Raw genomic sequence first — 72089 nt, forward strand, 5'->3', positions numbered from 1 at the left:
TGTCACTCTGTTGTCGGACAGAAATGTACTTGGATGAATGGTGCCTGCATTCACAGTCCAGTCGCAAATGGAGTTGTTGGACTGACTCTGGACTAGTGGAACTAGACAGGTTTCACTTGGACCTTGGCCAAAGAGCTCTGCCATTTTGAGCAGAACTGATCTTAAGACCTTTGACTTGGAAATGTTCAGCAGTGGGTCGTTGTTGGACAGTCTGGTGGATGGTCTGCTAGCCGATCTGTGAACCACTAGGCTTTGTATTTCTGCCGAAATGGCAGTTAGAAAATAGGTCAAGGGGCTGGACGCTCTCCCCTCATTTCCTCCGTTGGCTTTAGCCTTGATGATGCTATCTATGATGATGACTATGACCTGTCCAGCCAGAGGACCCAAGATGGCCTCAAGCTCCCTCTCTAACTCAAGGGGAGACTTGTGGCCGAGCGCAATATGCTCTATGGCATGGGAATACATCTTAGAAGTCGCCATGCTTAGCATCTCTTGGGCAAACTGTTGACTTGCTGAGATACTTCCAGTCAGCAGAACTAGAGTTCCCTGACTGACACTTCGCATTAGCTCAGCCAATCTGGAGTTGAGAAGGTTTATAACCAACTCGACAATACCCATCATAAACTTGCCGTCCGTTGACATTTTGCTAGGTCTGTATTTCTCCTGTCTACTCCGTTTGGGCAGCGGTACGATGTCACCCTGCGACTGGCCGCTCTGGACCATGTCGAAGACAGAGTCCTCAGAGATGCCAAACACAGATCTCAGTGGTGCTGAGTGTTGTCTGTGTCTCATCTCTCTATCGCCACCCTCAGGTGAGGAGACATATCGCTCTTCGTTCTCACTTAGCAAAGAGGTCATGGACCTGCAGAATGCACAACATAAATGAATAGTATATGGTAACAAAATAAAAAATATGATCCAAGAATTTGGGACACAAACTCAACCTTGTTATTATTATTCAAAGGAAGCATTGTGAACCATCTCAAACCACACTCAGAGCAAACATTAACATTCAGAGTAAACGTTTTAGAGTGGTTGTGTAGTATCTAAGTAGTATTTCTCACTAAGTGGATCTGGAATGGATATTTGTACCTATAACAGGAAATACCTGCAAAAAGAGGAGGGGATAGAGCTAGGTATCTGTGAGAGGAGGGGATAGGGCTAGATACCTGTGAGAGGAGGGGATAGGGCTAGGTACCTGTGAGAGGAGGGGATAGGGCTAGGTACCTGTGAGAGGAGGGGATAGGGCTAGGTACCTGTGAGAGGCGTGGATAGGGGTAGGTACCTGTGAGAGGAGGGGATAGGGCTAGGTACCTGTGAAAGGAGGGGATAGGGCTAGGTACCTTTGAGAGGCGTGGATAGGGGTAGGTACCTGTGAGAGGAGGGGATAGGGCTAGGTACCTTTGAGAGGCGTGGATAGGGGTAGGTACCTGTGAGAGGAGGGGATAGGGGTAGGTACCTGTGAGAGGAGAGGATAGGGCTAGGTACCTTTGAGAGGAGGGGATAGGGCTAGGTACCTGTGAGAGGAGAGGATAGGGCTAGGTACCTTTGAGAGGAGGGGATAGGGCTAGGTACCTGTGAGAGGCATGGATAGGGCTAGGTACCTGTTAGAGGCATGGATAGGGCTAGGTACCTGTGAGAGGCATGGATAAGGCTAGGTACCTGTGAGAGGCGTGGATAGGGCTAGGTACCTGTGAGAGGAGGTGATAGGGCTAGGTACCTGTTAGAGGCATGGATAGGGCTAGGTACCTGTGAGAGGAGGGGATAGGGCTAGGTACCTGTGAGAGGAGGGGATAGGGCTAGGTACCTGTGAGAGGCGTGGATAGGGGTAGGTACCTGTGAGAGGAGGGGATAGGGCTAGGTACCTGTGAGAGGCGTGGATAGGGGTAGGTACCTGTGAGAGGAGGGGATAGGGGTAGGTACCTGTGAGAGGAGGGGATAGGGCTAGGTACCTGTGAGAGGAGGGGATAGGGCTAGGTACCTGTGAGAGGAGGGGATAGGGCTAGGTACCTGTGAGAGGCGTGGATAGGGGTAGGTACCTGTGAGAGGAGGGGATAGGGCTAGGTACCTGTGAAAGGAGGGGATAGGGCTAGGTACCTTTGAGAGGCGTGGATAGGGGTAGGTACCTGTGAGAGGAGGGGATAGGGCTAGGTACCTTTGAGAGGCGTGGATAGGGGTAGGTACCTGTGAGAGGAGGGGATAGGGGTAGGTACCTTTGAGAGGAGGGGATAGGGCTAGGTACCTGTGCGAGGAGAGGATAGGGCTAGGTACCTTTGAGAGGAGCGGATAGGGCTAGGTACCTGTGAGAGGCATGGATAGGGCTAGGTACCTGTTAGAGGCATGGATAGGGCTAGGTACCTGTGAGAGGCGTGGATAAGGCTAGGTACCTGTGAGATGCGTGGATAGGGCTAGGTACCTGTGAGAGGAGGGGATAGGGCTAGGTACCTGTGAGAGGAGGGGAAAGGCGTGGGAGTGCGTGTGCTGCAGGCAGTTCTGGCGCTGGTGCACCTGCTGGGTCCTCCACTACAGCTGAATCTGACGCTGCGGCCAAGAGAGGTCACCTCTCCTGCCTCATTACTTCCTGATCCAGAAGAGCTTGGCGAATCAGAGAGCTCTATCTGCATGGTGAGGTCAAGGGCGGGAACAACCACAGTGGATGTAGACTCCATCACCCATGCTACAATATCCATGCACTTGGCACTAAACTCATGTCTGCTCATCTGCAATGTTAAAAGACCATACAGAGTTAGTTTGTTAAAGGGGCTGCACTGATATAAAATGTAGAACCATTTACTCAAGCTAGTCAATTAAAGCAGTGGTTCAGGATTAAAGGTCCTGCAGGATTTCCACAAATGAATGTTTGGTCCATTTTACCAACATTAACTACTTTAGAGGTGACTATAACTCACCCCGGCACGCATATTCTCACTCAGCAGATTCCAATGGCTGAAAAGTAAATAAATGCAAGTACACAATGAACTACATGACATTACCTCTATTATCTTAGACTATGTTATGGATGGACATTACCTCTATTATTTTAGATTACGTTATGGATGGACATTACCTCTATGATTTTAGATTACGTTATGGATGGACATTACCTCTATTATTTTAGATTACGTTATGGATGGACATTAACTCTATTATTTTAGATTACGTTATGGATGGACATTACCTCTATTATTTTAGATTACGTTATGGATGGACATTACCTCTATTATCTTAGATTACGTTATGGATGGACATTACCTCTATTATCTTAGACTACGTTATGGATGGACCTCTATGGAACTAGGCCACACCCAGACATCCCTGATTGGTTATTTGGTCCGTTGAGTCCTTTGTATTGGCCCGAGACTATGGGAGACTCTCAATCTCCTCGCCTCCTTCTCAAAACCCATTGGATGAGAAGGTCAGAAGGGCGGGACCTCTGGCTTTCTCATCCAATGGGTTTTGAGAAGAGAGGACACGAGGAGTATGCAATTGAGATAGGGAACATATCTAGGGGATGCATGGGGAAGCCAAAGAGCAACTTACTCGTCCTTCATGTCCTGCACAAAGGTGTGTAGGTCTGGGTAGCTTCTCTTTCCCCTGCTGAGGGTGAGGCTGGTCTGGGAAGTTTCATCCTTGTGGGTCACGGTAGTGAAGGTCACCACTGCAGCCTGATGGCGACAACAGAAAGCAGAGTTAGGCTGTAATTCAATTTTGCGTCATTAAAACACAAAATATCTCAATGAAATGTCATACATGTAATAGAAAAATACATCAAATACATCAACTTGTCCGAGAGAGATTTACATGGTTACAAAAACGTCACGCCACTTTTTTCCAAGATGGCGAAGTAGTGCAGTCCTGTTTCTGTCGTGTGTCTGTAACAGCCTGTAAATACCCTGTTTTTTGTATTTTTCGTACATATTTCCCTATCAGACTTTTCATCCTTCTACAAAATATACTTTCCTGCAACCCGCCTCACTCAATGTGGAACGGATTCTATTATCGACTTACCTTTATCTAGAATCTAGAATCTCCAGTTGAAACTAGCTAGCCAGCTAACTAGCTACTTGCTATTAGCCACAGCTAGCGGTGTTTCACCCAGAACATTGGATTTTTTTCCGCGGGATTAATTTTAATCACTGGACATTGATCACCGGATATTCGGCCAGTCTGCACAGCGCGTTATCGACCCAGAACATATCAGTTTTTCAGCCGGAATCACTGGACCTTTAACTCCGGATTCATCGCTACCAGCTAGCTACCACCAGCCAGCTACAACAAAACGGACGCTGTGGTCTGGCTAATCATCCTGAGCTAGGCCCATCGCCCATCTCCCGGCTATCTACCTCTCTGTCAACCGGACGGGACCACCTAGTGTTGACACGGAGCCCCGCCGATCCTACACGACTGGTCTGCCGACGAAATCGTCTGATGTGGTTACGACGTTAACCACGAAGATTCCGTCCATCTGCTAGCCCTGGCCCGCTAGCACACGCTAGCCGTGGCCTCTTACTAGTGCTTCACCACCGGACCTTATGATAACTCAGATATACAGCTGATATCTGCTGGACTGTTCCTTTTTACGGTACTACATCCTGTTTATGTTTAGCCTCAGCCCAAACATGGTTAGTTTATTGTTGTTTCGGTTATTTCTAATTGTACTATATCACTGTAGACCCCCCATCCTAGCTAAACCTGCCTTAGATAGCTCCTTTGCACCTTCCCCTATACACGCGGAGACCGACTCAATTGATGACTCCAGCGATGCTATCTCTTTCATTGTTACCCAACGCTTAGGTTTACCTCCACTTTACTCATATCCTTCCATATCCTTGTCTGTACATAATGCCCTGAATCTTTTCTATAACACCCGGAAATCTGCCCCCTTTATTCTATGTACCCAACGCACTAGAAGACCAGTTCTTAAAGCCTTTAGCCGTATCCTTATTCTAGTCCTCCTCTGTTCCTCTGGTGATGTAGAGGCTAACCCAGGCCCTGCAGCCCTCAGTATCACTCCTACTCCCCAGGCGCTATCATTTGATGACTTCTGTAATCGCAAAAGTCTTGGTTTCTTGCACATAAATATCAGAAGTCTACTTCCTAAGTTTGAGTTATTCACTGCGTTAGCACACTCTGCCAACCCTGATGTTCTAGCAGTGTCTGAATCCTGGCTCAGGAAGGCCACCAAAAATTCTGAAATGTCCATCCCCAACTATAACATTTTCCGTCTAGATAGAACTGCCAAAGGGGGTGGAGTTGCAATCTACTGTAGAGATAGCCTGCAGAGCTCTATCATACTATCCAGGTCTGTGCCCAAACAGTTTGAGCTTCTACTTCTAAAAATCCACCTTTCCAGAAATAAGTCTCTCACTGTTGCCGCTTGCTACAGACCCCCCTCAGCCCCCAGCTGTGCCCTGGACACCATATGTGAATTGATTGCCCCCCATTTATCCTCAGAGTTTGTACTGCTTGGTGACCTAAATTGGGATATGCTTAATACCCCAGCCATCCTACAATCCAAGCTAGATGCCCTCAACCTCACGCAAATTATCAACGAACCTACCAGGTACAACCCTAAATCCGTAAACATGGGTACCCTCATAGATATCATCCTGACTAACATACCCTCTAAATACACCTCAGCTGTCTTCAACCAGGATCTCAGCGATCACTGCCTTATTGCCTGCGTCCGTAACGGGTCCGCGGTCAAACGGCCACCCCTCATCACTGTCAAACGCTCCCTAAAACACTTTAGCGAGGACGCCTTCCTAATTGACCTGGCCCAGGTATCCTGGATGGATATAGATCTCATTCCGTCAGTAGAGGATGCCTGGTTGTTCCTTAAAAGTAATTTCCTCTCAATCTTAAATAAACATGCCCCATTCAAAAAATACAGAACTAAGAACCGATATAGCCCCTGGTTCTCCTCAGACTTGACTGCCCTTGACCAGCACAAAAACATCCTGTGGCGTACAGCATTAGCATCAAATAGCCCCCGCGATATGCAACTTTTCAGGGAAGTTAGGAACCAATATACACAAGCAGTCAGGAAAGCAAAGGCTAACTTTTTCAAACAGAAATTTGCATCCTGTAGCACTAACTCCAAAAAGTTTTGGGACACTGTAAAGTCCATGGAGAATAAGAGCACTTCCTCCCAGCTGCCCACTGCACTGAGGCTAGGAAACACTATCACCACCGATAAATCTACAATAATCGAGAATTTCAACAAGCATTTTGCTACAGCTGGCCATGCTTTCCATCTGGCTACCACTAACCCGGCCACCAACTCTGCACCCTCTGCTGCAACTTGCCCATGCCCCCCCCGCTTCTCCTTCACACAAATTCAGACAGCTGATGTTTTGAAAGCGCTGCAAAATCTGGACCCCTACAAATCAGCTGGGCTAGACAATCTGGACCCTTTCTTTCTAAAACTAGCCGCCGAAATTGTCGCAACCCCTATTACTAGTCTGTTCAACCTCTCTTTCATAACGTCTGAGATCCCCAGAGATTGGAAAGCTGCCGCGGTCATCCCCCTCTTCAAAGGGGGTGACACTCTAGATCCAAACTGCTACAGACCTATATCCATCCTGCCCTGCCTTTCGAAAGTATTCGAAAGCCAAGTTAACAAACAGATCATCGACCATTTCGAATACCACCGTACCTTCTCCGCTATGCAATCCGGTTTCCGAGCTGGTCACGGGTGCACGTCAGCCACGCTCAAGGTCCTAAACGATATTATAACCGCGATTGATAATAGACAGTACTGTGCAGCCGTCTTCATCGACCTGGCCAAGGCTTTCGACTCTGTCAACCACCGCATTCTTATTGGCAGACTAAATAGCCTTGGTTTCTCAAATGACTGCCTCGCCTGGTTCACCAACTACTTCTCAGATAGAGTTCAGTGTGTCAAATCGGAGGGCCTGTTGTCTGGACCTATGGCAGTCTCTATGGGGGTGCCACAGGGTTAAATTCTTGGGCCGACACTTTTCTCCGTGTATATCAATGATGTCGCTCTTGCTGCTGGTGACTCTCAGATCCACCTCTACGCAGACGACACCATTTTGTATACATCTGGCCCTTCATTGGACACTGTGTTAACAAACCTCCAAACGAGCTTCAATGCCATACAACAATCCTTCAGTAGCCTTCAACTGCTCTTAAACACTAGTAAAACTAAATGCATGCTTTTCAATCGAACGCTGCTAGCACCCGCCCACCCAACTAGAATCACCACTCTCGATGGGTCTGACCTAGAGTATGTGGACAACTACAAATATCTAGGTGTCTGGTTAGACTGTAAACTCAACTTCCAGACTCACATAAAGAATCTCCAATCCAAAGTTAAATCTAGAATCGGCTTCCTATTTCGCAACAAAGCCTCCTTCACTCATGCTGCCAAACATGCCCTCGTAAAACTGACTATCCTACCGATCCTTGACTTCGGCGATGTCATTTACAAAATAGCCTCCAACACTCTACTCAGCAAACTGGATGTAGTCTATCACAGTGCCATCCGTTTTGTCTCCAAAGCCCCATACACTACCCACCACTGTGACCTGTACGCTCTTGTTGGCTGGTCCTCACTACATGTTCGTCGTCAAACCCACTGGCTCCAGGCCATCTATAAATCACTGCTAGGCAAATCCCCGCCTTATCTTAGCTCATTGGTCACCATAGCAGCACCCACCCGTAGTCTGCGCTCCAGCAGGTATATCTCACTGGTCATTCCCAAAGCCAACACCTCCTTTGGCCGCCATTCCTTCCAGTTCTCTGCTGCCAATGACTGGAACGAATTGCAAAAATCTCTGAAGCTGGAGACTCTTATCTCCCTCAATAACTTTAAGCATCAGTTGTCAGAGCACCTTACCGATCACTGCACCTGTACACAGCCCATCTGAAATTAGCCCACCCAACTACCTCATCCCTATATTGTTATTTATTTTGCTCTTTTGCACCCCAGTATCTCTATTTGCACATAATCTCTTGCACATCTAGCATTCCAGTGTTAATACTATTGTAATTATTCTGCACTATAGCCTATTTATTGCCTTACCTCCATAACTTGCTACATTTGCACACACTGTATATATATTTTCTGTTGTATTTCTGACTTTATGTTTTTTTACCCCATATGTAACTCTGTGTTGTTTTTATTGCACTACTTTGCTTTATCTTGGCCAGGTCGCAGTTGTAAATGAGAACCTGTTCTCAACTGGCTTACCTGGTTAAATAAAGGTGAAATAAATAAAATAAAAATAAAAATAAAAGCCTACACGAAATACAGCCCTTATTTTATGTGTTTCTAAAATCGCCTATGGGAAAAATTAATGGTGGAAAAACGATTGGAACCATTTCCCTGTTTGACCGCTAGGTTTTATGGGTATTATCACACCTCCACTGTAACACTCTATAGAGGGGTTGGTTGTTTAGCAACAAAACTGGCATGCAACTATGGGGCAAAATAGACAGGGTTTGACTTAGACAACATGTAAACTATATTTAGTCTCTAAATGTTTAATGCAAACATAAATACATTTGAACAATGAACTCGTCTCAAATACATTGTTACAGTTGTTGTTGGTTAGCTAGGTAGCGAATTTTAGTCATTGCATAGACATGATATCAGTCAAAACACCTCAAAACAAGACATGGTATCAATAACACCATACAACGAGCTGAAACATGCCATAGAGCTACGATTCCCCACATGGCAGCTTGTTGTTAGCTGAGGTACAGAATCATAACAAGATACACGACTTCCGGCCATCGATGCGCGAGCATCATTTTCGTGACGTCAGCCAACCCTTCTATGGCTCCTGGTCAAAAGTAGTACACTAGCCTACATAGGGAATAGGGTGCCATTTTGGACGAATTTATGAAGGTGCTGTCATAACCTTTGACCCCCATTTGACCCTACTGTACCTTTAGCCAACTCTCATGACTCCCCGGCCATATACTTTCTAGTTTGATATTACAGCATGAATAGCACATTATTTCATTTGTTAAACAATATTTAATCCACAGTAATTAATATAATTGAAGATTTAAAAATAAATAACATGTCTACCTTGAACTCTTTATTCTCCATCTCCTTGCAAAATCAGCACATTTCCTTGCCAAAATGAACGCGCATCCAGAGCGAAAACAAACGCAATCCTCCAGCACTAGGGAGGATTAGACTGAACTGCTCCAGCGGTTTTTGATCAGTTTCAACATTTATCAGTGATGACGTAACAATGACCTGTACAGATTTGACGCACTTTCGATCTCGTGCTGATGCAACACTCTGTGTTGTTGAAAGCTCATGTATGGAAATCCTGCGAGTTGTAAACAAATGTAGGCTATTGTTGCCCTTAAAACTGTAATGTTGAGGACGCCATGAAAAATAAAATACATAACCCACACCGTTAGGCCAAGGTACATGCAATATTCATCACTTTGCCAATAGACTTCTTGTTCCTTGTTGTATGTAGCCTTTCTTTTGGGATTAGCACCACTGTCACCTAGAAATTGATACTGCGGTTGTCACATAAAACAGATAACCCATAGTTCATTATTAAATAACATAACTCATTTCTTTATTTTATTACTCATAAAATATACAGCAATCTTCAGATACTGAAAGAATTCATGGGAGTTTCGAATTCAGTCACTATTTCATATGTACATGCTAGTTTCATCCTTTTAAAGAAAAAAAAAGGACACGAAAAAACCTGTGAACCTCCTGATCCTGATTTGACAAACATAGCATATGTATTGTACATATTTCCAGTTAAAATTATTTTCAAAAAGAGACAAAAACGGGGGTTTGAACAAGCAATCACATAAAAGGATTGAGTGGTTTCATTTTTTTGAAGAAGTTAAGCAAGCAAAACCTGTCAAAATACATTGATTATAAGACCAAGACAAATAATATATATATATTTTTTTCAACAGAAGAAAATCTAAGTGCTGCTGTCCTACCATTGGTTTACAGTGTTTCTCCTCTCCAAGGGAGGCATGTTTTCCCCCTCGTATGCCTCGGAATAGTATCAGTGCTTTTCACAAACGTTGTAGTACTTAGTGTGCATCATTGTTTTCGCTCATACAGCTGCCCCTACTCTCCTAACCTCCCCTCAGTAACTAAAGAAGGCACAAAATGATGACATAAATATCACAAGAAAGAATACATGAATTAATAATTTACTTTCTAAAATATTTTCTAGAGGGCAAAGGACAGGTAGGTTTAATAACGCAAATGTAAAAAGTCCTGTCGCTCACATACAAATGCAAAATCTAAATGGCACCCTATTCTTTATAGAGTACACTACTTTTGACCAGAACCCTATGGCCCTGGTCAAAAGTAGTGTACTATAAAGGGAATAGGGTGCCATTGGGGATGGAAATTCTTTGAAATTACTCATGAGAGCAAATACTACGATTCTTTGGTTCCCACAGAGGGTCAGGAGCTTAAGACATGAATGATTTTATTAAAATGTTTGTTCATAAAAAATAAATGATTTCCCCTCCTCCCACATGGATTACAGACAAGAGGCTAGGTGCGTTCTGACTGTCTTAGTGTGCGGATAAACATGACCATCACTCTCATAAAACTTAAATGAAACATCACTCCTTATGTTTTTTCTCAGGCCAAAACGCTCAATCCCATTTCTACTGTCAAAACAGGTTTTGAAAAGGCTTCTTCCACATCTTTTGGTCCATGTCTGTTTTTCACTCAGTGAAGTGCTACTATCCCCTTGGACTACAGGTTATTGCCGTCATAAGGTGTCCGTCTGTCTGTTGGCTGGACAGTTTCTACCGTTTAGGACCTTTGTGGGTAAAGGTAAAGGTGGGGTATAGCAGCAGCAGTTCCTCTGAAGTCCAGTATCTGCTGGAAGGACACCTGGTGGTATGAGAGGATGAGTGTGGCCAGCCAGCCTGTTGTGCCTCCCCCTCTCCCTCCCTCCCTCCCTCCATTTCTCTCTCTCCAACTGCGGGACTCTTAAGGCTCCTGTGCGGACTGTCTCGGCTCGTGCCCTCCCAAAGCTGGCTGTGGTGATTTAAGACACGGTGTGTATGTGTGGATTTGTTTGTGGCCTCTGCCCCACTTCACTGTCCATCCGCCTGCCCTTGGCTCCTCTCCTGGGCAGCGACCACCACCCCCCTCAGTATGTCTTTGAGTCTGAGTCGTTGAGTTCCTCATCCTTGTAGAAGCCTCCATCGTGGTCGCGGTGGCCGATGTTGTTGAAGCTGCAGTAGGAGCTGTGCTCGCTGCGCAGCACGGGCAGGCTGTCGAAGGTCACACTCTTGGAGGGGCTGGTGGTGTAGTGGTTAATGGCACTGAAGGACAGGCTGGGCGCCGGGTTGCAGGGGGACACGGGCATCATGGTGGCCAGGATCAGCGCCAGGCAGTCCGCCACGTCTTTGTTGGGGGCGCAGGCCAAGGCAGGCGTGTAACCTGAGGGGTTCAAACAGAACAGCAGAGGGTCACTTCAGGAGCATCACCGTTTACTATAACACTTTTGGTGAAAAACATGAAATAACACCAGGCTAGGAGATACAAAGTTAAGACAATAACCAAGCAGTGGACTAGAGAGAAACATTTGTGGACACATTGAGAAGAGAAGTACAGAAGAAAACGGTGTTAGCGTTATGGATCTTACCATTCTCATCGACTGCGAGCACACTAGTAGCTCCTGAACCACCACCGTCAGACCATTTCTGGCTGCAACGTGTAACGGCCTGAGGAGAAAGTACCGTCAGATTAGCCAGCAGCAAATGAGGATACCTCCCAAATGCCAGACTATTCCCTATATAGTGCACTTCTTCTAATTCTTCTGGCCCAATTAATACAGCTGAACCATACGTACGTCTGTAAGGCTGCGTTAGTCGAGTTGATGAGGTTCCTGTCTGTAATCTTCTCCAATATCAACAAAGCACTGGTTTCATGCCCCTTTAAAAACCAGAGTCAAACATGTCAGACCAAAATTTCAACCAGAGAGAGCCAACTGTTCAGATGAACGTCATCTTCATGTGGGGATGCTCACCTTACTGCAGGCCAGATGAAGAGCAGTGTTCTTGACTGCATCCTGCAGGGTGAGCTCTGCTTTGGCACTGCTCACCAACAGCTCTGACACAGACAGAGAAACATAAAGAAACTCAATTAGGAAATTAAGCGACTTATTAAAATGTAAAACAGACATGTTGAACTTAAGCCGGCTGGGCGAGGCAAAGCGGAGGAGAGGGGGCTGCGTACCGACAGCGTTGGTTTGTCCGTTCTCAGCAGCCATCATGAGGGAGGTCTTCCCGGAGGCATCGGGGGAGTTGACCTGGGCGTTGTGGCCTAGCAGCAGCTGAAGACACTCCACGTGGTCCGTGAAAGCCGCCGCATGCAGGGGGGTCCTGGAGAGAGAGGAAACTTATTTCACCGATATCATGTAGGACTGTTGTAAACAAGTTTGTTCAATTAACCCTGTTTATACCATAGAAATATAAAATCACTAATAGATGTATTAAAAGTAATCTACAATCCCTCATCCAACCCCAGAGGTCATTTTATTCCCAAGACAACATTATTCTCCAGAAGAAAAGGACTTTGTCATGTGCTGTAGTTACCGGTTCTTGGTGTCAGTGGCGTTGACAATGGCCGGCCCCAGAGTGTCAATCAGCATCTCTGCAGCCCCCTCGTTGTCATTGATCACAGCTCAGTGGAGGGGGCTGAACGAGTTGCCCTCGGTCTTGTGGAAAACCTCCTGTTCCAGCAGCACCTCTACACACGTGTCATGGCCTAGTGGAAGATTGATTCATACCGGAAAAAGATGACGTCGCTGCAGACCACAACAATACTCTCAGAGAAAGCTACACATCTGACAATGGTGAAGTCACAAAATATGTTTTAGCTACAACATATGCTATGTCAATCCCTGACAAAGTCCTGTTTCAGTGTAAGGTCCTCCACTGAGAGTCATAACCCCTAATTCTGTTGTAGTCTTGTTCATTCCCCCACATGGCTCCGTCCACACCAATCGAATGCTTTTCAAGCCACAAGAGGGAGTGAATGAGTGTACACTTCATGGAGGAGAGAACAGAGCTACAGTCCAGTTAGTCAGTACGTACCGTTGTATGTAGGGGTGTAACGATCCATCTACTACATCGATGTATCGATTTATATTCCTATGATCCAACTACATCGATCTGTGCTCGGCGAGTTGGCCTTTTGGACAACATATATCACTCTAACATCGTTTTAAAATGTAATAAATCGATTGTATCGATACTAGGAAATAACCCATTGGATTTAAGCTCGTCAGACTTTATATGGATGTTTTTTCTTAGCACTTTTAATGATAAAGGCTTTAAACATTACTCGATTCAGTCTGCCTATCCGTGACGTCATCGCCCCACGCCAGCAGCAGCGCAAAGGCGCAAAGACAACAAAACATAGCATGGCGGACGACAGAGGAGAAGCCGACGAGCGAGAAATTATCAAGCCACCATTGCGGTCCTTACAAGGAACAATTCAGTCACACTGGTTGAATTTTTGGCTAAAAGGTTACTGAATCGATTTCAAGTCACTGAATCGTTTCGGATCGTATCGTTCTAAATGAACCAATATCGTCCTTGAATCGTATCGACAACCACGAATCGTGATACAAATCGAATCGTTACACCCCTAGTTGTATGGCCTGCCTAATTCAGGGACATGTTTACGGTGCTGAAGAGAGAAAATCAGAAAAGATCTAGTGTTCCGTTAGTCCAGTACGTACCGTTGTAGCAGGCCCAGTGTAGTGGCGTGTAGCCCTGGTTGTCTGTGATGACGGGGAGGGTCTCCACTGACTGGGCGGCGTGTAGGAGCCCCCCCAGCACCCCGATGTGTCTGGATGCCGCCGCCAGGTGGACAGGGGTCCGCCCCTTACAGTCCCGAACCAGGAAGCTGGCGCTGTGCTGCAGCAGGGCCTCCACACACTCCTCATGACCCGTCAACGCCTGGGAGGAAGGGCGGGGAGACAAGAATGGATTTGAATAACTAATAATCAATGATATAATAATGAATCATCAATTATTACAAATGATGTCTGGAGGCAGGTCCCCCTACAGGGATGAATACACCACTACCCATGGACAACTACTTTTCTGAAGATAATATGTATATTTGAGCCTCCCCGTCTCTTTCTGTGTGTGAGCGTATACAGCCAGCTCTCCTCCTCACCCCTCTGTGTAGCACTGTTCTGCCCCACTTGTCTTTGGCTTCTACGCTGGCTCCCTTGTTGAGCAGTGAGTACACACAGTCTGTGTGTCCGCTCAGCACCGACAGCATCAGAGGGGTTCTGATACACAAGACAACAAGGTCATATTACAAACTGGTAATAACCAGGCTGAGTCCCAAATGGCAACCTATTCCCTATATGGTACACTACTTTTGACCCGAGCCCATAGGGTTCTGGTTTAAAGTAGTGCACCAAGTAGGGCATAGGGTGCCATTTGGGACGTAGACCTAGTGTCAAAATCTCTTTATTTCAGGAATTGTATCCAAAACCCAATTGACTTACTGTCCATTCCCGTCTTGAACGTCCACTGCACTCTGGAGGTCAGCATTTCCAATCAGCAAACGCAAACACTCCGAATGACCGTTGGTAGCTAGAGGAGGATAAACAGAGAGGATATAAGAATGTGAGATGATTGACCGTTGGTAGCTAGAGGAGGCTAAACAGAGAGGATATAAGAATGTGAGATGATTGACCGTTGGTAGCTAGAGGAGGCTAAACAGAGAGGATATGAGCTGATTGCTGGACGACTATTACCTTCACATGAACAGACAGATTTCTAGAACAGTGGTATTGGTAGATGACATCCTCATGATGTTAACACAGCAGATAATAAAACATTTTGGGGCTGAGGCCCTCGAAGCCTGTCACCTGCTAGCTGTGTGTCACGCTCTGGCTCCGGGACTGTGTATTTTGAGCCAGGGTGTGTTCATTTGGTTGTGTTTGGTATTGGTTGTGTTGTATTTGGTTGTGTTTCCTTGTTTGGTCGTGTGACTCCCAATCAGTGGTAACGAGTGTCAGCTGTCGGCTCGTTATCTCTGATTGGGAGCCATATTTAAACTGTCAGTGTTCACCTTAGTGTTGTGGGTTTTTGTTCCGTATCAGTCTTTGTAACTGAGGACTTCACGTATCGTCATTGTTTGTTGTTCAGTACTTTAATATAATAAAGTCATGTTCGCTCAACGCGCTGCGCTTTGGTCTCCCTCATTGGACGATCGTGACAGAAAAACCCACCAAGATATGACCAAGCAGCGTGTCCAGGAGCCATCGCCAGGGAGATCCCTCACAGATCTCCTTCGCCTCCTGGACTGGGTCAAGCCGAGTGAGGAAGAGAAGGGCTTGACATTATGGCAGAAAGGCGAGAGGCTGGCGAGGGACATGGAGACCTGGTCCACGGGTAGGAGAGACGCCCCGAAAATTTTTAGGGGGGGGCTCACGACGTCGGACCAGCAGGAGGCCGCGATAGAGCGGCCCAGTGGGTTGCCGGAGAAGGCCGCCGGGTTACGGGGGCCACTGGTCGAAGAGGGGATGGAGGAAGTAGAGGCACGGCGAGAGGTACTGGCGTGTGTTGCCAGTCCGGTCCGGCCCGTTCCAGATCCCGGTGTAGGGCCAGTGGTGTGTGTCCCCAGTACAGTCCGGCCCATCCAAGCTTCCCGCACCAAGCCAGTGGTGTGCGTCGTCAGTCCGGCACGGCCCGTGCCTGCTCTCCGCACCAAGTCTATGGTGCGTTTCGTCAGTCCGGCACGGCCCGTTCCTGCTCCCCGCACCAGGTCTGTGGTGCGCGTCGCCAGCCCAGTCTGGCCCATTCCTGCTCCCCGCATCAAGCCTGTGGTGCGTCTCGTCAGCCCGGCTCTGCCCGTTCCTGCTCTCCGCACCAGGTCTGTGGTGCGCGTCGCCAGCCCAGTCCGGCCCATTCCTGCCACTCGCACCAAGTCAAGGGTGCGAGTCGTCAGCCGGATTCAGCCCATTCCTGCTACTCGCACCAAGCCAAGGGTGCGAGTCGTCAGCCGGATTCAGCCCATTCCTGCTACTCGCACCAAGCCAAGGGTGCGAGTCGTCAGCCGGATTCAGCCCATTCCTGCTACTCGCACCAAGCCAGGGATGCGAGTCTTCAGCCTGGTGAGGCCTGTTCCGGCTCCACGCACCATGCAAAGGGTGCGTATCGTCTGCCAGGTCCGGTCCATTCCTGCCTCACGCGCCAAGCCAGGGGTGCGCGTCGGCAGTCCTGATCCAGCTAACTGGGTCAGATCGGACTGGGGGCACTACGGGGGGATTGTAGTAGGGTGGTGGTCAAGCCCGGAGCCGGAGCCGCCTCCGAGGAGCAATACCCACCCAGCCCTTCCCTATTTGGGGTGTAGGCGCGGTCGGAGTCCGCGCCTTTAGGGGGGGGTACTGTCACGCTCTGGCTCCGGGACTGTGTATTTTGAGCCAGGGTGTGTTCATTTGGTTGTGTTTGGTATTGGTTGTGTTGTATTTGGTTGTGTTCCCTTGTTTGGTCGTGTGACTCCCAATCAGTGGTAACGAGTGTCAGCTGTCGGCTCGTTATCTCTGATTGGGAGCCATATTTAAACTGTCAGTGTTCACCTTAGTGTTGTGGGTTTTTGTTCCGTATCAGTCTTTGTAACTGAGGACTTCACGTATCGTCATTGTTTGTTGTTCAGTACTTTAATATAATAAAGTCATGTTCGCTCAACGCGCTGCGCTTTGGTCTCCCTCATTGGACGATCGTGACACTGTGTACCTGGCTCTGGATAGAAGTCCCCCTGTGCACTGATCTAGGATCAGCTTACCCTCCCCAGATCCTCAGCAATAATGACAAAAAATGACCTTAGATCAGTGTGTAGTGGGCATTTTCACACTATGCTATATAATATCCCTAGAGTGGACATTGGCGTCCTAGCAACATGACCAAACAAATGTCCATCTTGGTAAGGAAAACTTTTGAATTACAGAATCTCTAGGTCTTACGTGATATCCTATGCGTACCTGCAGCGTGGATGGGGGTCCTCTTCAGGGTGAAGTCTTTAACCAGGATGGAGGCTCCCTGGTTGATGAGGACGTCAACACACTCCACATGGCCTTTAAAGGCATTCAGGTCCAGAGGGGTGCGCCCCTGGCTGTTCCTCACGTCTAGATCCAGCAGAGACTGAACCAGGACCTCCATAGCATGGTGGTGGCCGTGGTACGCCTGAATGGAAACAAACACACAGTCTGAAGCAAAGTCCAGTGGTATGCCTGAACAGATATACACTCCTAATATAATCAATGTCCTATAGTAGACCAGTGGTATGCCTGAACAGATATACACTCCTAATATAATCAATGTCCTATAGTAGACCAGTGGTATGCCTGAACAGATATACACTCCTAATATAATCAATGTCCTATAGTAGACCAGTGGTATGCCAGAACAGATATACACTCCTAATATAATCAATGTCCTATAGTAGACCAGTGGTATGCCTGAACAGATATACACTCCTAATATAATCAATGTCCTATAGTAGACCAGTGGTATGCCAGAACAGATATACACTCCTAATATAATCAATGTCCTATAGTAGACCAGTGGTATGCCAGAACAGATATACACTCCTAATATAATCAATGTCCTATAGTAGACCAGTGGTATGCCAGAACAGATATACACTCCTAATATAATCAATGTCCTATAGTAGACCAGTGGTATGCCAGAACAGATATACACTCCTAATATAATCAATGTCCTATAGTAGACCAGTGGTATGCCAGAACAGATATACACTCCTAATATAATCAATGTCCTATAGTAGACCAGTGGTATGCCTGAACAGATATACACTCCTAATATAATCAATGTCCTATAGTAGACCAGTGGTATGCCAGAACAGATATACACTCCTAATATAATCAATGTCCTATAGTAGACCAGTGGTATGCCTGAACAGATATACACTCTTAATATAATCAATGTCCTATAGTAGACCAGTGGTATGCCTGAACAGAAACAGTCCTAGACCTCTAAAGTAGACCAGTGTCTCTCAAATCGGGTGCCCATTTTTTCTCCCGCCCAGCATCAACATCGAAGGTCCCTGCCAAGCGTGAGATTTAGAAACAAACACACTACTACTCCTCTGTTGGAGGTTGATTAACTCAAATGGCAAAATAAGGAAATCATCCTCATCATCACCGTGTCAAAATATGCATGTATTTTACACTAATCAGGAACAGATAGGAACATGGTGTGTGAGTGTCTGGACAATCAACTTTTCGTGGAAAAACAACACCATGCCTGCATCCCAGATAGCACCCTATTTCCCATGTAGTGCAGTACTTTTGATCTGGGCCCATAAGGTTCTGGTCAAAAGTAGTGCACTAAATAGGGAATAGGGTGCCATTTGTCATGTGGCGAGACCCCTACAGGAGTAGGTAGGCTTTACTCACAGCTAAGTGTAGGGGGCTGATGGGAGCTCTGACATCAGAGTCGTTCAGGATGTCTGTCCCTGAGGTTTCCATTAGCTGGGGAAAGACAAGGACGGGCCAGTTTAGACTTGTAACATATTTACTTTGAAGGTTAGTCTAGTAGCATGTTTCATGTTGTAAATCTCAGTGACCAGCCCCTGCAGACATACTGGGGTGTTGCATTCGTATCTTAAACAAGCTAGTGTGAGGAAAAGTAACCAACTGGTACTTACCACATCTAAAGGTGTTTCACTTGCAATCTGGAAAAAGAACATCAAGAGTGACGATGCGGCCACGACAAACATGCAACCACACCTTAAAACCTACTGAATATCAACGTCTGTCCCAAATGGCACCCTATTCCCTATATAGTGCATTACTTTTGACCAGAGCCCTATGGGCCCTACATCCATTTGGGACGCAGACAAAATGGTCTGTGAATGCAGGGCGTCTAGTCCCCTGTGGTTCTGACTCACCAGCTCCAGACAGAGGCGGTGTCCGTACGCAGACGCGTAATGGACTGCGTTGTAGCCCTGATTGTCCCTGATCCCTGGGTTAGCGTCGTTTCGCAGCAAATATTCCAGACACCTAGAGGTCAGAGGTCAAGAGTTCACTAATCATTATACCAACATCAAGACAGACAGATAAGCAAGCAGAGACACTTTCCCAAAGGAGACGTGGCCAAGCTTTCACACTGCAGATTTAACACTAGTATGTATTCAAACACGGCCAACAACATACTCTAGACTACAGTGAAATGTGAAAGGTCATGGCACCACAACATACTCTCCAGACTACAGTGAAATGTGAAAGGTCATGGCACCACAACATACTCTCCAGACTACAGTGAAATGTGAAAGGTCATGGCACCACAACATACTCTCCAGACTACAGTGAAATGTGAAAGGTCATGGCACCACAACATACTCTCCAGACTACAGTGAAATGTGAAAGGTCATGGCACCACAACACACACAACAGTAAGAGAGGTGTGAGACGTACTTTCCGTCTGTGTCGGAGGCAGCAGCGTAGTGGAGCGGGGTGCAACCCCTTTTATCCAGATCGTTCACACTGGCCCCAGACCCCACCAAGGCAAACAGACACTGGTAGTTACAATTGGCTGCCGCATAATGCAGAGGACTCCTAAAAGAACGCACAGAAACCATTCAACATCAACAACAGAAACAACTTATTGGAGCTGTAAAACATTTACATTTTACATTTACGTCATTTAGCAGACACTCTTATCCAGTGCGACTTACAGGAGCAATTAGGGTTAAGTGCCTTGCTGCAGTGCACATAGACACATTTTTCACCTAGTCAGCTAGGGGATTTGAACCAGCAACCTTTCGGTTACTGACCCAACGCTCTTAACCGCTAGGCTACCTGCCGCCCAATATTTCCCATAATAATTCCTATATGCCCCTATACTATATTCCCCATTATCATAAAGATCACATATGAAAGTTATTTGATGCCACAGACAGACCTTCCGAAGCTGTCCTTTCTGTTGAAGTCTGCCCCTGTGTTGAGCAGCAGATTCAGACAGTCCAGGTTCCTGGTAACAAGATATCAAGTTCAGAAAGGCCCTCGTACATCTGAGCTATCAGGTGAATGGTAACAAGATATCAAGTTCAGAAAGGCTCTCGTACATCTGAGCTATCAGGTGGATGGTAACAAGATATCAAGTTCAGAAAGGCTCTCGTACATCTGAGCTATCAGGTGGATGGTAACAAGATATCAAGTTCAGAAAGGCCCTTTCACATCTGAGCTATCAGGTGGATGGTAACAATGAGAACCTTAAAGAAAAGAGAAACCCGTACACTGCTCTTGCTAGTATCACTGTTTTTATAATGCTAATAAAAGCAATAATAAAAAGTGATACTAGCAAGAGCAGTTTGCAGGTTTCTCTTCTCTTTCAAGAAGATATAAAGACAATTTAGACCAGAGCGCAAGTCAATACCACCATGGCATGGAACCACATTATACAGAAATTATACTGCACTAATGATCTATACGATTTTTTTATACTGCTAAACAATGTGAAATGTAAGAGTGTGAATATGTGTTTGTTCTTTCTGGTGGCTTTCAATCAATCAATCAATTTTATTTTATATAGCCCTTCATACATCAGCTAATATCTCGAAGTGCTGTACAGAAACCCAGCCTAAAACCCCAAACAGCTAGTAATGCAGGTGTAGAAGCACGGTGGCTAGGAAAAACTCCCTAGAAAGGCCAAAACCTAGGAAGAAACCTAGAGAGGAACCAGGCTATGAGGGGTGGCCAGTCCTCTTCTGGCTGTGCCGGGTGGAGATTATAACAGAACCATGCCAAGATGTTCAAAAATGTTCATAAGTGACAAGCATGGTCAAATAATAATCAGGAATAAATCTCAGTTGGCTTTTCATAGCCGATCATTAAGAGTTGAAAACAGCAGGTCTGGGACAGGTAGGGGTTCCATAACCGCAGGCAGAACAGTTGAAACTGGAATAGCAGCAAGGCCAGGCGGACTGGGGACAGCAAGGAGTCACCACAGCCGGTAGTCCCGACGTATGGTCCTAGGGCTCAGGTCTCTCAGTTGGCTTTTCATAGCCGATCATTAAGAGTTGAAAACAGCAGGTCTGGGACAGGTAGGGGTTTCGTAACCGCAGGCAGAACAGTTGAAACTGGAATAGCAGCAAGGCCAGGCGGACTGGGGACAGCAAGGTGTCAGCATGCCCGGTAGTCCTGACGTATGGTCCTAGGGCTCAGGTTCTCAGAGAGAAAGAGAGAACGAGAGAATTAGAGAGAGCATACTTAAATTCACACAGGACACTGGATAAGACAGGAGAAGTACTCCAGGTATAACCAACTAACCCCAGCCCCCCGACACATAAACTACTGCAGCATAAATACTGGAGGCTGAGACAGGAGCGGTCCGGAGACACTGTGGCCCCATCCGAAGAAACCCCCGGACAGGGCCAAACAGGAAGGATATAACCCCACCCACTCTGCCAAAGCACAGCCCCCGCACCACTTAGAGGGATATCCTCAACCACCAACTTACAATCCTGAGACAAGGCCGAGTATAGCCCACAGAGGTCTCCACCACAGTACAAACCAAGGGGGGGCGCCAACCCAGACAGGAAGATCACGTCAGTAACTCAACCCACTCAAGTGACGCACCCCTCCTAGGGACGGCATGAAAGAGCACCAGCAAGCCAGTGACTCAGCCCCTGTAACAGGGTTAGAGGCAGAGAACCCCAGTGGAGAGAGGGGAACCGGCCTGGCAGAGACAGCAAGGGCTGTTCGTTGCTCCAGAGCCTTTCCGTTCACCTTCACACTCCTGGGCCAGACTACACTCAATCATATGACCTACTGAAGAGATAAGTCTTCAGTAAAGACTTAAAGGTTGAGACCGAGTCTGCGTCTCTCACATGGGTAGGCAGACTGTTCCATAAAAATGGAGATCTATAGGAGAAAGCCCTGCCTCCCGCTGTTTGCTTAGAAATTCTAGGGACAATTAGGAGGCCTGCGTCTTGTGACCGTAGCGTACGTATTGGTATGTACGGCAGGACCAACTCGGAAAGATAGGTAGGAGCAAGCCCATGTAACGCTTTATAGGTTAACAGTAAAACCTTGAAATCAGCCCTTGCCTTAACAGGAAGCCAGTGTAGGGAAGCTAGCACTGGAGTAATATGATCAAATTTCTTGGTTCTAGTCAGGATTCTAGCAGCCGTATTTAGCACTAACTGAAGTTTATTTAGTGCTTTATCCGGGTAGCCGGAAAGTAGAGCATTGCAGTAGTCTAACCTAGAAGTAACAAATGCATGGATTAATTTTTCTGCATCATTTTTGGACAGAACATTTCTGATTTTTGCAATGTTACGTAGATGGAAAAAAGCTGTCCTTGAAACAGTCTTGATATGTTCGTCAAAAGAGAGATCAGGGTCAAGAGTAACGCCGAGGTCCTTCACAGTTTTATTTGAGACGACTTTACAACCATCAAGATGAATTGTCAGATTTAACAGAAGATCTCTTTGTTTCTTGGGACCTAGAACAAGCATCTCTGTTTTGTCCGAGTTTAAAAGTAGAAAGTTTTCAGCCATCCACTTCCTTATGTCTGAAACACAGGCTTCTAGCGAGGGCAATTTTGGGGCTTCACCATGTTTCATTGAAATGTACAGCTGTGTGTCATCCGCATAGCAGTGAAAGTTAACATTATGTTTTCGAATAACATCCCCAAGAGGTAAAATATATAGTGAAAACAATAGTGGTCCTAAAACGGAACCTTGAGGAACACCGAAATGTACAGTTGATTTGTCGGAGGACAGACCATTCACAGAGACAAACTGGTATCTTTCCGACAGGTAAGATCTAAACCAGGCCAGAACTTGTCCGTGTAGACCAATTTGGGTTTCCAGTCTCTCCAAAAGAATGTGGTGATCGATGGTGTCAAAGGCAGCACTAAGGTCTAGTAGCACGAGGACAGATGCAGAGCCTCGGTCTGACGCCATTAAAAGGTCATTTACCACCTTCACAAGTGCAGTCTCAGTGCTATGATGGGGTCTAAAACCAGACTGAAGCATTTCGTATACATTGTTTGTCTTCAGAAAGGCAGTGAGTTGCTGCGCAACAGCTTTTTCTAAAATTTTTGAGAGGAATGGAAGATTCGATATAGGCCGATAGTTTTTTATATTTTCCGGGTCAAGGTTTGGCTTTTTCAAGAGAGGCTTTATCACTGCCACTTTTAGTGAGTTTGGTACACATCCGGTGGATAGAGAGCTGTTTATTATGTTCAACATAGGAGGGCCAAGCACAGGAAGCAGCTCCTTCAGCAGTTTAGTAGGAATAGGATCCAGTATGCAGCTTGAAGGTTTAGAGGCCATGATTATTTTCATCATTGTGTCAAGAGATATAGTACTAAAACACTTAAGTGTCTCTCCCGATCCCAGGCCCTCGCAGAGCTGTGCAGATCCAGGACAGCTAAGCCCTGGAGGAATACGCAGATTCAAAGAGGAGTCCGTAATTTGCTTTCTAATGGTCATGATCTTTTCCTCAAAGAAGTTCATGAATTTATTACTGCTGAAGTGAAAGCCATCCTCTCTTGGGGAATGCTGCTTTTTAGTTAGCTTTGCAACAGTATCAAAAAGAAATTTTGGATTGTTCTTATTTTCCTCGATTAAGTTGGAAAAGTAGGATGATCGAGCAGCAGTGAGGGCTCTTCGGTACTGCACGGTACTGTCTTTCCAAGCTAGTCGGAAGACTTCCAGTTTGGTGTGGCGCCATTTCCGTTCCAATTTCCTGGAAGCTTGCTTCAAAGCTCGGGTATTTTCTGTATACCAGGGAGCTAGTTTCTTATGACAAATGTTTTTCGTTTTTAGGGGTGCAACTGCATCTAGGGTATTGCGCAAGGTTAAATTGAGTTCCTCAGTTAAGTGGTTAACTGATTTTTGTCCTCTGACGTCCTTGGGTAGGCAGAAGGAGTCTGGAAGGGCATCAAGGAATTTTTGTGTTGTCTGAGAATTTATAGCACGACTTTTGATGCTCCTTGGTTGGGGTCTGAGCAGATTATTTGTTGCGATTGCAAACGTAATAAAATGGTGGTCCGATAGTCCAGGATTTTGTGGAAAAACATTAAGATCTACAACATTTATTCCATGGGACAAAACTAGGTCCAGAGTATGACTGTGGCAGTGAGTAGGTCCAGAGACATGTTGGACAAAACCCACTGAGTCGATGATGGCTCCGAAATACTTTTGGAGTGGGTCTGTGGACTTCTCCATGTGAATATTAAAATCACCAAAAATTAGAATATGATCTGCTATGACTACAAGGTCTGATAGGAATTCAGGAAACTCAGAGAGGAACGCTGTATATGGTCCAGGAGGCCTGTAAACAGTAGCTATAAAAAGTGATTGAGTAGGCTGCATAGATTTCATGACTAGAAGCTCAAAAGACGAAAACGCCATTTTTTTTTTTGTAAATTGAAATTTGCTATCGTAAATGTTAGCAACACCTCCGCCTTTGCGGGATGCACGGGGAATATGGTCACTAGTGTAACCAGGAGGTGAGGCCTCATTTAACACAGCAAATTCATCAGGCTTAAGCCATGTTTCAGTCAGGCCAATCACATCAAGATTATGATCAGTGATTAGTTCATTGACTATGACTGCCTTTGAAGTGAGGGATCTAACATTAAGTAACCCTATTTTGAGATGTGAGGTATCACGATCTCTTTCAATAATGGCAGGAATGGAGGAGGTCTTTATCCTAATAAGATTGCTAAGGCGAACACCGCCATGTTTAGTTTTGCCCAACCTAGGTCGAGGCACAGACACAGTCTCAATGGGTATGGCTAAGCTGACTACACTGACTGTGCTATTGGCAGACTCCACTAAGCTGGCAGGTTGGCTAACAGCCTGCTGCCTGGCCTGCACCCTATTTCACTGTGGGGCTAGAGGAGTTAGAGCCCTATCTATGTTGGTAGATAAGATGAGAGCACCCCTCCAGCTAGGATGGAGTCTGTCACTCCTCAGCAGGTCAGGCTTGGTCCTGTTTGTGGGTGAGTCCCAGAAAGAGGGCCAATTATCTACAAATTCTATCTTTTGGGAGGGGCAGAAAACAGTTTTCAACCAGCGATTGAGTGCTAAGACTCTGCTGTAGAGCTCGTCACTCCCCCTAACTGGGAGGGGGCCAGAGACAATTACTCGATGCCGACACATCTTTCTAGCTGATTTACACGCTGAAGCTATGTTGCACTTGGTGACCTCTGACTGTTTCATCCTAACATCGTTGGTGCCGACGTGGATAACAATATCTCTATACTCTCTACACTCGCCAGTTTTAGCTTTAGCCAGCACCATCTTTAGATTAGCCTTAATGTCGGTAGCCCTGCCCCCTGGTAAACAGTGTATGATCGCTGGGTGATTCGTTTTAAGTCTAATACTGCGGGTAATGGAGTCGCCAATGACTAGGGTTTTCAATTTGTCAGAGCTAATGGTGGGAGCCTTCGGCGTCTCAGACCCCGTAACGGGAGGAGTAGAGACAAGAGAAGACTCAGACTCAGACTTCGACTCGCTACATAATGGGGAAAACCGGTTGAAAGTTTCTGTCGGCTGAATGAGCGACACCGGTTGAGCATTCCAACAGTATTTCCCTCCAGAAGCCATGAGAAAGTTGTCCGGCTGCGGGGACTGTGCGGGGGGATTTATACTAACGTTACTATCTGTACTTACTGGTGGCACAGACGCTGTTTCTTCCTTTCCTACACTGAAATTACCCTTGCCTAACGATTGCGTCTGAAGCTGGGCTTGTAGCACAGCTATTCTCGCCGTAAGGCGATCGTTCTCCTGTATATTATGAGTACAGCGACTGCAATTAGAAGACATCATGTTAATGTTACTACTTAGCTTCGGCTGTTGAAGATGTTGACGAACCATGTCCAGATAAAGCGTCCGGAGTGAAAAAGTTGAATGAGGGAAAAAAGTTGCGATGGAAAAAAGGAAAATAAAGTAAAGTTGGCAGCAAAAACGCCCAGGAAAATGACTCTTCTGTCTCGGGACATTCACTCCTTGGAGGAGAAGTTTCACTTATATCATCTAATTATAAATTAATGCAATAATAAATCGTATGTCCTAAAGCGACAAAGTTCTACCAAGAAATGTCTCATAAACAAACACATGTGTAACTGTAACACGAGATTGTAGTTTTTCTCTTTCCAGTTCATGAACTAAATATTCCTTGGTGTAAAGCCTGGACCAGTCCACTCACCCAACAGCTGCTGCAGCATGTAAACAGGTCCTTCCAAAGTCGTCAGGGGTGTCTATATCAAAGCCTGATGAGAGGAGCTTCCGACAGCAGTCAGAGAACCCACTGAGAGCAGACAGGTGGAGGCGGAACATCCCATGGACGCCTCGCCTGCAACACATTTTTACATTTTAGACTTTAAGCAGACACTCTTATCCAGAGCGACTTACAGTTGATTCAGCTAAGATTGGAAACAGCACCACATCACAGTCCTCATTAAACCCCACAGCAGATCAACACATCAGCATGCTGCAATGCCCTGTCTATCAACCCCCCACACACCACAATGTGTTGAGCATAGTCTCCAAGCGGGAATTCGGTCAATGACAGAATTGCAGATGCATGTTGCATTTTTGCTGGAAACTGTGTGTGTTCTCACTTGGCTGTGTCAGCTCTGTTCGTGATGAGTGTATTGATGAGTAACTCATGGCCGTAGCGAGCAGAGATGTGCAGAGGTGTGTTTCCATTCTTTTCTTCACAGTCGATCTCAGCACCTACAGAACACACACACACACACACACACAGACACACACAGACACACACAGACACACACACATACACACACACAGACACACACACACGTCAACCACTTGACCCTAGAGGCCTCATGAAGCTTCATGTTCAACCACATTGCAAGTAACATTGCTCTGTGCCAGTGAATCATGGTTTGAAGACAAAAGACAATGCTGAAGAGCCTACTGGTTCATATATATTCAGTTGAGAGCATTCACAGCGACTCACCATTCTGGATGATGGCTTGAGATCTGGAGAAGCGTCCGTGGATGGCCGTCATGTGGAGGGGGGTCTTTCCATCTTTACTCTGCAGATAGAAAGACAAAGATGGTTCACACGGCAGTCTGTGCTGCTGACCACAGGCAAAATCAAACACGTATTGGAGGAGCGCTTGATGGCATTTAGTTTGCATTGTTAGGCCTATTCCATTGGTATTTGAATGTAGACCAGGGCCAAATACTAAGCCATGTGCTGCGTCAGTGTGTGCGTCCCAAATGGCACCCTATTTATAAGTACACTACTTTTTGAACCAAAGTAGTGTACTTATAAAGGGAACAGGGTGCCATTTGGGACACAGGCAGTGTCATCACGGCTCCTTGCTCTATGGGCCCCTGGTCAAAAGTAGTGCACTACATAGGGAATAGGGTGTTATTTAGTTCAGACACAGTGTTGGTCATCCGGTCTCCTCACCTTGATGTTGACGAGGGCCCCGTTGCCCACCAGCAGCTCCAGGCAGAGCGCCCCATGGCGCGAGGCGGCCGTGAAGTGGAGTGGGGCGAAACCCTTCTCGTACACCTGGTTCACGTTGGCGCCACACTCGATCAGCTCATTCACCACCACATCATGCCCGTTGTAGCATGCCACGTGGAGGGGGGTGTTACCGTACCCATTGGGCTAATTTATCTGGAGGGAGCAAGGGAGGGAAAAGAGTGGAGAGAGAGAGAGAGGGGGGGGGGGGAGAACAAAACAATACATTCCTGATCAGGTCACTTGGTTCTGAAAACCCCCTGGTCCAACCTCTCTCTCTTCATTACTTGGTTCTGAAAACCCCCTGGTCCAACCTCTCTCTTCATTACTTGGTTATGAAAACCCCCTGGTCCAACCTCTCTCTCTTCATTACTTGGTTATGAAAACCCCCTGGTCCAACCTCTCTCTCTTCATTACTTGGTTATGAAAACCCCCTGGTCCAACCTCTCTCTCTTCATTACTTGGTTCTGAAAAACCCCTGGTCCAACCTCTCTCTCTTCATTACTTGGTTATGAAAACCCCCTGGTCCAACCTCTCTCTCTTCATTGCTTGGTTATGAAAACCCCCTGGTCCAACCTCTCTCTCTTCATTACTTGGTTCTGAAAACACCCTGGTCCAACCTCTCTCTCTTCATTACTTGGTTCTGAAAAACCCCTGGTCCAACCTCTCTCTCTTCATTACTTGGTTATGAAAAACCCCTGGTCCAACCTCTCTCTCTTCATTACTTGGTTCTGAAAACCCCCTGGTCCAACCTCTCTCTCTTCATTACTTGGTTATGAAAACCCCCTGGTCCAACCTCTCTCTCTTCATTACTTGGTTATGAAAACCCCCTGGTCCAACCTCTCTCTCTTCATTACTTGGTTCTGAAAACCCCCTGGTCCAACCTCTCTCTCTTCATTACTTGGTTATGAAAACCCCCTGGTCCAACCTCTCTCTCTTCATTACTTGGTTCTGAAAAACCCCTGGTCCAACCTCTCTCTCTTCATTACTTGGTTATGAAAACCCCCTGGTCCAACCTCTCTCTCTTCATTACTTGGTTCTGAAAAACCCCTGGTCCAACCTCTCTCTCTTCATTACTTGGTTATGAAAACCCCCTGGTCCAACCTCTCTCTCTTCATTACTTGGTTCTGAAAACCCCCTGGTCCAACCTCTCTCTCTTCATTACTTGGTTATGAAAACCCCCTGGTCCAACCTCTCTCTCTTCATTACTTGGTTCTGAAACCCCCCTGGTCCAACCTCTCTATCTTCATTACTTGGTTATGAAAACCCCCTGGTCCAACCTCTCTCTCTTCATCACTTGGTTATGAAAACCCCTTGGTCCAACCTCTCTCTCTTCATTACTAAGCTAGCTAGCTAACACACCTCCTGGATTAGCTGGTGAGTTGCTAATAGCAACGGTTGCAACTAAAAACAATATCCTTTTAGCCAGCTACATTCGTTCGCAGCGACGCCGTTTTTCAAACAAAGTCAACACAGTAGCCATTGCTAGCCAGCCAACACTACCAGCAGGCTGTGGTAGCTAAATACAATATCTTTGTGCTAGCTACCCAACGTTTAATCGTTGCTGCGTTATGAAAGGTAAGCTTGGCTTCTTATATGGTGTTGAGTTAAGCTTAAACCATGTATTTAGATTGTAGGTAGGTATTGTAGTTTGGTATTATAGGTAGCTTACTCAGGTAGTTATTGAAGGTTATTGTAGGTAATTATTGTAGGTAAGGACTGTATTCGGCGGACTCCGGCGAAGCACGAGGCTAGCCTACCCACTACTTGGACCAACAAAGCTAGCTAGCTAGCTAGCGGGTAGCTACTGGTAACTCTTTGCAACTATGGTTAATTGTTTCCAATGTTATTTCATGGTTAAGAGTACCTGTGATTGAGCCAGCTAGCTGCTACCATTCAGCTGTTTTTCTAACCTCATCCGAGGCATTAACGTTAGGTGGTTGGTAGCTGCTGTACTTAATTATAGCTACTGATAACAGTCTGCTGTAGTTTACAACAATTCTAATTTCTAAAGTGGAAGTTGGGAGAGTTTTACTCGGGTGGTTCAGTGAAACAATTATAGTTTCTGAGGTGGAAGTTGGGAGAGTTATATATATATTTTTTTTTTTGGTGAGGGAGGCCTGCTCTCTCCTTTCCCTGATGTTTAGTTCATTTCATCCCGATCTCCTCTGCATTATTGTAGCCATCTGCTGCAGCCTGTCAACTATGCCTCTGCCTATCCCTGTTCTCTCCTCTCCGCACAGGCTACACAAACGCCCCACACCGCGTGGCTGCTGCCTCTCTAACCTGGTGGTCCCTGCACGCACCACACACCTCAGGCAGCCTCTGGAACTGCCGTTCTGCCGCCAACAAGGCTGACTTCATCCCAGCCTATGCCACCCTCCAGTCCCTCGACTTCCTGGCACTGACGGAAACATGGATTACCACTGAAAACACTGCTACTCCTACTGCCCTCTCCTCGTCTGACCATGTGTTCTCGCATACCCCGAGAGCATCTGGTCAGAGGGGTGGTGGCACAGGAATCCTCATCTCTCCCAAGTGGTCATTCTCAATTTTTCCCCTAACCCATCTGTCTATCTCCTCATTTGAATTCCACACTGTCACAGTCACTAGCCCATTTAAGCTTAATATCCTTGTCATCTATCGCCCTCCAGGTTCCCTTGGAGAGTTCATCAATGAGCTTGACGCCTTGATAAGTTCCTTTCCTGAGGATGGCTCACCCTTCACAGTTTTGGGGGATTTCAACCTCCCCACGTCTACATTTGACTCATTTCTCTCTGCCTCCTTCTTTCCACTCCTCTCCTCTTTTGACCTCACCCTCTCACCATCCCCCCCCACTCACAAGGCAGGCAATACGCTTGACTTCATCTTTACTAGATGTTGCTCTTCTACTAATCTCACTGCAACTCCCCTCCATGTCTCCGACCACTACTTTGTATCCTTTTCTCTCTCGCTCTCCTCCAACACTACTCACTCTGCCCCTACACAGATGGTAACGCGCCGCCGCAACCTTCGCTCTCTCTCTCCCACTACTCTCTCCTCTTCCATCCTATCATCTCTTCCCTCTGCTCAATCCTTCTCCCTCCAATCTCCTGATTCTGCCTCCTCAACCCTCCTCTCCTCCCTTTCTGCATCCTTTGACTCCCTGTGTCCCCTATCCTCCCGGCCGGCTCGGTCCTCCCCTCCAGCTCTGTGGCTTGATGACTCATTGCGAGCTCACAGAACAGAGCTCCGGGCAGCTGAGCGGAAATGGAAGAAAACTAGACTCCCTGCCGACCTGGCATCTTTTCACTCCCTCCTCTCTACATTTTCTTCATCTGTTTCTGCTGCTAAGGCCACTTTCTACCACTCTAAATTCCAAGCATCTGCCTCTAACCCTAGGAAGCTCTTTGCCACATTCTCCTCACTGCTGAATCCCCCCCCCCCCCCCCCCCCTCTCTGTGGATGACTTTGTCAACCACTTTGAAAAAAAGGTTGACGACATCCGATCCTCGTTTGTTAAGTCTAATGACACTGCTGGTCCTGCTCACACTGCCCTACCCTATGCTTTGACTTCTTTCTCCCCTCTCTCTCCAGATAAAATCTTGCGACTAGTGACTGCAGGCCGCCCAACAACCTGCCCGCTTGACCCCATCCCCTCCTCTCTTCTCCAGACCATCTCCGGTGACCTTCTCCCCTACCTCACCTCGCTGATCAACTCATCCTTGACCGCTGGCCATGTCCCTTCCGTCTTCAAGAGAGCGAGAGTTGCACCCCTTCTCAAAAAACCAACACTCGATCCCACTGATGTCAACAACTACAGACCAGTATCCCTTCTTTCTTTTCTTTCCAAAACTATTGAGCGTGCCGTCTTTAGCCAACTCTCTTGCTATCTCTCTCAGAATGACCTTCTTGATCCAAACCAGTCAGGTTTCAGGACTGGTCATTCAACTGAGACTGCTCTTCTCTGTGTCACGGAGGCTCTCCGCACTGCTAAAGCTAACTCTCTCTCCTCTGCTCTTGTCCTCCTAGACCTGTCTGCTGCCTTTGATACAGTGAACCATCAGATCCTCCTCTCCACCCTCTCCGAGCTGGGCATCTCCGGCGCGGCTCACTCCTGGATTGCGTCCTACCTGACCGGTCGCTCCTACCAAGTGGCGTGGCGAGAAGCTGTCTCCGCACCACGTGCTCTCACCACTGGTGTCCCCCAGGGCTCAGTTCTAGGCCCTCTCCTTTTCTCCCTATACACCAAGTCACTTGGCTCTGTCATATCCTCACATGGCCTCTCCTATCATTGCTACGCTGACGATACACAACTAATCTTCTCCTTTCCCCCTTCTGATAACCAGGTGGCGAATCGCATCTCTGCATGTCTGGCCGACATATCAGTATGGATGACGGATCACCACCTCAAGCTGAACCCTGGCAAGACGGAGCTGCTCTTCCTCCCGGGGAAGGACTGCCCGTTCCATGATCTCGCATTCACGGTTGACAACTCCGTTGTGTCCTCCTCCCAGAGTGCGAAGAGCCTTGGCGTGACCCTGGACAACACCCTGTCGTTCTCCGCCAACATCAAGGCGGTGACCCGATCCTGCAGGTTCATGCTCTACAACATTCGGAGAGTACGACCCTGCCTTACACAGGAAGCGGCACAGGTCCTAATCCAGGCACTTGTCATCTCCCGTCTGGATTACTGCAACTCGCTGTTGGCTGGGCTCCCTGCCTGTGCCATTAAACCCCTACAACTCATCCAGAATGCCGCAGCCCGTCTGGTGTTCAACCTTCCCAAGTTCTCTCACGTCACCCCCCTCCTCCGCACACTCCACTGGCTTCCAGTTGAAGCTCGCATCCGTTACAAGACCATGGTGCTTGCCTATGGAGCAGTGAGGGGAACGGCACCTCCGTACCTTCAGGCTCTGATCAGTCCTTACACCCAGGCGAGGGCATTGCGTTCATCCACCTCTGGCCTGCTGGCTCCCTTCCTCTGCGGAAGCATAGTTCCCGCTCAGCCCAGTCAAGCTGTTCGCTGCTCTGGCACCCCAATGGTGGAACAAGCTCCCTCACGACGCCAGGACAGCGGAGTCACTCACCACCTTCCGGAGACATTGAAACCCCACCTCTTTAAGGAACACCTGGGATAGGATAAAGTAATCCTTCTACCCCCCCCCCCCCCCCCCCCCAAAAAAAAAAAAAAAAAAAAAGTATAATTGTAAAGTGGTTATCCCACTGGCTATAGGGTGTTTGTAGTCGCTCTGGATAAGAGCATCTGCTAAATGACGTAAATGTGCCCTTGAGCAAGGCACTTAACCCTAATTGCTCCTGTAAGTCGCTCTGGATAAGAGCGTCTGCTAAATGACTAAAATGTAAATGTAAATTACTTGGTTATGAAAAACCCCTGGTCCAACCTCTCTCTCTTCATTACTTGGTTATGAAAACCCCCTGGTCCAACCTCTCTCTCTTCATTACTTGGTTATGAAAACCCCCTGGTCCAACCTCTCTCTCTTCATTACCTGGTTATGAAAACCCCCTGGTCCAACCTCTCTCTCTTCATTACTTGGTTCTGAAAACCCCCTGGTCCAACCTCTCTCTCTTCATTACTTGGTTATGAAAACCCCCTGGTCCAACCTCTCTCTCTTCATTACTTGGTTATGAAAACCCCCTGGTCCAACCTCTCTCTCTTCATTACTTGGTTATGAAAACCCCCTGGTCCAAATCACTGGCTCTAACCTCTCTCTCTTCATTACTATTATGAAAACCCCCTACACATTTGAATGCGTGTTGACTCACATCCACACCAAGGTCCAGGAGGTACTTGACCACACTGATCATTCCACTGGAGGCTGCAGAGTGGAGAGGGGTGTAGGCCTTCTTGTTTTTACAGGACACCTCTGATCCATGAGAGGCCAGCAGTTTCACCACCTCAATGTGCCCTATGGTAGAGAGAGAGGGGAGGGATAAATAGAGAGAGAGAGAGAGAGAGAGAGAGAGAGAGAGAGAGAGAGAGAGAGAGAGAGAGAGAGAGAGAGAGAGAGAGAGAGAGAGAGAGAGAGAGAGAGAGAGAGAGAGAGAGAGAGAGAGAGAGAGAGAGAGAGAGAGAGAGGAGGGAGATAGTAAGGGGGTTAAGAGAGAAACAGAGATACAAACACAGAGAGATAGGCAGAGAGAGGGAGAGATAGATTAGTTTACAGTGGTACACAGCACCATAAGCAACACCTACATCATGTTAGTACAACTGAAAACATCTAATCAACCTACTTAGTACATGATTCTGACATAATAACACACTAGACGTGGCTCATACAGCTGAGCTGTGAGACTAACACACAGTCCATTCATTCATTCATTCATTGGTATAAAGGACATTAGTCAGAATGTAAATGATGTGGTAAACTCATCACCCATGTAAGCAGCCCAGTGGATTGCTCGGCGATCCTTCTTGTCAAAGGCATTAATGTTGGCTCCTCTGGAGAGAAGCAGCCTCACCATCTAACAGGGAGAGGAGAGAGAAACAAAACACAGGTTGAGGAAAACTAAACAGCAAAATCCGCTAAATCTGGCTTCAAAGCCTTCCCTTTAAAATTATATATTTTGTATTCACAATGAATGAAAGATAACATGTAAAGACATGGTACATTTCTCCCCTTTTAGTCCCCCTTTGACCTACCCCTCCCCCCAGAATGCCTCCAAACACATTTAAAAAGAAAGGGAAAGTAATTGAGTTACATGTCAGAAAACAAAACAAAAGTATACAACAACGTTACTTCAAGCAAAAATTTAATAGCCTAACAATTTCAGGTGATTAAGTGATTTTATAGGCCTATATAGCAGTAATCTCAAGGTGGGGCCAAGAGTACTAATCTGGAGGAAGTGTTTGGAGCTGTTCAAAATAGTATATCATCGGGTCCCAGGAGGAATAAAATGAGTTGGTTGACCCTCGAATGGTAACTTCATTTTTTCTCATTTTAGGAACAGCTTCAGATCTTTGAGCCAAAGAGAGGCTAAGGGAGGATTGATAGATTTCCAATCCAATAAAATCCTTCTGCGGGCTAACATGGAGGCAAAGGCAATGGCATCTAGCTGTCTATTGGTCAGAGAAGGATTGTTGTTTGGTACTCCAAAAATAGCAATTTCTGCACTAGGCTGCAACTTTATATCAAATGCTTCAGAAAGGGTTTTAAATAGTGGACAAATAATCTGCCAGACGGGGACAGGACCAGAACATGTGGGTCAAGTCCGCCAAGGAGCTTTTACACCTGTCACATGTACCATCAATATTTGGGTAGAATTTGGACAATCTGGCCTTACTGAAATGGATACGGTAAAGTACCTTAAACTGTATAAGGCTGAGCCGGGCACAAGAGGAGCTTCCATTTACCCTCAGTAAGGCATTTCACACTCAGATCGGATTTTATTAAAAGCCTCCTCTGAACAAACTCAAGCATACAACTAGGGCTGTGATGGTCATGGAACTTCAGGTGTCGGTGATTGGCGTGTCTTATGTACGTGGTCATCGACAAAACTGACAGCTGACAGGGGGGCGGGACGGACATTAGCAAAGGAAAACATTAGCGCGTTTAGGCCAGTCTTGCTCTCAAGTTTGGGGAAGCTAATTTTCTCCATGAAAAATATCAAGCATTCCATGCATCATCACATTTGCAAACTTATTTAAAAAAAAAAAAATTGTTCACCTTTATTTAACCAGGTAAGCCAGTTGAGAACAAGTTCTCATTTACAACTGCGACCTGGCCAAGATAAAGCAAAGCAGTGCGATAAAAACAACACAGAGTTACATTTGGGGTAAAAAAACATAAAGTCAAAAATACAACAGAAAATATATATACAGTGTGTGCAAATGTAGCAAGTTATGGAGGTAAGGCAATAAATAGGCTATAGTGCAAAATAATTACAATAGTATTAACACTGGAATGCTAGATGTGCAAGAGATTATGTGCAAATAGAGATACCGGGGTGCAAAAGAGCAAAATAAATAACAATATAGGGATGAGGTAGTTGGGTGGGCTAATTTCAGATGGGCTGTGTACAGGTGCAGTGATCGGTAAGGTGCTCTGACAACTGATGCTTAAAGTTAGTGAGGGAGATAAGAGTCTCCAGCTTCAGAGATTTTTGCAATTCGTTCCAGTCATTGGCAGCAGAGAACTGGAAGGAATGGCGGCCAAAGGAGGTGTTGGCTTTGGGAATGACCAGTGAGATATACCTGCTGGAGCGCAGACTACGGGTGGGTGCTGCTATGGTGACCAATGAGCTAAGATAAGGCGGGGATTTGCCTAGCAGTGATTTATAGATGGCCTGGAGCCAGTGGGTTTGACGACGAACATGTAGTGAGGACCAGCCAACAAGAGCGTACAGGTCACAGTGGTGGGTAGTGTATGGGGCTTTGGAGACAAAACGGATGGCACTGTGATAGACTACATCCAGTTTGCTGAGTAGAGTGTTGGAGGCTATTTTGTAAATGACATCGCCGAAGTCAAGGATCGGTAGGATAGTCAGTTTTACGAGGGCATGTTTGGCAGCATGAGTGAAGGAGGCTTTGTTTGCGAAATAGGAAGCCGATTCTAGATTTAACTTTGGATTGGAGATTCTTTATGTGAGTCTGGAAGGAGAGTTTACAGTCTAAACAGACACCTAGGTATTTGTAGTTGTCCACATACTCTAGGTCATACCCGTCGAGAGTGGTGATTCTAGTCGGGTGGGCGGGTGCCAGCAGCGTTCGATTGAAAAGCATACATTTAGTTTTACTAGTGTTTAAGAGCAGTTGGAGGCTACTGAAGGAGTGTTGTATGGCATTGAAGCTCGTTTGGAGGTTTGTTAACACAGTGTCCAATGAAGGGCCAGATGTATACAAAATGGTGTCGTCTGCGTAGAGGTGGATCTGAGAGTCACCAGCAGCAAGAGCGACATCATTGATATACACGGAGAAAAGTGTCGGCCCAAGAATTGAACCCTGTGGCACCCCCATAGAGACTGCCATAGGTCCAGACAACAGGCCCTCCGATTTGACACACTGAACTCTATCTGAGAAGTAGTTGGTGAACCAGGCGAGGCAGTCATTTGAGAAACCAAGGCTATTTAGTCTGCCAATAAGAATGCGGTGGTTGACAGAGTCGAAAGCCTTGGCCAGGTCGATGAAGACGGCTGCACAGTACTGTCTATTATCAATTGCGGTTATAATATCGTTTAGGACCTTGAGCGTGGCTGAAGTGCACCCATGACCAGCTCGGAACTTATGTAAAATAGCTGACTATTCCTAATGTGATTAGTAAATTGGATAGTCATAATTTAGGCTAATAATATAACTCAATCACAGGCTGTTCAATGCAGCGGGTGGTGGAGTAGGTTTCTTTTCACTGGAAAAATGTGGCCTTTTATTATTTTAAAATCACGCAATTCTACTACACTTTATATGACTAGAGAGATTAGCAGAATCTTTTTCAACACGACTTTCAAGTGGCACTGACCCAGTGATAAAGACAGTGAATATGCACACTCACCGGGGATATAGCCGATGCCAATAATACTGTTCCCTCAATTAAGTTGAGGATTTTGATCATTAAAAAGACATTAGTATTTTCATCTTCTTCTCTTTGAAGCAATAAGCCAATTGCTTTCCAAACTGTTTTCCCTCCATTGTATTTTGAAAAATTGCGATATGCCTGGTTGAGCCTCTCTTTCACTGACATTCACAACTCAACAGTCATCTATTTGGAAGCCTATTCGCCGCACCCGCTGCCTTCCGACAGGCTACGCGATTTAAAACAATCCAGAAGAAGCTAATGATCATGCTTTCTGGTATAGTATACACACGTAACATGTAGGATTCCCAGAATATGTTCTATATTCTCATTATTAACTCATTATAATCAGTGGTTTAATTAGAGTATGATTGGCTAAATAAAACAATGGGCCTATGGTAATGCAACATTAAGTGATTCAAGGAAACTAGCCTATTTTGTTTGTTTATTTGCTCGGGCATCTGAATTACAATTATTCATGAACAATAATTTTGCATAGCTTATTCTTTTAACATTGAATAGCCTATAAATGGTTATTACAGCTTAGTTATTAAAACTTAATTTCTCACAAGAATGAGGTTGTGAATTGGGAGGTTCAGCTCGGTCTGGGCCTTACTAGGTCCCTCTTTTAAATCGCCAGCTCTGCTAAAAAGTGCCCACCAGAGTTCTACATAGGCCTAGAACACGGCCTGTGCTCTGGCTTCACATTGATGGTGACAGCGAGATGGAGATTGTGGCCAAAGCAATTTAGCCAAGGCCAGTTCAGTTGCCTCACTTCAGCCACAATGTTGGCCCTGTTGTCTGTGGCGATACAGGACATTAGATTTTCGTCAAGGGCCCAGTCAAGGAATTCCGGAATGTAGGTTGTTTCCAAACAGTTGGATTTCAGTGTCCAGTCTTTCGTCAGATAGTGCACTGTTAGGTTCATGTAAGGAGTCATATTTACACTTGACCACATGTCCATATTCAGTGCAAAAATAAACAAATCTACGTCCTTTAGCTCTGCCTTGTCACGGTGCTGTGTATGGGTGTGGTGTAGAATCAGGCGCAGGCAGCAGAGGGTAAGTCCAACAAGACTTTACTGAGCACGAAAATTAATCCAAAACAGCCCGGAGGCAAAAGACGCACACAGGCGTAAAATACAAGCGCACACACAGGTGCGTAAATCTCTCCTCACAAAACGAGGAGGAAGCTCAGGAAAAATAGCGTACCGACACGGGTAGCGCAACCACGACACGAACAATCACACACAACACAAACCTAACAACAAGGAAACTAAATAGGGTGCTAAATGAGACCTAACACAAAACAGGTGTGACTAACAAACAAAACCAAACAAACAAGAAACATCGAGCGGTGGCAGCTAGAACTCCGGAGACGACGACCGGCGAAACCTGCCCGAACAAGGAGGAGGAGCCGCCTCGGCCGAAACCGTGACATGCCTGAACCTCCCCCTTCACCTTGTTGAACAAGGTAGGGACCGCTGTTTGAGACAAATACTTTCTCCCCGGTAACTCGTATAGTCTGTCAAATTTCCAGAGCATTTATTTGAAGGCGGGTTTCTCCACCGTTCGTAAAGGCACCATTCCTATGACTAAATAACGAGTTCCAGTGTCTGGCAGTGCTCGCCACTTATCGGTGTCCCGTTTGTGGTGCTGGAATTCTTAGTAGGTAGCCTATGGGTTTTGCGCATATTCTGCAAACAGGCTGGCCAAGTCATCTGGTTCTCCATCGTCGTTAGGTGTGAAACTGAAATGTGCCCAAACAGGTTGTTATGTTTTTTTTTTTGCTATGAGAGCCATCTTTTTCACCTCACTCCTCTGATCTACTGTAACAATGAAAAAGGTCAGAGGTGAAGGTCAGAGGTCAGAGGCTACCCACCCACCCCCAGCCTGTAGGCTATAGATCTAGAGGTACTATAGTTACCCCCGGTCCCCACTTTTCACCTCACCCCCCCCCCCCCCCCTCTTCAATTAACCTGAATTGACCTTCAAAGATTCTCTCCTATTCGCGCATAGAGCAGATTTGGTGATTGCGGTGCATCAAAAGATAGTCCATCTATTAAACTGTCTATATCTCCTCCAACTAAGTCAGCAAAACAATACCATATAATCAATAGTCAACACTCCCGCTATGGATAAAGTATATCTACATTAAAATAAAGGTGATAAAACATTTTATGGAGAGAAAATCATACTTCTTTTTGGTTTTGACGGTAATTTTATTTTCATGGTGTTCTTCATCCAAAACCGTCAATGTCACGGTTATCCAATTACCGTCACAGCCCTACATTCAACCATTGTAAGTAATCGGATGCACAGTAAGCTCAACATGGGGATAGGACAGGTATAAAGTGTAGACTACAGTGTGTAATCATGTCCATGCTAATTGCTAACCTCCTGGTGTCCACTGAAGGCTGCATGGTGCAGCGCCGTGCGCCCGGCCCGGTCTGACACGTTCACGTTGCTGAGGAGAGGGACCAGGGCCTCGGCCCAGCGGACTGCCTTATTGGCCGCAGCGATGTGGAGCGGCGTTTGCCAGTTCTTGTCCCTGGCGTTCACATCAGCAGAGTGTTTCAATAACACCTGGACAGCCTCCTACAGGAACACAGTTCAAATAATAATAATAATATGCCATTAACAGACGCTTTTATCCAAAGCGACTTACAGTCGTGCGTGCATACATTTTTGTGTATGGGTGGTCCCGGGGATCGAACCCACTACCTTGGCGTTACAAGCGCCGTGCTCTACCAGCTGAGCTACAGAGGACCACAGTCCAAAGTTGAACAAATCATGTTCAACTTTGTTTAAAGTGCATTTAAAAATCACAACACACTTAACAGTCAAACACATATGCACAGGAGTGTGTGTGAGGGCTGACAGTATCAGTACACGTACCTCACTGCAGGAAGCCAAGGCCCGGTGCAGAGGAGTGAGCCACTTGTTGTCTTTGGCATTTACTCTGGCTCCTGGGACACAGACAGAAAAACAGGTGACAGACCGACAGGGGGACAGACCGACAGGGGACACATTCAGTGCCTAACAACACACTATACAATACAAGTAAAATGATATACAACATAATTCTGACAAAATAAATGACATACCTGTACACGAAGAGACAACACACAATAGCTTAGCCCTTGGTGCAGCCACAGCTCTCGGGCACCTGCGTGAGCACATAGAAACTCACTGTCTAATCAGAGACTTCAACACATTAGTTCCCACAATGAGTTCATCAACCTGCCCATCAACAATAAGCACTGGGACTACATAACAGAAGCCATAAAGTTGCATTTTTAAGTCACACATGCCCACTGGGCTAGTTTGTTCCCACCACAACCCACCAGGATGATGTCTGAAGGAGCTAGAAAGTTCCCCTCTACCACTCCTGCCTCCCTCAACCGAGGTACAATATCTGCGCGCAGAGTAGTAGCCATGGACCCACTATCTAACATCCCCTTCAGCTCAACTTTATCCTGTACTAGCACAGTGGTGTAAAACAAACTGTCATTCTGAGTAATTCTCATTGTGTTCTGAAAAATGACTGTGTTGTTCTTGGGTACTGACTCACAAAAGTAAGAATAAACAGATTGGATATCATCATCAGTGGAGGAAAAATAAGAATGCCCCACATTGCCCTCCTCAGAACGGAGGCTTTCTAGTTTTCCTGAGACCTGCCAGTCTGTCCACATCCAGGGTTCTGTCGCTGCCCAGCCTCACTACAGTCAAAGCTCATGTGGCCCGGAGAAAAGCACTTGACGCACAGCTGGTGCATCTGACAGTGAGCTTTGGTCCAGTGATTAGTGCTTCCACAGTCAGCGCACTCATGCTGACGTTTGTGGAACTGTTTACGGGGCCCTCTACATTTAACATGTTTAAGTCATTTAGCAGACGCTCTTATCCAGAGCGACTTACAGTTAGTGCATACATAACTTTTTTTTTTCATACCCCCCGTGGGAATCGAACCCACAACCCTGGCGTTGCAAACACCATGCTCTACGAACTGAGCCGGCCATTCCCTCCACTACCCTAGGCGACGCTGGTCCAATTGTGCGCCGCCCCATGGGTCTCCCGGTCGCGGCCGGCTACGACAGAGCCTGGATTCAAACCAGGATCTCCAGTCCCCCAGGACTGTGTTGTGTTACCTGCTTGACAATAGTATTGATGTCCCCCAGGAGAGCAGCAGCAGGTTGCACGTTGTTCCCCATCTCCTCAGCACACAGATCAACCTTGACATTGACCTTGACATAAATAACGTATGTGGAACGTTACTACAACATACCAGCAACGACACGACAGGAAGAGCGCCGTGCGTGACACATGTAACAGCAGCTGGAGGAGTGGCCAAACCTCAAGCTAAACACAACAGAAATAACCAGGCACCACCACATAATGCTAAGGCTGACACACACACGTTCCCTTTTATAAACCGGGTGACTCGAGCCCTGAATGCTGATTGGCTGAAAGCTGTGGTATATCTGACCGTATAACATGGGTCACGTTGAGGGAGGAGGTCAGAGACCTGGCCGTGTTGTGCCAGGATAACAACCTCTCCCTCAACGTGACCAAGACAAAGGAGATGATTGTGGACTACAGGAAAAAAAAGAGGACTGAGCACGCCCCCATTCTCATCGACGGGGCTGTAGTGGAACAGGTTGAGAGCTTCAAGTTCCTTGGTGTCCACATCACCAACGAACTATCATGGTCCAAACACACCAAGACAGTCGTGAAGAGGGCACGACAAAGCCTATTCCCCCTCAGGAGATTGAAAAGATTTGGCATGGGTCCTCAGATCCTCAAAAAATTATACAGCTGCACCATCGAGAGCATCCTGACTGGTTGCATCACCGCCTGGTATGGCAACTGCTTGGCCTCCGACCGCAAGGCACTACAGAGGGTAGTGTGTACGGCCCAGTACATCACTGGGGCCAAGTTTCCTGCCATCCAGGACCTCTATACCAGGCGGTGTCAGAGGAAGGCCCTCAAAATTGTCAAAGACTCCAGCCACCCTAGTCATAGACTGTTCTCTCTGCTACCGCACGGCAAGCGGTACCGGAGTGCCAAGTCTAGGTCCAAAAGACTTCTCAACAGCTTCTACCCCCAAGCCTTAAGACTCCTGAACAGCTAATCATGGCTACCCGGACTATTTGCACTGCCCCCCCACCCCATCCTTTTACGCTGCTGCTACTCTGTTAATTATTTATGCATAGTCACTTTAACTCTACCCACATGTACATATTACTTCAACTACCTCAACTAGCCGGTGCCCCCGCACATTGACTCTGCACCGGTACCCCCCTGTATATATAGCCTCCCTACTGTTATTTTATTTTACTTCTGCTCTTTTTTTCTCAACACTTTTTTTGTTGTTGTTTTATTTTTACTTTTTTGTTTAAAATAAATGCACTGTTGGTTAAGGGCTGTAAGTAAGCATTTCACTGTAATGTCTGCACCTGTTGTATTACGGCGCATGTGGCCAATAAAATTTGATTTGATTTGATTTGAAATTTATTTTGACTGTTCGAATTACGTTGGTAACCAGTTTATAATAGCAATAAGGCACCTCTGGGGTTTGTGGTATAGGGCCAATATACCACGGCTAAGGGCTGTATCGTCGAGGCACTCTGCGTTGCATCGTGCTTAAGAACAGCCCCTAGACGTGGTATATTGGCCATATACCACACCCCCTCGGGCCTTATTGCTTAAATATAGATGTACTGTACAGCACTAAGACAGCCATGACATTATTTGGAGAGACCACAAAGACTTATAGAGAAGCTATATAATTGATAGACTAAATCCAATAGACTGAGTCAAATACCTTTATACCTGGTTACAATGAAATGTAGTTCACTATGAAATGACCTGTGACTAGGGTTGCAAAATTACAGTTACTTTCCCCAAATTCCCAGAAATCCCTGTTGGAAGATTCCAGAAATCAGAACGGAATAAGCAGAAAATCTGGAATCCGAAAAAAAGAAGGAAAAAAAAGAAACCCTACTGGTGACCTTTGACCTAGCTGGATGACCTTTACTTGGGTGTCAAACCTGGGGGGAAGGCCAAAGTGCAGGATCCAGTTGAGTCTGGCACCAAGTAGGACCACAACATCAGACTGGAGCAGAGCTCTGCAGTCCCCACCAAGACCATAGAACCAGGAGGATAGGAAGAGGAGGAGGAGGAGGAAGAGAGGAGGAGGAGGATAGGAAGAGAGGAGGAGGAGGATAGGAAGAGAGGAGGAGGAGAGCAGGGACAAAACAAAATGTAATGAAAAGAGGCTAGTTATAGGAGTAGTGTAGTTGTTTGATTGACACCAGTTTACATTGACATGACCTGGCCAGGAGAGACTAGTTATAGATAGGGATTTCAGGAGTTTCGTGGTCCGTTCAAATGGTCAGGGAAATTCTTGGTCCTACTTATACAGTCAATGGTCTGTACATGAATATGATGCCAGCTGAGAGAAGGAGAGGCTGACCTGGAGCGGGCAGCAGCAACACAGTTGGGGTGATCGTCAGGCAGCACCCCTTTACCCATGGGGGTGGGCAGGAAGGGCAGGTCACACCCCTCCACCAGCTCCTTCAGAGCCCCCTCTGCTCTTCAATGGGCTGCACCTGCAGAGGGACACAGACAGAGGGCACTGCCACACGGATTTCAACAGACTGGTCTTCACAACTGGGATGCATTCAGCTGAGCAAAACGTTGTGCAACGTTCAGATAGAAATATAGCATGTAGAACGAACGTGCCTCTCAGACAGGTAGAATGAGAAATCATGTCAACAACATTTGTCGACTGAACGTGGCCCAGTTTTCAACTGAACCGTGGTACAGTGCTATATGTGTTACAGTGCGTCTCAGCTGGCTATTGATCTCTCTTGGACAGACGCACGTAACATAACTGGAAGTAGCGTCTGTCAACAGAATGGGATGTGACAACTTTGTTCCGGTACGCTGATTTTTCACCACTAATCATTTGGACAAATCCCGATTTCGCAGGTGCTCGCATCTTTTCAATTTCAGAACGGGAGGGGACATTTGGCCCATAAACTTGCCGGAAACTTGCAGAGAGTTTCCGTTTAGGGGGGTGGAGAGTTCGCAAGTGGCGTTAGTATCTTTCTCTTAACATCTCCCCAGACCTTATCCAAGTATCTGACGCAATTATGCAAGATTTTAGTTCTGTTTCCCCCAGATTATCTGGCTATTAAAAAAGCAATGCCTACCTTTGCCAATGATGAGTAAAGTCCGTTTGGCTCCTTTCAGGACCGCCAGTGCTTCTGTGATCACCATATGGTCAGCCATACTCACAGGAGGAGGTGGACTACAGGGCACCTCTCTGACAAAGGAAATAATAAATAATAGGTCAAACATTAAACATGTTACCTAGCAACTTTATTGCATATGTAAATAAACCATGAAGGTCTATCGAGGCTTATTGCTATTCTCTGATGAGAATATTTTGATATAGTGCTATATTTTCTAAGTAATTTAATTTCTGGTTCACTTCAGACGTTAAAAGGTATAACAAGATAAAATAAAAATGACTACGGTGATGTGAATTCAGAGGTATACATATTCAACAGTAACACATTAGTATACATTTTAAATGGATGAAAGACAGTGATGGCCACTAACCTGGCTCTGCTCCTGTCCAATTTAGCATTGACCATGTCCCCAGATATGTCTACGTATACAGCACCTGGACGTCCATACATGCTAGTGCGTGCTGCCTTAGACATACCAAACACCCTTAAATTCAGATCAATTAAGGCTGTGCTGTGCTCTTATGAAGCAGTTAAGGTACCTTGCTAAGCTGGAAAATTAGAGGTCAGAAAAAAGACAATTGCAGGTGATACCAAATGATATGAAGAGGACTACACAGAGGGAGTCAGAGTAGACTGTATACCTTCTCTACCACTGAGGAGATCATATCCAGACTGCTAGACCTAGCAGAGAACTTACTGTACAATCTGCATGCCTCCACCTGACAGAGAAAGAGGACCACAAATAACAAATTATTTCCTCTTTCAGCAATTAAACTGCTAGGGCCAGTTTCCCAGACAGAGATTCTCTATTGAGTTTGCTTTTTAGGCCATGACTAGGCTTAATCTGTGTCCTGGGAAACAACCCCCTAATGTTCAAAAGTCATAAATATCATGGTTCAATCGGTACCTGTGGAAACTCTTGAAACGCCCCAGTGGTCTCTTGGTTTTGATCGGAGGAGCCTCCAATAACAATCACAGGCCTACAGAGAGAGAGGTATCACACAATGACATCAACTGACAATCTGAGATAGTTTGGAGTCCTCAGATCATTTTTTGCAGTGTGCGGATAGCATCCCTTCTTTTGAAAGGACCACTGAACATGAGTAGTAGGGTCTTCTGTTTGTGGAGTTCTAGCATACCAGCAGTTCATGTTAGCGTTGGCCATTCCACCAAGTGCATGGATGAGTCCCGGTCCAGACACAACCAGACACGCACCTGGACTGGAGAGGAACAGACAGACAGAGGGACAGACAGGAAGACAGGCAGACAGACACACAAAGGGTCAGACAGACAGGCAGACATAATTAGCAATGCAAAAAAGCTATGAAACTGACCCTCACACACTACACGCTCCTGTAGTCTATGTACGGGTAGTTAATATCACATGATTTGGGGAGAGCTGGTTTAGTAATAAAAAGGTGGCTTATGGCTTGTTCATTGCGCATTCCCACATACTTGATTCCTGAGGCTTGAGCTGCCTTAGCTACTTCAATGACTGGAACACCAACTATTCCAAACATATATTCTACATTCTGTAGAGAGTTACATGTAGATACAGTATATTTACCTTTTTTTAAACATTTTTAGTCATTTAGCAGACGCTCTTATCCAGAGCGATTTACAGTTAGTGAGTGCATACATTTTCATACTGAATTGTATATGAATTGTTACAATGTAGTTTAGATTTTCTTTGCATTGACACACACATTGGCATGCATCAACAAGGGTGTTAACATATACTATTCCACATAAACATCTAAATGTTTTTCTACAACAATATTAATAGTTAGCTATACCAGTGCAATGACCTATGGCACACTTTCACAACTCATAGTGTTACATTCTCACTGCCAAGGACATGATCAGCGACTAATATATTATTAGCAACACGGTTACACAGTATAACACTGTTTTATATATATTGCACACACTTCACCTGAGCTTTTAGTGCCTCTGCAATGAGCTGAGCCCCAGTCACATCTTCCATTATTATTGTCGAGAAATCTGTTCAAAGTGCAAACGCGGTTAGCAATGATTTCTTGGACTTGTTGTTCAGTAGCTTATAAATCGTGTTTAGATCTCTTGCAAATCATTAGTTTTGTCTGCTTTCCAGCATGCATTACATGAGTAGCTTTTTCTTCTTCAGTGGGGTTTATAGGCAGTTGGCATCCAACGTTATGGTGCATTACTGCCCCCTATTGTACAGAGGTGTGGACATGAGCCGTGCAATAGCAGTCATGAATATTTAATAAACTAGTAGCATTTTTCTTTTTTTATTGCAAGAAATACATAATAAGCCCTCATTATGTGTTTATAACTGCACTTTACTTAACACTTAACTCAGTTAAGTCATTATGAGTGTATGACAGTATGAAAAAAAAAATGTATGCACTCACTAACTGTAAGTCGCTCTGGATAAGAGCTTCTGCTAAATGACTAAAATGTAAAATGTAAATGACTTGAGTGTATGCATTATAGATATAGGCTTCATAGAAAGTGTTACAAATGTTCTCCTGTCATCTTATAGGAGATCCATTCATGGATTTAGTTATGGCTTGAGAATGTGACTGGTCTACGGAGTTCTCCTTTATGTCTGTCTTTATATGTGACAACAACTTTTCTGTATTATGTGTATTTCCACAATCAATAATCATAAACGGTACTTCACTATGAATACTTTTGACTATGTGGTTTGAAGTACTTTACCGTTATCTTGCACATACATGAAGACTACTATAGACAGAAATCAATGCAGTAATGTTTTATTAAATAAAGGCTCTGATTAAAATATCATATTAATAAAATCAGGCATTTGGCTAATTCTTCTTCCCAGAAGCTCCTGTGAATGGTTTGGAGATGGCTCTGGAGAGAGCGTGTAACACCCTGACTATGAGTGGGCGTTTACGGGACTGGGACTCCTGGGGAGCAGGGGCCGGTGTGGTTGTCAGGTCCTCCTTGGGTGGGGAAGTGGATGGAACCTCTGGAACCTCACACTCAGCATCTGTCATGAGAACATTTCATAATCAGAAAATGAATGTGTGTGTTTGTGTCTGTCCGTCTGTCCGTCTGCCTGTCCGTCTGTCTGCCTGTCTGCCTGTCTGTCCGTCTGCCTGTCTGTCCGTCTGTATGCCTGTCTGCCTGTCTGTCTGTCTGTCTGTCCGTCAGTCTGTCTGTCTGTCTGCCTGCCTGCCTGTCCGTCTGCCTGTCCGTCTGTCTGTCTGCCTGTTTGCCTGTCTTTTTGTCTGCCTGTATGTCTGTCTGCCCGTCCGTCTGCCTGTCAGTCTGCCTGTCTGTCTGCATGTCTGTCCGTCGGTCTGCCTGTATCTGTTGTCACTGTTTTAACAAGCTTGTCATAGGGTGATACATCAATATGACATTATCGATGCTTATCACTTACCCTGTGAAATATGAGTCTCTCTGAGATGTTTGGTAGGCAGCGCATCCTGTTCAGGGTGTCTCTTCGGTTCCCCTTTTGTCTTGAACAGCTGTTGACAAAACACATCAGGACAACTGAGCCTGTGTAAAATACAGAGTGTGCATCCTAAAAGGCACCCTATTCGCTACGTAAGGCACTACTTTTGACAAGGGCCCAGAGAGCTCTGGTAAAAAGTTGTGCACTATATAGGGAATAGGGTGCCATTTGGGACTCTCCCATGTGTATTAGGATTGCATTACAGCGTCCTCACTCAACCTCCTAAAGACAATGACAACAGTTTTGTTCTAATGCTGAGAGACAATAGGGGTGTAGTGAATCTGTAGGGTAAATTTCAGCCCTGCCTTACAGAGGTAATCTCAAAACACAGAGCACCCTACCTTAATCATGATCTTTGGAAACTTATGCATTTTCGGTAGGAAACGCCACTTCCTGTTCTTCTTAGTCTCTTCCCCTCTGGCAGAGGGAAGACGGGCCATGCCGTCAGCCTTTACATCAGCCGGGCTAAGGCTCCTGGCAGGGAATTCCTCAGTAGCATTAAGGTCAGCTACAACACCATGAGTGATGTCACTTGTGGCATTGCTGGTGTCTGAGTGAGAAGAGCACGCTAGTGTGACCGACCTGTGTACAATAACTGGGAGAAGAGGACGCAGCCATTGAAGTCAGTCACTGCATCCCAAATGGCATTCTCTTCACTTTATAGTGCACTACTTTTGACCAGGGCCCATAGGGTCTGGTCAAAAGTAGTGCACTAAATATGGAAGAAGGTGCCATTTTGGACACAACCAGTGAATTTCACATCATAAAACGCAATGTATTGAGCATCATGTTACAATTAAGTCCTATGCAGATGAAAATAGGTACTTTCACTTACCATCCTCCATTGTAGACTTGGACACATAAGTCAGGCTGTCCATCACCACGTCTGTCATCAACTTGATGACCTGATCCAAAACCATTTCAGCCGATGGTGGCATAGGCCTTCCCATACACTGCCCCAGGAGTCTCCTAACAGAAGTCTGGGCAAAGTTGTAAATGAGCTCTGAGGCATCGTCCTTTGACAGCTTCCTCAGGGCTGGTTTAGGCAGCGCTGGTTGAGAGAGGCTTCTGTGGCCAACCATGGATTGAAGCTGGCGGTTTATGGTTATCTCCTGAATGAGACCATGGACCTTTGCGATCAGGTTGCCAGATGCACCTTGAAGGGCTTCAACTGACAGGAGCCTATCCAGATGTTCTTCTGCTGAAGTCATCTCTGGGTCGTCCGTCTTCAATGTGTCCATTATAGTTTTCACTATGATATTGGTGTCAGATATGTTTATTTCTTGTTGGCTCACAAGCGTTGACCGTGAACCTGTCTCGTCCATTGCGATAGAGGTATGGGATTCTGTCCTTGTGATTTCATCGGCAGCGCTCATGTCAGGCAACTGGTCAAGGCTCTCCAGTACAGAGTCTAACATGTTAGTGGCTATCAGACACTCCTCACTTGCAATCTGCCCAACAGATGAACTCTCAGAGTTGGCCACTCTACACTTGATCACATTTAGGATCAAGCTGAGCGTCTTCTTTGCAGTTTTGCTAAAGCCTTCTTGGCTGACTGCCACTGTTACGTCTTTTAGAGCCACAAGAGGTTTGCAACTTTCACTCAATCCACTGCCGTGGAGAGGAGAGGCTCTCTTCAAACTGTTGTTGCTCACAACTGACATACTCCTGGTGGGCAGAGTGACATCCTCACTGCATGTGTCAATTATATGGTGGTCTGTTGAAGAGCCACTCGAAGACACAAGGGCTTTAGACCTTTTAGCCAAACAGACTTTTGACAAAGGCTTCTCACTTCTCACAGACGGAGGGCGGCTCCTGTCCTCAACAAGAGCAGTGTCAGCGGACTTAGAATGTCTGAGTGTCTCCACAGGGGCGGAGTCCAGCACATATTTGGCTGTGGTGACTGACACTGGTGGAAAAGAGAAAAAGATGTTCAGTCTATCCTTTACTCTGTGGTACATGGTTTGAGCAGCATCCAATAAGTTGTCAAAGACAACTCTGGGTTTGAGCTGGAACTCCAGCTTTTTCTCTCCTAGTGGGAAGGAGTCTGCGTCGTCCACAGTGTACTGGGATACACTTTCAAGGTCTTGCATGATAATATTTACTATATCTTCGGCTGTAGAAACCGCATGGTGTGAGAAGGTGGTGCTAGGCATGCTCTGTAGCAAAGAATGGCTGGCTTTGCTAGCAGCTCTGAGAATGGTCTCACTCACAATGTGTTTGGCCTTAGCTCGGAACTCAGCACTGTGAAAGCTCTGGATGGAAATGTTAGAGGTTCTGCTGGCTGCACTAAGAGATCGCGTGAGTGTGGCAATCTCGGCTGATGTCACATCACTCGAAATGGTGAGGTCCTCCAATTTCGAAATTATCGAGTCCAACTTCTGGTTGAAGTCGAAGGATGAATTTGACGTGCTCTCCCCAACGGAAGCGGAGCAGTCTTCCTTTGAAGTGTCCACCCTCAGCACCGAGATCACCTGTTTGATTACCCCTTTAGTGCAGGTGTCGAGGGTGAGCTGGTAGGCTAAGGCTGGGGACTTAGAAGGGTCTTACTGTCTGTCTTCTGTACAGGAGACACTGCCAAAGTGGCCTCAGTTACAGGAGATTCCTGCACAGTGGCCTCAGTTACAAGTAGTCCAGTTGCAGAAAGCTCGATTTGCACAGGAGTATTTTTTCCCTCAGTGAGATGGTGGGAGGTGAACAGCTTCCTTAGTTTGTCCAGGGTTTTGGTATAAATCTTCTGGGAACCTGAACTCACTTCCACCCAGAACATTTTGCGACCTGATTTCGTACGCATGGAGGCCTTATTGACCTCAGATACCTCATGCAGGTCGGAAATAATTCCACCAAAGAGATCAGAGGATGCCTCCTCAATATTCTCTGAGGAAACATGGACAGATAGGATTTCCGACAGTTTCCCACAAGTGTCGGTTTTATCCAGCGCAGCAGTATATGTCACAGCTGCATCCTGAATGACCTGAGTGATGCATTGCTCAGCTTTGACAATATACTCCTCCACTGGTTGACCATGGAGGATGTCAACTTTATCAGCAGGGAGCTCCTTCTGAATACTCACATTCTCCTCTGATGGGCATGGGTTGTTGAAGATAATGCTCTCAGTGACCATCTTAGAGGAGGCGAGAGATGAGTCGAGAAGCAGAGATCTGTATATTGTCGAGGTGGACATCTCTGGGTGCTTTATCACAGCAGCCTCCTCCAAAATGGCCGACGGGCCCTGGAGGATGTCAGAGATATCCATGTCCTCAATGGTCTCTACCAGAGACGATAGTAGGTCTCTGGCTGCCAGGTTGGTAGGTCTCTGGTTCTCAAGCTCTGTTTTGATTGCTTGACAGGCAGTTGCCAGAGCAACAACAGAGCGAGAACACAACTGCTTCAAGGTGGAGTCAGAAAAAGATGATGACAGATCTGTCATGGACATGGTGGAGAGTTGACTCTCAGAGACAAATGGGCTGAGTTTGACAGACACCTGTCTGACCAAGTCCCCAGCAAGAGCTCTCATATCTATTACTCCACTAGCTGAGTTGTGGGAGCAGGCACTCTGTGGCCTTGACGGGTTCCTGTTATCCAAAAATCCTGTTATCCAAAAAACCTCAAGTACAAGATCCACAACATCGGATGACACTTCTGTCACTCTGTTGTCGGACAGAAATGTACTTGGATGAATGGTGCCTGCATTCACAGTCCAGTCGCAAATGGAGTTGTTGGACTGACTCTGGACTAGTGGAACTAGACAGGTTTCACTTGGACCTTGGCCAAAGAGCTCTGCCATTTTGAGCAGAACTGATCTTAAGACCTTTGACTTGGAAATGTTCAGCAGTGGGTCGTTGTTGGACAGTCTGGTGGATGGTCTGCTAGCCGATCTGTGAACCACTAGGCTTTGTATTTCTGCCGAAATGGCAGTTAGAAAATAGGTCAAGGGGCTGGACGCTCTCCCCTCATTTCCTCCGTTGGCTTTAGCCTTGATGATGCTATCTATGATGATGACTATGACCTGTCCAGCCAGAGGACCCAAGATGGCCTCAAGCTCCCTCTCTAACTCAAGGGGAGACTTGTGGCCGAGCGCAATATGCTCTATGGCATGGGAATACATCTTAGAAGTCGCCATGCTTAGCATCTCTTGGGCAAACTGTTGACTTGCTGAGATACTTCCAGTCAGCAGAACTAGAGTTCCCTGACTGACACTTCGCATTAGCTCAGCCAATCTGGAGTTGAGAAGGTTTATAACCAACTCGACAATACCCATCATAAACTTGCCGTCCGTTGACATTTTGCTAGGTCTGTATTTCTCCTGTCTACTCCGTTTGGGCAGCGGTACGATGTCACCCTGCGACTGGCCGCTCTGGACCATGTCGAAGACAGAGTCCTCAGAGATGCCAAACACAGATCTCAGTGGTGCTGAGTGTTGTCTGTGTCTCATCTCTCTATCGCCACCCTCAGGTGAGGAGACATATCGCTCTTCGTTCTCACTTAGCAAAGAGGTCATGGACCTGCAGAATGCACAACATAAATTAATAGTATATGGTAACAAAATAAAAAATATGATCCAAGAATTTGGGACACAAACTCAACCTTGTTATTATTATTCAAAGGAAGCATTGTGAACCATCTCAAACCACACTCAGAGCAAACATTAACATTCAGAGTAAACGTTTTAGAGTGGTTGTGTAGTATCTAAGTAGTATTTCTCACTAAGTGGATCTGGAATGGATATTTGTACCTATAACAGGAAATACCTGCAAAAAGAGGAGGGGATAGAGCTAGGTATCTGTGAGAGGAGGGGATAGGGCTAGATACCTGTGAGAGGAGGGGATAGGGCTAGGTACCTGTGAGAGGAGGGGATAGGGCTAGGTACCTGTGAGAGGAGGGGATAGGGCTAGGTACCTGTGAGAGGCGTGGATAGGGGTAGGTACCTGTGAGAGGAGGGGATAGGGCTAGGTACCTGTGAAAGGAGGGGATAGGGCTAGGTACCTTTGAGAGGCGTGGATAGGGGTAGGTACCTGTGAGAGGAGGGGATAGGGCTAGGTACCTTTGAGAGGCGTGGATAGGGGTAGGTACCTGTGAGAGGAGGGGATAGGGGTAGGTACCTGTGAGAGGAGAGGATAGGGCTAGGTACCTTTGAGAGGAGGGGATAGGGCTAGGTACCTGTGAGAGGAGAGGATAGGGCTAGGTACCTTTGAGAGGAGGGGATAGGGCTAGGTACCTGTGAGAGGCATGGATAGGGCTAGGTACCTGTTAGAGGCATGGATAGGGCTAGGTACCTGTGAGAGGCATGGATAAGGCTAGGTACCTGTGAGAGGCGTGGATAGGGCTAGGTACCTGTGAGAGGAGGTGATAGGGCTAGGTACCTGTTAGAGGCATGGATAGGGCTAGGTACCTGTGAGAGGAGGGGATAGGGCTAGGTACCTGTGAGAGGAGGGGATAGGGCTAGGTACCTGTGAGAGGCGTGGATAGGGGTAGGTACCTGTGAGAGGAGGGGATAGGGCTAGGTACCTGTGAGAGGCGTGGATAGGGGTAGGTACCTGTGAGAGGAGGGGATAGGGGTAGGTACCTGTGAGAGGAGGGGATAGGGCTAGGTACCTGTGAGAGGAGGGGATAGGGCTAGGTACCTGTGAGAGGAGGGGATAGGGCTAGGTACCTGTGAGAGGCGTGGATAGGGGTAGGTACCTGTGAGAGGAGGGGATAGGGCTAGGTACCTGTGAAAGGAGGGGATAGGGCTAGGTACCTTTGAGAGGCGTGGATAGGGGTAGGTACCTGTGAGAGGAGGGGATAGGGCTAGGTACCTTTGAGAGGCGTGGATAGGGGTAGGTACCTGTGAGAGGAGGGGATAGGGGTAGGTACCTTTGAGAGGAGGGGATAGGGCTAGGTACCTGTGCGAGGAGAGGATAGGGCTAGGTACCTTTGAGAGGAGCGGATAGGGCTAGGTACCTGTGAGAGGCATGGATAGGGCTAGGTACCTGTTAGAGGCATGGATAGGGCTAGGTACCTGTGAGAGGCGTGGATAAGGCTAGGTACCTGTGAGATGCGTGGATAGGGCTAGGTACCTGTGAGAGGAGGGGATAGGGCTAGGTACCTGTGAGAGGAGGGGAAAGGCGTGGGAGTGCGTGTGCTGCAGGCAGTTCTGGCGCTGGTGCACCTGCTGGGTCCTCCACTACAGCTGAATCTGACGCTGCGGCCAAGAGAGGTCACCTCTCCTGCCTCATTACTTCCTGATCCAGAAGAGTTTGGCGAATCAGAGAGCTCTATCTGCATGGTGAGGTCAAGGGCGGGAACAACCACAGTGGATGTAGACTCCATCACCCATGCTACAATATCCATGCACTTGGCACTAAACTCATGTCTGCTCATCTGCAATGTTAAAAGACCATACAGAGTTAGTTTGTTAAAGGGGCTGCACTGATATAAAATGTAGAACCATTTACTCAAGCTAGTCAATTAAAGCAGTGGTTCAGGATTAAAGGTCCTGCAGGATTTCCACAAATGAATGTTTGGTCCATTTTACCAACATTAACTACTTTAGAGGTGACTATAACTCACCCCGGCACGCATATTCTCACTCAGCAGATTCCAATGGCTGAAAAGTAAATAAATGCAAGTACACAATGAACTACATGACATTACCTCTATTATCTTAGACTATGTTATGGATGGACATTACCTCTATTATTTTAGATTACGTTATGGATGGACATTACCTCTATGATTTTAGATTACGTTATGGATGGACATTACCTCTATTATTTTAGATTACGTTATGGATGGACATTACCTCTATTATTTTAGATTACGTTATGGATGGACATTACCTCTATTATTTTAGATTACGTTATGGATGGACATTACCTCTATTATCTTAGATTACGTTATGGATGGACATTACCTCTATTATCTTAGACTACGTTATGGATGGACCTCTATGGAACTAGGCCACACCCAGACATCCCTGATTGGTTATTTGGTCCGTTGAGTCCTTTGTATTGGCCCGAGACTATGGGAGACTCTCAATCTCCTCGCCTCCTTCTCAAAACCCATTGGATGAGAAGGTCAGAAGGGCGGGACCTCTGGCTTTCTCATCCAATGGGTTTTGAGAAGAGAGGACACGAGGAGTATGCAATTGAGATAGGGAACATATCTAGGGGATGCATGGGGAAGCCAAAGAGCAACTTACTCGTCCTTCATGTCCTGCACAAAGGTGTGTAGGTCTGGGTAGCTTCTCTTTCCCCTGCTGAGGGTGAGGCTGGTCTGGGAAGTTTCATCCTTGTGGGTCACGGTAGTGAAGGTCACCACTGCAGCCTGATGGCGACAACAGAAAGCAGAGTTAGGCTGTAATTCAATTTTGCGTCATTAAAACACAAAATATCTCAATGAAATGTCATACATGTAATAGAAAAATACATCAAATACATCAACTTGTCCGAGAGAGATTTACATGGTTACAAAAACGTCACGCCACTTTTTTCCAAGATGGCGAAGTAGTGCAGTCCTGTTTCTGTCGTGTGTCTGTAAATAGCCTGTAAATACCCTGTTTTTTGTATTTTTCGTACATATTTCCCTATCAGACTTTTCATCCTTCTACAAAATATACTTTCCTGCAACCCGCCTCACTCAATGTGGAACGGATTCTATTATCGACTTACCTTTATCTAGAATCTAGAATCTCCAGTTGAAACTAGCTAGCCAGCTAACTAGCTACTTGCTATTAGCCACAGCTAGCGGTGTTTCACCCAGAACATTGGATTTTTTCCCGCGGGATTAATTTTAATCACTGGACATTGATCACCGGATATTCGGCCAGTCTGCACAGCGCGTTATCGACCCAGAACATATCAGTTTTTCCGCCGGAATCACTGAATCACTGGACCTTTAACTCCGGATTCATCGCTACCAGCTAGCTACCACCAGCCAGCTACAACAAAACGGACGCTGTGGTCTGGCTAATCATCCTGAGCTAGGCCCATCGCCCATCTCCCGGCTATCTACCTCTCTGTCAACCGGACGGGACCACCTAGTGTTGACACGGAGCCCCGCCGATCCTACACGACTGGTCTGCCGACGAAATCGTCTGATGTGGTTACGACGTTAACCACGAAGATTCCATCCATCTGCTAGCCCTGGCCCGCTAGCACACGCTAGCCGTGGCCTCTTACTAGTGCTTCACCACCGGACCTTATGATAACTCAGATATACAGCTGATATCTGCTGGACTGTTCCTTTTTACGGTACTACATCCTGTTTATGTTTAGCCTCAGCCCAAACATGGTTAGTTTATTGTTGTTTCGGTTATTTCTAATTGTACTATATCACTGTAGACCCCCCAGCCTAGCTAAACCTGCCTTAGATAGCTCCTTTGCACCTTCCCCTATACACGCGGAGACCGACTCAATTGATGACTCCAGCGATGCTATCTCTTTCATTGTTACCCAACGCTTAGGTTTACCTCCACTTTACTCATATCCTTCCATATCCTTGTCTGTACATAATGCCCTGAATCTTTTCTATAACACCCGGAAATCTGCCCCCTTTATTCTATGTACCCAACGCACTAGAAGACCAGTTCTTAAAGCCTTTAGCCGTATCCTTATTCTAGTCCTCCTCTGTTCCTCTGGTGATGTAGAGGCTAACCCAGGCCCTGCAGCCCTCAGTATCACTCCTACTCCCCAGGCGCTATCATTTGATGACTTCTGTAATCGCAAAAGTCTTGGTTTCTTGCACATAAATATCAGAAGTCTACTTCCTAAGTTTGAGTTATTCACTGCGTTAGCACACTCTGCCAACCCTGATGTTCTAGCAGTGTCTGAATCCTGGCTCAGGAAGGCCACCAAAAATTCTGAAATGTCCATCCCCAACTATAACATTTTCCGTCTAGATAGAACTGCCAAAGGGGGTGGAGTTGCAATCTACTGTAGAGATAGCCTGCAGAGCTCTATCATACTATCCAGGTCTGTGCCCAAACAGTTTGAGCTTCTACTTCTAAAAATCCACCTTTCCAGAAATAAGTCTCTCACTGTTGCCGCTTGCTACAGACCCCCCTCAGCCCCCAGCTGTGCCCTGGACACCATATGTGAATTGATTGCCCCCCATTTATCCTCAGAGTTTGTACTGCTTGGTGACCTAAATTGGGATATGCTTAATACCCCAGCCATCCTACAATCCAAGCTAGATGCCCTCAACCTCACGCAAATTATCAACGAACCTACCAGGTACAACCCTAAATCCGTAAACATGGGTACCCTCATAGATATCATCCTGACTAACATACCCTCTAAATACACCTCAGCTGTCTTCAACCAGGATCTCAGCGATCACTGCCTTATTGCCTGCGTCCGTAACGGGTCCGCGGTCAAACGGCCACCCCTCATCACTGTCAAACGCTCCCTAAAACACTTTAGTGAGGAGGCCTTCCTAATTGACCTGGCCCAGGTATCCTGGATGGATATAGATCTCATTCCGTCAGTAGAGGATGCCTGGTTGTTCCTTAAAAGTAATTTCCTCTCAATCTTAAATAAACATGCCCCATTCAAAAAATACAGAACTAAGAACCGATATAGCCCCTGGTTCTCCTCAGACTTGACTGCCCTTGACCAGCACAAAAACATCCTGTGGCGTACAGCATTAGCATCAAATAGCCCCCGCGATATGCAACTTTTCAGGGAAGTTAGGAACCAATATACACAAGCAGTCAGGAAAGCAAAGGCTAACTTTTTCAAACAGAAATTTGCATCCTGTAGCACTAACTCCAAAAAGTTTTGGGACACTGTAAAGTCCATGGAGAATAAGAGCACTTCCTCCCAGCTGCCCACTGCACTGAGGCTAGGAAACACTATCACCACCGATAAATCTACAATAATCGAGAATTTCAACAAGCATTTTGCTACAGCTGGCCATGCTTTCCATCTGGCTACCACTAACCCGGCCACCAACTCTGCACCCTCTGCTGCAACTTGCCCATGCCCCCCCCGCTTCTCCTTCACACAAATTCAGACAGCTGATGTTTTGAAAGCGCTGCAAAATCTGGACCCCTACAAATCAGCTGGGCTAGACAATCTGGACCCTTTCTTTCTAAAACTAGCCGCCGAAATTGTCGCAACCCCTATTACTAGTCTGTTCAACCTCTCTTTCATAACGTCTGAGATCCCCAGAGATTGGAAAGCTGCCGCGGTCATCCCCCTCTTCAAAGGGGGTGACACTCTAGATCCAAACTGCTACAGACCTATATCCATCCTGCCCTGCCTTTCGAAAGTATTCGAAAGCCAAGTTAACAAACAGATCATCGACCATTTCGAATACCACCGTACCTTCTCCGCTATGCAATCCGGTTTCCGAGCTGGTCACGGGTGCACGTCAGCCACGCTCAAGGTCCTAAACGATATTATAACCGCGATTGATAATAGACAGTACTGTGCAGCCGTCTTCATCGACCTGGCCAAGGCTTTCGACTCTGTCAACCACCGCATTCTTATTGGCAGACTAAATAGCCTTGGTTTCTCAAATGACTGCCTCGCCTGGTTCACCAACTACTTCTCAGATAGAGTTCAGTGTGTCAAATCGGAGGGCCTGTTGTCTGGACCTATGGCAGTCTCTATGGGGGTGCCACAGGGTTAAATTCTTGGGCCGACACTTTTCTCCGTGTATATCAATGATGTCGCTCTTGCTGCTGGTGACTCTCAGATCCACCTCTACGCAGACGACACCATTTTGTATACATCTGGCCCTTCATTGGACACTGTGTTAACAAACCTCCAAACGAGCTTCAATGCCATACAACAATCCTTCAGTAGCCTTCAACTGCTCTTAAACACTAGTAAAACTAAATGCATGCTTTTCAATCGAACGCTGCTAGCACCCGCCCACCCAACTAGAATCACCACTCTCGACGGGTCTGACCTAGAGTATGTGGACAACTACAAATATCTAGGTGTCTGGTTAGACTGTAAACTCAACTTCCAGACTCACATAAAGAATCTCCAATCCAAAGTTAAATCTAGAATCGGCTTCCTATTTCGCAACAAAGCCTCCTTCACTCATGCTGCCAAACATGCCCTCGTAAAACTGACTATCCTACCGATCCTTGACTTCGGCGATGTCATTTACAAAATAGCCTCCAACACTCTACTCAGCAAACTGGATGTAGTCTATCACAGTGCCATCCGTTTTGTCTCCAAAGCCCCATACACTACCCACCACTGTGACCTGTACGCTCTTGTTGGCTGGTCCTCACTACATGTTCGTCGTCAAACCCACTGGCTCCAGGCCATCTATAAATCACTGCTAGGCAAATCCCCGCCTTATCTTAGCTCATTGGTCACCATAGCAGCACCCACCCGTAGTCTGCGCTCCAGCAGGTATATCTCACTGGTCATTCCCAAAGCCAACACCTCCTTTGGCCGCCATTCCTTCCAGTTCTCTGCTGCCAATGACTGGAACGAATTGCAAAAATCTCTGAAGCTGGAGACTCTTATCTCCCTCAATAACTTTAAGCATCAGTTGTCAGAGCACCTTACCGATCACTGCACCTGTACACAGCCCATCTGAAATTAGCCCACCCAACTACCTCATCCCTATATTGTTATTTATTTTGCTCTTTTGCACCCCAGTATCTCTATTTGCACATAATCTCTTGCACATCTAGCATTCCAGTGTTAATACTATTGTAATTATTCTGCACTATAGCCTATTTATTGCCTTACCTCCATAACTTGCTACATTTGCACACACTGTATATATATTTTCTGTTGTATTTCTGACTTTATGTTTTTTTACCCCATATGTAACTCTGTGTTGTTTTTATTGCACTACTTTGCTTTATCTTGGCCAGGTCGCAGTTGTAAATGAGAACCTGTTCTCAACTGGCTTACCTGGTTAAATAAAGGTGAAATAAATAAAATAAAAATAAAAATAAAAGCCTACACGAAATACAGCCCTTATTTTATGTGTTTCTAAAATCGCCTATGGGAAAAATTAATGGTGGAAAAACGATTGGAACCATTTCCCTGTTTGACCGCTAGGTTTTATGGGTATTATCACACCTCCACTGTAACACTCTATAGAGGGGTTGGTTGTTTAGCAACAAAACTGGCATGCAACTATGGGGCAAAATAGACAGGGTTTGACTTAGACAACATGTAAACTATATTTAGTCTCTAAATGTTTAATGCAAACATAAATACATTTGAACAATGAACTCGTCTCAAATACATTGTTACAGTTGTTGTTGGTTAGCTAGGTAGCGAATTTTAGTCATTGCATAGACATGATATCAGTCAAAACACCTCAAAACAAGACATGGTATCAATAACACCATACAACGAGCTGAAACATGCCATAGAGCTACGATTCCCCACATGGCAGCTTGTTGTTAGCTGAGGTACAGAATCATAACAAGATACACGACTTCCGGCCATCGATGCGCGAGCATCATTTTCGTGACGTCAGCCAACCCTTCTATGGCTCCTGGTCAAAAGTAGTACACTAGCCTACATAGGGAATAGGGTGCCATTTTGGACGAATTTATGAAGGTGCTGTCATAACCTTTGACCCCCATTTGACCCTACTGTACCTTTAGCCAACTCTCATGACTCCCCGGCCATATACTTTCTAGTTTGATATTACAGCATGAATAGCACATTATTTCATTTGTTAAACAATATTTAATCCACAGTAATTAATATAATTGAAGATTTAAAAATAAATAACATGTCTACCTTGAACTCTTTATTCTCCATCTCCTTGCAAAATCAGCACATTTCCTTGCCAAAATGAACGCGCATCCAGAGCGAAAACAAACGCAATCCTCCAGCACTAGGGAGGATTAGACTGAACTGCTCCAGCGGTTTTTGATCAGTTTCAACATTTATCAGTGATGACGTAACAATGACCTGTACAGATTTGACGCACTTTCGATCTCGTGCTGATGCAACACTCTGTGTTGTTGAAAGCTCATGTATGGAAATCCTGCGAGTTGTAAACAAATGTAGGCTATTGTTGCCCTTAAAACTGTAATGTTGAGGACGCCATGAAAAATAAAATACATAACCCACACCGTTAGGCCAAGGTACATGCAATATTCATCACTTTGCCAATAGACTTCTTGTTCCTTGTTGTATGTAGCCTTTCTTTTGGGATTAGCACCACTGTCACCTAGAAATTGATACTGCGGTTGTCACATAAAACAGATAACCCATAGTTCATTATTAAATAACATAACTCATTTCTTTATTTTATTACTCATAAAATATACAGCAATCTTCAGATACTGAAAGAATTCATGGGAGTTTCGAATTCAGTCACTATTTCATATGTACATGCTAGTTTCATCCTTTTAAAGAAAAAAAAGGACACGAAAAAACCTGTGAACCTCCTGATCCTGATTTGACGAACATAGCATATGTATTGTACATATTTCCAGTTAAAATTATTTTCAAAAAGAGACAAAAACGGGGGTTTGAACAAGCAATCACATAAAAGGATTGAGTGGTTTCATTTTTTTGAAGAAGTTAAGCAAGCAAAACCTGTCAAAATACATTGATTATAAGACCAAGACAAATAATATATATATATTTTTTTCAACAGAAGAAAATCTAAATGCTGCTGTCCTACCATTGGTTTACAGTGTTTCTCCTCTCCAAGGGAGGCATGTTTTCCCCCTCGTATGCCTCGGAATAGTATCAGTGCTTTTCACAAACGTTGTAGTACTTAGTGTGCATCATTGTTTTCGCTCATACAGCTGCCCCTACTCTCCTAACCTCCCCTCAGTAACTAAAGAAGGCACAAAATGATGACATAAATATCACAAGAAAGAATACATGAATTAATAATTTACTTTCTAAAATATTTTCTAGAGGGCAAAGGACAGGTAGGTTTAATAACGCAAATGTAAAAAGTCCTGTCGCTCACATACAAATGCAAAATCTAAATGGCACCCTATTCTTTATAGAGTACACTACTTTTGACCAGAACCCTATGGCCCTGGTCAAAAGTAGTGTACTATAAAGGGAATAGGGTGCCATTGGGGATGGAAATTCTTTGAAATTACTCATGAGAGCAAATACTACGATTCTTTGGTTCCCACAGAGGGTCAGGAGCTTAAGACATGAATGATTTTATTAAAATGTTTGTTCATAAAAAATAAATGATTTCCCCTCCTCCCACATGGATTACAGACAAGAGGCTAGGTGCGTTCTGACTGTCTTAGTGTGCGGATAAACATGACCATCACTCTCATAAAACTTAAATGAAACATCACTCCTTATGTTTTTTCTCAGGCCAAAACGCTCAATCCCATTTCTACTGTCAAAACAGGTTTTGAAAAGGCTTCTTCCACATCTTTTGGTCCATGTCTGTTTTTCACTCAGTGAAGTGCTACTATCCCCTTGGACTACAGGTTATTGCCGTCATAAGGTGTCCGTCTGTCTGTTGGCTGGACAGTTTCTACCGTTTAGGACCTTTGTGGGTAAAGGTAAAGGTGGGGTATAGCAGCAGCAGTTCCTCTGAAGTCCAGTATCTGCTGGAAGGACACCTGGTGGTATGAGAGGATGAGTGTGGCCAGCCAGCCTGTTGTGCCTCCCCCTCTCCCTCCCTCCCTCCCTCCATTTCTCTCTCTCCAACTGCGGGACTCTTAAGGCTCCTGTGCGGACTGTCTCGGCTCGTGCCCTCCCAAAGCTGGCTGTGGTGATTTAAGACACGGTGTGTATGTGTGGATTTGTTTGTGGCCTCTGCCCCACTTCACTGTCCATCCGCCTGCCCTTGGCTCCTCTCCTGGGCAGCGACCACCACCCCCCTCAGTATGTCTTTGAGTCTGAGTCGTTGAGTTCCTCATCCTTGTAGAAGCCTCCATCGTGGTCGCGGTGGCCGATGTTGTTGAAGCTGCAGTAGGAGCTGTGCTCGCTGCGCAGCACGGGCAGGCTGTCGAAGGTCACACTCTTGGAGGGGCTGGTGGTGTAGTGGTTAATGGCACTGAAGGACAGGCTGGGCGCCGGGTTGCAGGGGGACACGGGCATCATGGTGGCCAGGATCAGCGCCAGGCAGTCCGCCACGTCTTTGTTGGGGGCGCAGGCCAAGGCAGGCGTGTAACCTGAGGGGTTCAAACAGAACAGCAGAGGGTCACTTCAGGAGCATCACCGTTTACTATAACACTTTTGGTGAAAAACATGAAATAACACCAGGCTAGGAGATACAAAGTTAAGACAATAACCAAGCAGTGGACTAGAGAGAAACATTTGTGGACACATTGAGAAGAGAAGTACAGAAGAAAACGGTGTTAGCGTTATGGATCTTACCATTCTCATCGACTGCGAGCACACTAGTAGCTCCTGAACCACCACCGTCAGACCATTTCTGGCTGCAACGTGTAACGGCCTGAGGAGAAAGTACCGTCAGATTAGCCAGCAGCAAATGAGGATACCTCCCAAATGCCAGACTATTCCCTATATAGTGCACTTCTTCTAATTCTTCTGGCCCAATTAATACAGCTGAACCATACGTACGTCTGTAAGGCTGCGTTAGTCGAGTTGATGAGGTTCCTGTCTGTAATCTTCTCCAATATCAACAAAGCACTGGTTTCATGCCCCTTTAAAAACCAGAGTCAAACATGTCAGACCAAAATTTCAACCAGAGAGAGCCAACTGTTCAGATGAACGTCATCTTCATGTGGGGATGCTCACCTTACTGCAGGCCAGATGAAGAGCAGTGTTCTTGACTGCATCCTGCAGGGTGAGCTCTGCTTTGGCACTGCTCACCAACAGCTCTGACACAGACAGAGAAACATAAAGAAACTCAATTAGGAAATTAAGCGACTTATTAAAATGTAAAACAGACATGTTGAACTTAAGCCGGCTGGGCGAGGCAAAGCGGAGGAGAGGGGGCTGCGTACCGACAGCGTTGGTTTGTCCGTTCTCAGCAGCCATCATGAGGGAGGTCTTCCCGGAGGCATCGGGGGAGTTGACCTGGGCGTTGTGGCCTAGCAGCAGCTGAAGACACTCCACGTGGTCCGTGAAAGCCGCCGCATGCAGGGGGGTCCTGGAGAGAGAGGAAACTTATTTCACCGATATCATGTAGGACTGTTGTAAACAAGTTTGTTCAATTAACCCTGTTTATACCATAGAAATATAAAATCACTAATAGATGTATTAAAAGTAATCTACAATCCCTCATCCAACCCCAGAGGTCATTTTATTCCCAAGACAACATTATTCTCCAGAAGAAAAGGACTTTGTCATGTGCTGTAGTTACCGGTTCTTGGTGTCAGTGGCGTTGACAATGGCCGGCCCCAGAGTGTCAATCAGCATCTCTGCAGCCCCCTCGTTGTCATTGATCACAGCTCAGTGGAGGGGGCTGAACGAGTTGCCCTCGGTCTTGTGGAAAACCTCCTGTTCCAGCAGCACCTCTACACACGTGTCATGGCCTAGTGGAAGATTGATTCATACCGGAAAAAGATGACGTCGCTGCAGACCACAACAATACTCTCAGAGAAAGCTACACATCTGACAATGGTGAAGTCACAAAATATGTTTTAGCTACAACATATGCTATGTCAATCCCTGACAAAGTCCTGTTTCAGTGTAAGGTCCTCCACTGAGAGTCATAACCCCTAATTCTGTTGTAGTCTTGTTCATTCCCCCACATGGCTCCGTCCACACCAATCGAATGCTTTTCAAGCCACAAGAGGGAGTGAATGAGTGTACACTTCATGGAGGAGAGAACAGAGCTACAGTCCAGTTAGTCAGTACGTACCGTTGTATGTAGGGGTGTAACGATCCATCTACTACATCGATGTATCGATTTATATTCCTATGATCCAACTACATCGATCTGTGCTCGGCGAGTTGGCCTTTTGGACAACATATATCACTCTAACATCGTTTTAAAATGTAATAAATCGATTGTATCGATACTAGGAAATAACCCATTGGATTTAAGCACGTCAGACTTTATATGGATGTTTTTTCTTAGCACTTTTAATGATAAAGGCTTTAAACATTACTCGATTCAGTCTGCCTATCCGTGACGTCATCGCCCCACGCCAGCAGCAGCGCAAAGGCGCAAAGACAACAAAACATAGCATGGCGGACGACAGAGGAGAAGCCGACGAGCGAGAAATTATCAAGCCACCATTGCGGTCCTTACAAGGAACAGGAATCTAGGAAACTTCACCTGCACTGTCCAGTATCCAGGTATTTATTTCAGTCACACTGGTTGAATTTTTGGCTAAAAGGTTACTGAATCGATTTCAAGTCACTGAATCGTTTCGGATCGTATCGTTCTAAATGAACCAATATCGTCCTTGAATCGTATCGACAACCACGAATCTATGGAGGACTAAAAGTGCCACAATTAAATAAATAAATACACCATTAAATAATTACTTAAATGTGTCATTAATTAATTAAAATTAGAATTAAATACATAAATGTGTAATTAAATGTATCATTAATTAATTCAAATACTGATTCATTTTATGTAAAATACATATATAATTATTTCACTATTTACATTTACATTTCATGATCCTGCATTGCAGTGATTCATGAATTACTTAAAACTGTCAAACTGACCCATCAAAGTCAGTGGGCGGGACTAACGCGAATCTAGTCTGATCCATTGCTTTGGTCTGAAGTAGAGTAGGCCAACCTGGATAGAGACAATGGAGGATCTCCGTGAACTTTCCAGGGAGTTGGTTAGAGACATTTTAAACTTAGCAGAGGATGTAGAAGCAGGACCTGCTGACCCAGAGCATGTAGCTAGTAAAGCAGAGGAACTTATTGAAGGTGAATAGCGCCACCCAGTGTATTGGAATGTGTTCAGTAGCTCTGCATCAATCCATTATCCGGAATTGATTTGTCTTGGCTTGATGCAGAGGGTAACCAATCAGGCGTTAGGTTCCGCCTACCAACTTTTGATGGGTCAGTTTGACAGTTTTAAGTAATTCATGAATCACTGCAATGCAGGATCATGAAATGTAAATGTAAATAGTGAAATAATTATATATGTATTTTACATAAAATGAATCGGTATTTGAATTAATTAATGATACATTTAATTACACATTTATGTATTTAATTCTAATTTTAATTAATTAATGACACATTTAAGTAATTATTTAATGGTGTATTTATTTATTTAATTGTGGCACTTTTAGTCCTCCATACGAATCGTGATACAAATCGAATCGTTACACCCCTAGTTGTATGGCCTGCCTAATTCAGGGACATGTTTACGGTGCTGAAGAGAGAAAATCAGAAAAGATCTAGTGTTCCGTTAGTCCAGTACGTACCGTTGTAGCAGGCCCAGTGTAGTGGCGTGTAGCCCTGGTTGTCTGTGATGACGGGGAGGGTCTCCACTGACTGGGCGGCGTGTAGGAGCCCCCCCAGCACCCCGATGTGTCTGGATGCCGCCGCCAGGTGGACAGGGGTCCGCCCCTTACAGCCCCGAACCAGGAAGCTGGCGCTGTGCTGCAGCAGGGCCTCCACACACTCCTCATGACCCGTCAACGCCTGGGAGGAAGGGCGGGGAGACAAGAATGGATTTGAATAACTAATAATCAATGATATAATAATGAATCATCAATTATTACAAATGATGTCTGGAGGCAGGTCCCCCTACAGGGATGAATACACCACTACCCATGGACAACTACTTTTCTGAAGATAATATGTATATTTGAGCCTCCCCGTCTCTTTCTGTGTGTGAGCGTATACAGCCAGCTCTCCTCCTCACCCCTCTGTGTAGCGCTGTTCTGCCCCACTTGTCTTTGGCTTCTACGCTGGCTCCCTTGTTGAGCAGTGAGTACACACAGTCTGTGTGTCCGCTCAGCACCGACAGCATCAGAGGGGTTCTGATACACAAGACAACAAGGTCATATTACAAACTGGTAATAACCAGGCTGAGTCCCAAATGGCAACCTATTCCCTATATGGTACACTACTTTTGACCCGAGCCCATAGGGTTCTGGTTTAAAGTAGTGCACCAAGTAGGGCATAGGGTGCCATTTGGGACGTAGACCTAGTGTCAAAATCTCTTTATTTCAGGAATTGTATCCAAAACCCAATTGACTTACTGTCCATTCCCGTCTTGAACGTCCACTGCACTCTGGAGGTCAGCATTTCCAATCAGCAAACGCAAACACTCCGAATGACCGTTGGTAGCTAGAGGAGGATAAACAGAGAGGATATAAGAATGTGAGATGATTGACCGTTGGTAGCTAGAGGAGGCTAAACAGAGAGGATATAAGAATGTGAGATGATTGACCGTTGGTAGCTAGAGGAGGCTAAACAGAGAGGATATGAGCTGATTGCTGGACGACTATTACCTTCACATGAACAGACAGATTTCTAGAACAGTGGTATTGGTAGATGACATCCTCATGATGTTAACACAGCAGATAATAAAACATTTTGGGGCTGAGGCCCTCGAAGCCTGTCACCTGCTAGCTGTGTACCTGGCTCTGGATAGAAGTCCCCCTGTGCACTGATCTAGGATCAGCTTACCCTCCCCAGATCCTCAGCAATAATGACAAAAAATGACCTTAGATCAGTGTGTAGTGGGCATTTTCACACTATGCTATATAATATCCCTAGAGTGGACATTGGCGTCCTAGCAACATGACCAAACAAATGTCCATCTTGGTAAGGAAAACTTTTGAATTACAGAATCTCTAGGTCTTACGTGATATCCTATGCGTACCTGCAGCGTGGATGGGAGTCCTCTTCAGGGTGAAGTCTTTAACCAGGATGGAGGCTCCCTGGTTGATGAGGACGTCAACACACTCCACATGGCCTTTAAAGGCATTCAGGTCCAGAGGGGTGCGCCCCTGGCTGTTCCTCACGTCTAGATCCAGCAGAGACTGAACCAGGACCTCCATAGCATGGTGGTGGCCGTGGTACGCCTGAATGGAAACAAACACACAGTCTGAAGCAAAGTCCAGTGGTATGCCTGAACAGATATACACTCCTAATATAATCAATGTCCTATAGTAGACCAGTGGTATGCCTGAACAGATATACACTCCTAATATAATCAATGTCCTATAGTAGACCAGTGGTATGCCAGAACAGATATACACTCCTAATATAATCAATGTCCTATAGTAGACCAGTGGTATGCCAGAACAGATATACACTCCTAATATAATCAATGTCCTATAGTAGACCAGTGGTATGCCTGAACAGATATACACTCCTAATATAATCAATGTCCTATAGTAGACCAGTGGTATGCCAGAACAGATATACACTCCTAATATAATCAATGTCCTATAGTAGACCAGTGGTATGCCAGAACAGATATACACTCCTAATATAATCAATGTCCTATAGTAGACCAGTGGTATGCCAGAACAGATATACACTCCTAATATAATCAATGTCCTATAGTAGACCAGTGGTATGCCAGAACAGATATACACTCCTAATATAATCAATGTCCTATAGTAGACCAGTGGTGCGCCTGAACAGAAATACACTCCTAATATAATCAATGTCCTATAGTAGACCAGTGGTGCGCCTGAACAGATATACACTCCTAATATAATCAATGTCCTATAGTAGACCAGTGGTATGCCAGAACAGATATACACTCCTAATATAATCAATGTCCTATAGTAGACCAGTGGTATGCCAGAACAGATATACACTCCTAATATAATCAATGTCCTATAGTAGACCAGTGGTATGCCTGAACAGATATACACTCTTAATATAATCAATGTCCTATAGTAGACCAGTGGTATGCCTGAACAGAAACAGTCCTAGACCTCTAAAGTAGACCAGTGTCTCTCAAATCGGGTGCCCATTTTTTCTCCCGCCCAGCATCAACATCGAAGGTCCCTGCCAAGCGTGAGATTTAGAAACAAACACACTACTACTCCTCTGTTGGAGGTTGATTAACTCAAATGGCAAAATAAGGAAATCATCCTCATCATCACCGTGTCAAAATATGCATGTATTTTACACTAATCAGGAACAGATAGGAACATGGTGTGTGAGTGTCTGGACAATCAACTTTTCGTGGAAAAACAACACCATGCCTGCATCCCAGATAGCACCCTATTTCCCATGTAGTGCAGTACTTTTGATCTGGGCCCATAAGGTTCTGGTCAAAAGTAGTGCACTAAATAGGGAATAGGGTGCCATTTGTCATGTGGCGAGACCCCTACAGGAGTAGGTAGGCTTTACTCACAGCTAAGTGTAGGGGGCTGATGGGAGCTCTGACATCAGAGTCGTTCAGGATGTCTGTCCCTGAGGTTTCCATTAGCTGGGGAAAGACAAGGACGGGCCAGTTTAGACTTGTAACATATTTACTTTGAAGGTTAGTCTAGTAGCATGTTTCATGTTGTAAATCTCAGTGACCAGCCCCTGCAGACATACTGGGGTGTTGCATTCGTATCTTAAACAAGCTAGTGTGAGGAAAAGTAACCAACTGGTACTTACCACATCTAAAGGTGTTTCACTTGCAATCTGGAAAAAGAACATCAAGAGTGACGATGCGGCCACGACAAACATGCAACCACACCTTAAAACCTACTGAATATCAACGTCTGTCCCAAATGGCACCCTATTCCCTATATAGTGCATTACTTTTGACCAGAGCCCTATGGGCCCTACATCCATTTGGGACGCAGACAAAATGGTCTGTGAATGCAGGGCGTCTAGTCCCCTGTGGTTCTGACTCACCAGCTCCAGACAGAGGCGGTGTCCGTACGCAGACGCGTAATGGACTGCGTTGTAGCCCTGATTGTCCCTGATCCCTGGGTTAGCGTCGTTTCGCAGCAAATATTCCAGACACCTAGAGGTCAGAGGTCAAGAGTTCACTAATCATTATACCAACATCAAGACAGACAGATAAGCAAGCAGAGACACTTTCCCAAAGGAGACGTGGCCAAGCTTTCACACTGCAGATTTAACACTAGTATGTATTCAAACACGGCCAACAACATACTCTAGACTACAGTGAAATGTGAAAGGTCATGGCACCACAACATACTCTCCAGACTACAGTGAAATGTGAAAGGTCATGGCACCACAACATACTCTCCAGACTACAGTGAAATGTGAAAGGTCATGGCACCACAACATACTCTCCAGACTACAGTGAAATGTGAAAGGTCATGGCACCACAACATACTCTCCAGACTACAGTGAAATGTGAAAGGTCATGGCACCACAACATACTCTCCAGACTACAGTGAAATGTGAAAGGTCATGGCACCACAACATACTCTCCAGACTACAGTGAAATGTGAAAGGTCATGGCACCACAACATACTCTCCAGACTACAGTGAAATGTGAAAGGTCATGGCACCACAACACACACAACAGTAAGAGAGGTGTGAGACGTACTTTCCGTCTGTGTCGGAGGCAGCAGCGTAGTGGAGCGGGGTGCAACCCCTTTTATCCAGATCGTTCACACTGGCCCCAGACCCCACCAAGGCAAACAGACACTGGTAGTTACAATTGGCTGCCGCATAATGCAGAGGACTCCTAGAAGAACGCACAGAAACCATTCAACATCAACAACAGAAACAACTTATTGGAGCTGTAAAACATTTACATTTTACATTTACGTCATTTAGCAGACACTCTTATCCAGTGCGACTTACAGGAGCAATTAGGGTTAAGTGCCTTGCTGCAGTGCACATAGACACATTTTTCACCTAGTCAGTTAGGGGATTTGAACCAGCAACCTTTCGGTTACTGACCCAACGCTCTTAACCGCTAGGCTACCTGCCGCCCAATATTTCCCATAATAATTCCTATATGCCCCTATACTATATTCCCCATTATCATAAAGATCACATATGAAAGTTATTTGATGCCACAGACAGACCTTCCGAAGCTGTCCTTTCTGTTGAAGTCTGCCCCTGTGTTGAGCAGCAGATTCAGACAGTCCAGGTTCCTGGTAACAAGATATCAAGTTCAGAAAGGCCCTCGTACATCTGAGCTATCAGGTGAATGGTAACAAGATATCAAGTTCAGAAAGGCTCTCGTACATCTGAGCTATCAGGTGGATGGTAACAAGATATCAAGTTCAGAAAGGCTCTCGTACATCTGAGCTATCAGGTGGATGGTAACAAGATATCAAGTTCAGAAAGGCCCTTTCACATCTGAGCTATCAGGTGGATGGTAACAATGAGAACCTTAAAGAAAAGAGAAACCCGTACACTGCTCTTGCTAGTATCACTGTTTTTATAATGCTAATAAAAGCAATAATAAAAAGTGATACTAGCAAGAGCAGTTTGCAGGTTTCTCTTCTCTTTCAAGAAGATATAAAGACAATTTAGACCAGAGCGCAAGTCAATACCACCATGGCATGGAACCACATTATACAGAAATTATACTGCACTAATGATCTATACGATTTTTTTATACTGCTAAACAATGTGAAATGTAAGAGTGTGAATATGTGTTTGTTCTTTCTGGTGGCTTTCCAGTTCATGAACTAAATATTCCTTGGTGTAAAGCCTGGACCAGTCCACTCACCCAACAGCTGCTGCAGCATGTAAACAGGTCCTTCCAAAGTCGTCAGGGGTGTCTATATCAAAGCCTGATGAGAGGAGCTTCCGACAGCAGTCAGAGAACCCACTGAGAGCAGACAGGTGGAGGCGGAACATCCCATGGACGCCTCGCCTGCAACACATTTTTACATTTTAGACTTTAAGCAGACACTCTTATCCAGAGCGACTTACAGTTGATTCAGCTAAGATTGGAAACAGCACCACATCACAGTCCTCATTAAACCCCACAGCAGATCAACACATCAGCATGCTGCAATGCCCTGTCTATCAACCCCCCACACACCACAATGTGTTGAGCATAGTCTCCAAGCGGGAATTCGGTCAATGACAGAATTGCAGATGCATGTTGCATTTTTGCTGGAAACTGTGTGTGTTCTCACTTGGCTGTGTCAGCTCCGTTCGTGATGAGTGTATTGATGAGTAACTCATGGCCGTAGCGAGCAGAGATGTGCAGAGGTGTGTTTCCATTCTTTTCTTCACAGTCGATCTCAGCACCTACAGAACACACACACACACACACACAGACACACACAGACACACACAGACACACACACATACACACACACAGACACACACACACGTCAACCACTTGACCCTAGAGGCCTCATGAAGCTTCATGTTCAACCACATTGCAAGTAACATTGCTCTGTGCCAGTGAATCATGGTTTGAAGACAAAAGACAATGCTGAAGAGCCTACTGGTTCATATATATTCAGTTGAGAGCATTCACAGCGACTCACCATTCTGGATGATGGCTTGAGATCTGGAGAAGCGTCCGTGGATGGCCGTCATGTGGAGGGGGGTCTTTCCATCTTTACT

At 45.8% G+C, this 72089-nt stretch overlaps 2 pseudogenes across 2 annotated transcripts; both read right to left on the reverse strand.

Annotated features, from left to right (window-relative positions):
* Positions 1–11141: 11141 nt before the first annotated feature.
* Positions 11142–40049, reverse strand: LOC311128543 (serine/threonine-protein phosphatase 6 regulatory ankyrin repeat subunit A-like; annotated as a pseudogene). Its single transcript has 24 exons — positions 40019–40049; positions 39916–39986; positions 39415–39615; positions 33887–33974; positions 33267–33418; positions 27453–27656; positions 26991–27069; positions 26629–26743; positions 26214–26360; positions 19951–20019; positions 19464–19604; positions 18938–19049; positions 18695–18721; positions 18444–18518; positions 17007–17208; positions 14526–14613; positions 14186–14303; positions 13743–13962; positions 12592–12763; positions 12233–12378; positions 12024–12106; positions 11847–11929; positions 11640–11718; positions 11142–11434 (listed from the first exon to the last, which is right to left on the reverse strand). The product of its transcript is annotated as a serine/threonine-protein phosphatase 6 regulatory ankyrin repeat subunit A-like (transcript).
* Positions 40050–41123: 1074 nt separating this feature from the next.
* Positions 41124–52271, reverse strand: LOC311128544 (2-hydroxyacyl-CoA lyase 1-like; annotated as a pseudogene). Its single transcript has 9 exons — positions 52267–52271; positions 45416–45496; positions 45184–45256; positions 44918–44995; positions 44647–44741; positions 44235–44347; positions 43493–43628; positions 43040–43145; positions 41124–41249 (listed from the first exon to the last, which is right to left on the reverse strand). The product of its transcript is annotated as a 2-hydroxyacyl-CoA lyase 1-like (transcript).
* Positions 52272–72089: the final 19818 nt, after the last annotated feature.

The sequence above is a fragment of the Coregonus lavaretus genome (assembly GCF_964263955.1).
Source record: "Coregonus lavaretus genome assembly, chromosome: 4".
In the NCBI taxonomy this organism is placed as follows: domain Eukaryota; kingdom Metazoa; phylum Chordata; class Actinopteri; order Salmoniformes; family Salmonidae; genus Coregonus; species Coregonus lavaretus.